Source organism: Lepidochelys olivacea (genome assembly GCF_965140295.1).
Source record: "Lepidochelys olivacea isolate rLepOli2 genome assembly, chromosome: 26".
Lineage (NCBI taxonomy): Eukaryota > Metazoa > Chordata > Testudines > Cheloniidae > Lepidochelys > Lepidochelys olivacea.
Window position 1 is genome coordinate 14,131,525 of NC_140436.1, and position 71,408 is coordinate 14,202,932.

The 71,408-nt window shown below is 51.9% G+C and overlaps 1 protein-coding gene across 1 annotated transcript; it reads right to left on the reverse strand.

Moving 5' to 3' along the window:
- Nucleotides 1-24,217: 24,217 nt before the first annotated feature.
- On the reverse strand, nucleotides 24,218-29,181 carry DUSP2 (dual specificity phosphatase 2; the record flags this gene model as incomplete). The annotated part of the gene is made up of 4 exons (XM_084615379.1): nucleotides 24,218-25,909; nucleotides 26,725-26,944; nucleotides 27,640-27,773; nucleotides 28,794-29,181. The coding sequence occupies 4 exons, from the start codon at nucleotides 29,179-29,181 to the stop codon at nucleotides 25,695-25,697; spliced, it is 957 nt and encodes a 318-aa protein (XP_084471505.1). The 3' UTR covers nucleotides 24,218-25,694.
- Nucleotides 29,182-71,408: the final 42,227 nt, after the last annotated feature.

A 71,408-nucleotide genomic window follows, 5' to 3' on the forward strand; every position in this document is an offset into this window, starting at 1 on the left:
GCCAACAGCAGGAAGTGTTACAGTTTATGGCACATACCTAGTTCCTGCAGCCTTCTCTGCTGGGGATTCATAGATAATGCACACAGGTGGGAAGGGGAAGGCTCTATGGAGAGAACTGTTCCCCATCTCCAAGTCTACTCTGGACACAGCCTTACCCCCTTAAAGCTACCAAGCATCATCCTGAAGAGCCTCCTGATCACCAGCACACTGTTTCCTCCCTCCTCACCCAGAGAGGGGGAAATAGAATAGCTGAGACTTAAGACCAACCCAAAGGGACTCTCACCTGCAGCTTCTGTGACTCTGAGGCCTCCACGCCTACTTGATGCCAGTCTGTGCCCTGCTGCCCCTCAGCAGACCAGATTCTGTGCCACTCAGGGGCATCTGCCAACTTGATGTAGATGTTTATTGTGCCTGGTGAGAATTCAAGCAATTAGTGCCAACAGGATATAAACACAAACCAAACACGGTCCCTGTCCCCTCCCTAAAGCTCCCTGCAGATGAGTTTATGGGCTACTTTGGTTCATGGCAGTAGTCACTTCCACCATGTTGTAGCTCAGACAAACTGAGCTTTTTGCTAGCATTAATGGTCACCACTAGACATACCATGCGCTTACACTGAAGGCGTGTGCATGGTGGCTTCCTAGATCACTGTGGGTTCTCAAATTTCATTGCACTGTGACCATCTGACAATTGAGATTACTACATGACCCCGGGGGAAGGGGGGGAGAAGGGAGGGAGAAGAGACCAAAGCTTCAGGTTACAGGGCCCTCCCCCGGGACTGAGCCCTGCCACCCAAGGTTGAAGCTGAAGTCTGAGCCCCCCTGCAAGGCTGCAGCCCTTGGGCTTTGACCCCAGGTGGTGGGGCTCAGGCTTTGGCCGTGGGCCCCAGCAAGTCTAATGCCAGCCCTGGAAACCCCATAAAAAAAGTCGACCCACTTTGGGGTCCTGACCCAGAGTTTGAAAGCCACTGATCTAGACACAGGCTTAGGCCTCTGGGGGAGTTTTTCCAAAGGCCTAATACGGGAAGCATCTGTTACATGGGGGTTAAGGCTCCAAACAAAGCCATGCTGAGCACAGCCCTGAATTCAGGGGCCAGTCCTGCCCCACCTCCTTTCCCCAGCTGGGAGCCCTCAGACAGTATTGGTATTGCCAGGATGCTGTAGAGCATGTGCTCATTAAGACCGAGCTTACTGCTGCTGTATTTAGTCAGTCTTCCATGCTCTCAAGCCTGGTCAGAGGCACAAAGCCAAGCTTACCCATGGCAGAGCCCAGTGGGCTGTACCAGAAGTGGATGCATCCAATCCTATGCAGGATGGGGCTGATTAGAGAAGTCTTTTGTCCTGTGGTTTGCTTGGCAGAAGGGGACTTCAGGGAGATGTAACCACCTGGAAGATGACAAGTTGAATCAAATGTAGTAATCCTCCCCGATTGCCCCGCCCCTGTTTAGGGAATTTCTTCCTGTCATGGTAGCAAGCAGACAGGTCAGGTGTAAGCACATGTATGCGAGACTGAACAAGGTACATGGGAGAGCTGGTAATTCAACCAAGTATGGGATTAAGGGTTTTGTAACACAGAAGTGACAATTTGCATCCTCCTCCAAATGGCTTTAGGGTTAGGCTTTCAGGTGTCTAGTTCCTGGTTTGTGGTGGGCTGAGTATATGAATACTATGGAATACCTCTCCAAATAGAATGGAGAACACCCATGGAGGGAGTCTGTCTACATTAGCGCTGCTTGCTCCCAAGTTTTGGGTATTAAGTGACCTGCAAAGAAAGTTTGGGGATGGCTCATGCCTTGCATTTCTTTAGGATGCATGAAAGCTTCCAAACTTAGAATTGGAATACCAACTCTGCTCATCACTGATCTTTGGTGGTTTTGCCAGGGGCTCTCTGGGAAAGTCTCAGGAGTTGGACGCCACACCTTGCTTTCTAATGTGTGGTCTCATTCAGACTTCCTTTCTCCAAATGGGAGTCAGTGGATAGTTGGGTTACTTGACTCTAGGGTTTTGTTAGAGTCCCTTCTCCCATTGCTCAGCTTCCACTCTTGCAAAAAAAATCACTGCAAGGACTGGGGTGAGACTATGCCTGAGTTGTACCAGCTACTTTGGTCCTTGTGGGCCTATAGCCAGGTGCAAAGCCGAGCACTTCCAGCCCTCATACAAGAGGGAGCTTTCCCTTGCAATACGAGCTTTCCCTGTGATCAGCCAAGCAGTGCTGGTCAGAGGGCAACATGCTTAATCTGCCATGGCTCCTTTCCTCCTGCTGAGCAGGCTACCAGTCACCAGAAGGGGAGGCTGCCAGGCAGCAGATGCCAGTCTGTCCCAATGCAGACCCCCCTGGTATTAGGCTCTATGACTCAACTGATAAAGGCTTCATGTCTTGATGTGGTACCTGGCCTGCTCCCCACAAGGGCTGGTTAACCATGTCACTCCTGGATCCCACAGGGCAGATAGTGGCTCCCACCCCACTGCTCAGAGAGGGGCCGAGAGAGCAGAACTTACCTCTGGAGGGAGAATAATGGGTTTCTTCAGAGAGGTTGCCAATTGCTGATCTAGCAGAAGGTCTCTCCCCAGCAAGTATCCAGTCAAAGTCATCAGTATCACTCTGCTGCCAGCTACACAGGTCCTTCTCAAAGTCACAGACCTGCCAGCCAGGCGGCACTGTAGCCTTCTGAGCCGGTAGATTTTGGTGTGCATGTTTACCAGAGCCAGACTGCGGAGGAGCTGCAATAGGTTTGTCCATGGCAGGGGATGCTGGTGCTTGCACGGCTTTGGCAGAAAGCAGGAATGGAGTCTGGCTAGTTGCCTTTTCCCTGCCTGCGAAGAGAAGCTCTCTAGGTCTGAAGAGCCCATGCTTATGGTCAGGAGTGGAATCAGAGGTACTGGTCTCAAGCCCCCAAGGAACACTCCTGATCTCTTTTGCAGCTGGATATAATCCAGTGACAGGGGACGTTTGAAACTCTGGCAACAGGGCATGCTGCTTTTGGAATGCTTCTAGAACCTTTGCCCTTAGTTTTTCTAGACTGTTTGAAAACAGGGGACTCTGCATTTTTTGGTGTCCATGGGTCAGAGTAATCACTTCGAGGTCTGGATTGCTGTCATGGGGCAGGGCTGGACTTTCCTCTGTATCTGGCAAGGACCTCTTGCCAACAAGGTGTAGGAGCTCTGGGTCCACTGCAAACAGGTCACTGGGGTGCTTTTGAAAAGCTTGTTTCAGTTGTGTCACTTTTATGCCATGTGCTTCTTTAGAGCCTGGGGTTGGCATCACTCCTGCTGCAGAGCAGGTGGTAGTGTTCTCTCTGTGAACCTGTGCTTGTGGGGTTGACAGTTCACCATTGGCCAGTTTGGTGGCATTGAGAGCCCATTTCTCAGACAGACTGGAGTGCTGTTCTAGGGCAGAGATTTCATTTCCCAGATCCCAGTGACCCGCTGGTGTTACGCCTCCATCAGCAGAGAGAGTGTATTTCCCACCATTACCCCCTGCTGGTGGGCTTGCAGTTTGGGTCTCAAGGGAAGATCCAATATATGTAGGTTCCACTTCTCCAGGTGGAATTCCTCCAAGAGGAGATGGAGCGCCAGACTCAAATGGAGTCTTCACAGGCACTGTGGAAGCCAGTGAAGTTTGGTTGTAAGGAGGCCACACAACGGGACTGGCATGAGTTGTGTCACTTCCTGCAGAAGACATGCTTCCAATAGGAGAATGGGTATAGGCTTGTTCTCCATTTTTCTTTCTATAGCCACCTGTGGCTGTGTACCCCCTCTCACTTGGGCTGCTAGGGGTCTCAGCAGCCTTCACTGTGGTAGAATAAGACTGTCCTGTGGCTTCAGTGCCTGCAGATGGAGTCCTTGCTGTTGGAATTAGTTCCCTGGTCTCACCTGGGAGTATGGTTTGAGTCTCTGTGCTGTTGCTGGGAATAAAGTTCCCAGCTTCTGTTGCTTCAGCCCCTGGAAAGCGAGCTCTCTCTGCAGGTGTAGAAGAGCCAAGCAGCTGGGCTAGTGAAACTTCTGCAGTTCCCAGCTCAGTTTGACCTGTCAAAGCTTCCATACCAAGTGCTGTCTTGGGAGAAGATGCCATGTAAGTCTCATTTTCTGCAGACCGTGTTGTTTCTATGGAGAAAAGAGAGGGTTTTCCACTGCCTCTCTTTTTGTGGAAGACACTGACCTCTAGTCTCTGTGTTGGGGTCTCAGGAGACTGCATGGATACAGTCTTTGTAAAAAACCCTAGTAGTTTTGACGCTTCTGTTTCTGCGGGTTGTGTCCCTTCTGGGGACTTAGGGTTTTGGCCATATTCTTCCCTGTGGAGGATCATGGCAGGTGTTTCTTGGCTGCTTAGAGTTTCTATTTGAAGTTCGGTTGGGCTGAAAGTTTGGTGTGGTGAAGCCTGCCACAGTGAGGTGCCCTCTGCAAGATCAAACCAGTGGGTCACTGCTTCTAGGGAAGGCCCCCCACCCCTTGAAGTTAGACTGGTTTGGGTTGCGTTAGTTGTGGGTTTGCCTGTTCCCCGTTCAGGGTGACTGGTGGGCCAGTTCTCAGGAAGCATCTGCTCATTTACTTGTGTCGACTGCACTTGCTCAGCTGTTTCAGCGCTTAGGGTGCCTGAAGGTGGAGGCTGGGTAGTAGACAGGCCACCTTCCTCTTGATGACTACTAGTTTCTTCCTTTATTGCCACCTCTCTTAGACTAGCCGTCTTATTTTCAAGAGCCTCCAGCGGCACCATCACCCTGGTGGAACGCACGACTTCAGTAGCTGTGTCTGCAATGGGAGTTCCCTCTTTGGTGGGAGGGAGGTTTGGGGCTCCGGCCTGAGTTGATGTGGTGCCTCTCCCATGTGGGCTGAGGGATTGGGTCTCCTGAACAAGGGTTCTCTGCCCTCTGTGTTCCGACTCCCTTGTTACAGGCCACGTGCCAGCAGGGGTGGCAGCGTAGGGGTGTCCTCCCTTTCTCTGTTCATGGCTGCTTGTGGCTTCTTGCCCATTCACCTCAGTTGAGGTGCCGAGAACAGGTGCGGTGTTGTGGAGTCTAGCACCCATGGTTGTAGTCTTTGCTGTCCCAGTGCTTGGGTTTGTTTCCAGAGGTGCCCAAGGCCCCAGCGAGGGCTTTACATGGGTGGCTTTAGTTCCCTCTGCAGGAATGGACACCCTACCCTGCTTTCTGGGGCTCTTCTGGGCTTCTTTCAGCCCCAACACAGCTCGGGTAGTGGGTTTGGTCGGAGCCTCCAGGAATGGTCTGTACACCACTTCAGTCATTGGCGAGTTAGTTTCTTCGGTTGTCGGACAAGCTTTCCTTTGGCTGAACGGGATAGTCATCGTTGCCAACTCCAGGCGGCTGATGGTTTGGGTCTCAAGACGCCCTGTGGCGGACGTTACTTTTGAAGGTTCCACGTGTCTCTCAACTGCTGCTGGCATTCCAGTGGGAGTCAGCCTAGACATTTCTCCTCTGCCCCCTTTTCTGGGGCTGCTTGGGGCTTCTCTTGTACCCACCACCTCAACGGCATTAGTGGTTTGAGTCCCAAGTGCCTCTGAAAAGGGGGCCAAGCCTTCTGTTTCAGCGTCCACAGGTAGCATTCCCTCCATTGCAGGGGCAGCATGCTGCTCTCTACCTTCTGTTCCTCGCACGTGTGTTGCTATCCCCATCCCTTCATCCCCTGTTGCTTTTGTAGCCAGCACCATTTTACAAGACTGTTCAGTTCCTGCAGGCGAACTCTCCCTAGCAAGAGCATGACTGTACTCGCTACCTTTCTTCTGATGGCTTTCAGCCTCCTGTACTCCCCTTTCAACTGGGTGGCTTGTCCTGCTCTCTTCTAGAGGTTGGAGGTTGGTAGTTCTTGTTGAGGGAGCTCTCTCGACAGCCAAGATACTTGGTGCAACCTCCTCTCCATCGAGGCTTGTGGCAGGTGTTGCTCTGTAGCTCCTAAGCTTGTTTGACTCAGGGGAGGCAGGAGTCAGTTGTGGAGGGACCAGAGAGGTCTCCTCCCTAGCAGGATGAGCCCCTGTGGCCTGTTCTGTTCTTAGGGACAGCATAGCAGGAGCACTGGTACCTGTCTGTGCTTGGTGCAGCTGCCAGGTCTCAGTAAGGAGTGGAGATTCTTCTGTGGTTGTCACCAATTCAGTAGATTTCATTCCCAGAAATGGCTGGGTTTGTTTCCAGAGGAACAGACCTTTCCTGAGCTTACTTCCCTGAAGGAGCATGGCTTTGCTCTTGAGAGATGGCTCCACTTCTCGGGACTCTATTCTTCCTGCAGAAGGGACTGTAGGGCTGGGTCTTCTTCCTTCCTTTTTGGGCTCACCTCTGAATCCATGGGCTCCCATCTCAGTTCTGCTGCTGGATACGGACAATCTCAGCTGGTTTCCAGCTTCAGTGCTGATTGTTGGGTTGCCAGGTTCCTCAGGGACCATTACATATGTGGGTTCAGTTGCAGCCAGTGAAATTCTCTCTATGGAGTGAGCTGTGTGACTGACCCATCTGCTTCTCTTTCTAGGGGTGATTATTGCTTCCTGAACACCCATTTCAGCTGAGTTGGTTGTTGAAGTCTCTGGAGGGAATGTTACTTCTGGGGCTTCACTCAGTGCAGGGGAGGTTCTCTCTACTGGAGAGCCATGTTCTTCAGCTTCCAATCCACTGCCAGTCGTTTCCACAAGCCCTGGCTCAGCAGTATCCTCCAAAGAGGTTCTTTTAGTCGAATGCTCTGCATTCAATGGGCTTGTCTTTGGGAACCAAGTCATTTGCTTTCTATACCCTACTTGGGCTATGGGTTCCCAGGTGAGAATAGAGTGAGTGGTTGGTGTCTCAGGAGTGTTCACAGCTTCCGATGGGTTGGCTGTGGGAAAGCTTGTTCTTTCTATGTGGGTAGAGTGAGGTGGCTGAGCTAATGACGCTTCTGTAATTTGTAGCTCAGTTACAGGACTCTCTGAAGTTTCCATGGCAGAAGGGGTCATGTAAGTTGTGTTTTCTGCAGGCAGTGTTGTTCCCATGGGGAGAGGGAAGGTTTTTCCTTTAGCCTCCTCTGATCTATGTGTAGGGGTCTCAGAAGCTTGAGTGGATAGAGCTTTTGTAGAATGGCACAGCTCACATGCAGACATGGAAGCTGTAGGAATCCCTTCCAGGGGTGTCAGGCTTTCCCCAGAACTCACAGCTGCATGCATTTGTTGCTTACTTGAAGTTTTGAGTCTTCGTTCAATTGAGCCAAAAGTCTGAGGTGAAGCCTGCAGCTGTGAGGGTCCCTCTGTAGGATATACTGCTTTGGTGGGCTCTGTTTGTAAGGATAGACTGGTACTTTTTATACCAGTTTGGGCTTTGTTAGTTGTGGGTTCAGTATGGACAGGGGTCAGTTTCTCAGGAATTGTCAGCTTAGGCATTTCTATAGATGGCACCAGTGCAGTCCTTGGTCTTGACTGTGGAGGAGTAAGTGTGACTAGTCCTACCTCCATCCTGTAACTGACACGGTGTTCCTTTATCTCCACCTCAGGTAGGCTGGCAGACTCCGGCGACTCGATAATCTGGGTAGAATACAGCTTTTCTGTAGCTCTGCTCATTGGAAAGAGAGTTGCCTCCCTTGTTCCAGAAGAGCTAAATTGGTCTTTAGCTTCTGTCCAAGCAGGCGAGACTCCTGTAGTTACCCTCTCACTTGGTCTGCTGGCTTGAGCCACTGGAGTTCCCAGGCCTGACACTTCCCTTGTCGGACATTCCATGAACCGAAATTCAGTTGCTGTGGAGGAGGCTGACACAGAAGCAGGTGTATAGGTTAGTCCTCTCCTTCTGTTTGGAGGAATGTTACTGGCTTCTTGTACCCCCATCTCCGGTGAGCTTCTGGTGGACAAGGTAGCTTGGTTTCTAGCCTCACTTCTTGTGGCTTCTGTAGGTTGTGCCTTGGATGGGTTTGTTATTGGGTTTTCAGAAGCCCCCAGAGAGGGCGTTGTGTATGTGGGTGATGTTCCTCCAACAGGAAATAATGTATCAATGTGCACCCTCTCTTTATTTCTGTAGTTGGTTTTAGTTGCTTGCATGCCAATCTCAGCTGGTTCAGAGGCTTGGGAGCTCCAATCCACTGGAAGGGTCTCTGTTTCTGTAGCACACTTAGCTAGTTTCACTTTGGTCACTGGAAAGTAAGTCCCTTCTGGTACACTAGGAGAGCCATCTCGGTAGCTGGCTTTGACTTTTGTGGCTGCTACAAATCCCAGTTCGGTTTGGGTCTCCATGGAGGTGGTAGCTTTTGTAGAAGGTGCTAGATAGGAGGTTTCAATTCCTGATGAAGGCAAGGCTGTATCTTTTTTCTGCCTAGTTGTGGTCCCCTGCACGCCTATTTCCACTGGGTAAATTGTGTGGTTCTGAACCATCTCAAAGGAGGTAGTTAATGATGTAGGTTGCATCTCTTCTGTGGGCTCAGTCTCTGTAATGCCACTGGTAGGAATGGCAAGGGTGCTTTGCTCATGACTCCCTGGGCTGTATACCTGGCTGCTTGCAGGCTGGTTTCCCTGCTTAGTTGGGCTGCTGGTCCAGTTCTGTACAGGGGGTCGCAGAGAAGTCTGCTCTGTAGCATACCTCACAGTGAGAGTGTCTGTTTCTGCAGATGGAGTCTCCCAAGTTGGGGCAGACCTGGTCCTGGTGGTTATGGATTTGGCACTCAGCAGACTGGCTAGGTTAGTGGTCCTTTTCTCAGTGCTGGTTGGATGTGGGGTTTCTGTGACACTTACTTGCTCAGTGGGCGTTGGTCCCAGAGATAGAGATACTGCTGTATAGGTCCCTAAACTCTCCTCTGAGGGGCTAGTGATCTCTGCTGTGGCCAACTCAGTTTGAATCTCCAGAGACTGTGTTTGGTTTGAAGACAAGGTCACCACTCCAACTTCAGTTGCTGGAGAGGGCCCCTTCTGTGCCATATAGGTAGAGTGATAGGCCAGTTCTGTTCCTTGGATGCTTGTAGTCTCTGCTATTCCCACATCACTTGGCCTGGTGCCCCTGGTCTCCACAGGGGCAACTCTAGCAGGAGATACCAGTTCTGGGAATTTAAGCCCTGTAAGAGCATCTGTAGGAATTTCAGTAGTATCTAGTCCCTCCACTGCCTTCCCATGGTGATTTGTCACTTCAGAGAGCCAAGCAAGTCCTAAAGGAGGGGCCAGTACTGTAGTAAAGTCAGGCTCTTTAATGGATTCCGTTCCCAGGAGTGAAGTTTCCTCTGTAGGAATCAGAGGTTTCCTCTCAGCACCTATAGTCCCCATTTCCATGCGAGGTGGAGGGGACTTCCCAGTAGCCTCCAGATAAGTCATGCCATGGGTAGACAGCCTTGTAGGTTCAAATGTCTCTGACTCCATTATGGGGTGTTCAGCCAGTGAGACACTTAGGCCTTCACCATCCATTGGAGTTCTGCCCATGAGCTCCTCTGTCCCTGCTCTGGGTGCACTTGTCGTTTGTCTCGTGGGCCTCCTTGCAGATTGGACTGTTTCAGGGGGTTTGGTTCCTGGAGAGGAGGCTCCTGCAGTGGGAGAGGGGGTGGATACTTTGATTTCCCCTTCTGTTGGGCAAGGTTCCAGCTCATTCGAGAGGAAGTCCGTTATAGTCTCTTGGGTGGTACTTTCTGTTGGGCTTTCTGGAAAGAGAAAAGTTTGGAGCAGAGATCCATTCATGTACCTACATTGTCTCAACTGGGTCATGTTAAGCTATGCAACATGCCAAGGATGGCTGCAGTATACTCTAATGCCAAGTGCATGTTACTAGTTCTATAAGAGGGGCTTGTTATGCAGTATCTGTTCTGTAGAGAATTAGCCACCCTAATCTTAATCCATGCCCCCCATTTTGATGTGGGCCCTGTTCCTGTACCCCTCTTCCCCTTCAGGCCACCTCCCCAAACCTAGCTGTTCCCACAGGTGAGAACCCACTCCCCAGGCCCTTACAAAGGGGTTTGTGCCCAAGTGCTTTGAAGCATTACTGCCCCCAATGCACTATGCCCCTCCCCCAGGGGAAGCCCTTTTGGGTAAGCACTGCACAGAAGGCACCCAGCTCCTCCCTACCTGGTTCTGTCAGAGTCGGAGAACATTTGTAGAGTTTGTTGACTCTGGCAATGTCCGAACTGCTCAGATTCCACCTCTGTCCAAGAGCAACATGAGGATCGGAGAGTGGTATGATGGTGGGCAAGCCTGTCATACTAAAGGCATACCTAGAATTAAGAAGTGAGGAATAATTTGTCAGGAGGCCAAGTAATCCATGGAGAAGCAGAGATGTCCCAAGCAGGCAAGGTAACTGGAGAGGTGGTTAGAAGCTTCCCTATCCTGTCTGGTGGTTAGAAGCATCTACCTAGACTCATTCTCCTTTTGTTCTTGAAGGATGCACTATTCCTGGCTTGGATTGAGAGGCGGCTCCCTCCCAAGCACCACCCATTCATGACCGATATACCACTTGCAGCAGAGAGAATATGACTGACTGACATGCTTTGATAGCAGCGAGATAGCTAGCAATGTTAGTCATTGGGCACCCAAGTCAACATCTCTGATGAATGGGGCAGTTTGCCCCTCAGCTATTTTGGGCTCTCTGCAAACTCAGGCAGGCACCACTGTATTGGTTTATAGTCCTTCCACGTTTAAGAGTGATTTCTATTTGCATCCTTGAGAGCTGAGAACTGAAGTTCTGGAGAACAAGCCGGCAGCCTTGGGAGCGCTGCCAATGGCCTGACTCCACCTCGTGCTTGTATGGTGCTTACCTGCCATAGTGCAGGACTGAGGAATAGTCATAATTCACCAACATGTTGCTATTCCAGGATTTCATGAAGTTAATTTCAAAGCCTGTAAGGCAAGAGGCGTGTAACAGATCTACTCCAACAGCCTAAAACCCCAGCCTCAGGGAGAATTGACTGGGACTTGCAGTACCCTCTGTACAGCAGCACTTGGACAGTGCAACAGTGATGCCCTTCCAATTGCAGCTCTTCTGGTCCCTCATGGAAGAGAGCAGTGGGATGCAGTTAAATTTGCATTACATACTTCTGCCCCACACACACTGACTGCTTGGCATCTCCATCTAGATAGTCCCTCCTGGTCTGTTAGAATAAGCATCTCCCCTCCCCCCCCCCCCATCTAAGTGGCTTTGCTTCTTAATGAAAGGGGCTTTAAAGTCCAGCATCTCCTACTGATGTGCAGAACAAAAATTCCAAAGTCTGGAAATACATGTACTCCCACCCAGATGAAACTGGAGTTTATTTCTACATGCAATAGCACCATCCTACACTGGAGATCCCAGGTGTCCAGCAGTGGGAGCTTGGGCTGTGTTAGTGGGGTGAGAAGGGGACTCCCTCTGTTTTCCCCAAAGGAATACATTTGATCAGCTATGGAGGTAGAGAGTGGAGACAGGCTCCTTCCAACTTCTGCAATATCTTTCTCCAAGTCACTGGTTGCTTTCAGGAGAGCTCATCCGGAATGGTGAGACTTGGGCAGCAGAGGGGACAGGGGACTTACCAGTCAAGATTTCATTCCAGGAGATGCTAATGTACTTGTCCCGGTCAGCCCTGGAGTGCTCATGCCAGAAACCCACCACATGCATGAGTTCGTGCAGAGTCACCCCTTTCCCCCTTCTGAGGCAAGCAGGTGCTAGGGAGACCACCTGCATCCCACCAGTGCGTCCAACGCTGGAGAAGCACCTAGTGTGAACCAGAGACAGATGTTCAGGGAAGGGGAGGGGGGCCACCCTGCCAAGCAGAACAGCCCCTGCAACATGACTAAGGCAGCAAAGGTGTAGTTTAGTCTTGCAACCAAGGGCTGAACTCAGCCCATCCATGGAGCTGCCACAGTTCCAATCAGGAACTGCACTGATTTGGTTATACCAGTGTAAATCCACCCAAGGGCATGATCTGGCCCTCAGTTCCCACTCTGGACTTCAGGCAGGTCCAGTTTGAGAGCTCCTAGCATCTCTACAAGCCAGAAGGGGTAGTGCCAAGCTAGAGACTGTCCTGGCATTGGAGAAGTTGCCCCATCTGACAGCTTTGCCATTCAGCTCAGTAGGAGTTCTGCAGACCCAACTCAGAGCAGACAGCCACCTCCACCCCATCCATGGGACCTGCTGGGGTTGCCAGCTTGCTCTGTCACATGGCTGGCAAGCTCTTCACCCAAGAGCTTGGGAGGTCACATGAGCAGAAACAGACTGCTGAGGGCTCCTGTGCTGGGGAGAAGAGATGAGACTCGAGTTCCTAGGACTGCAGGGGTCCCCTGTTCAAGCCCTGCTGAATGTGAATGCTTCCAGCCTGTTGGATGGGCTGCTCTCTCTCACCTGGGAGAAGAGGGATGTTACACTGGCTAGGAGCATCATGGCCCCCTCCAGAGGATAAGAGGGGCTGTAGAAGTAGGAGGAGCTCATGTTTGGGTGCTAAAGGGCCCAGGTGAAGTTCTTGCTGCTGACTAGCAAGGGGTTGCAGTACTGCACCAATGAGTTTCTGCTAGTTCTCTCCAGCAGAGAGAAAGTTCAGTGCTGCTCCCCAGCTTCTTAGGAGGAGCTGGGGCTTGCTTCAGGAATTTTACTGAAGGGGGAAAAAAAAAATCAAACTTCAGATGAGGGGTTGATAATACCAGCCAGAGAGGAGTTTGCATAGGCAGCCTAGGACAACCACAAGGTAAAGCCTGGATGAGTGAGCAGGAAGCAAGCGCAGGGGTTTTTCTGCACTACCGTGGAGGCAGTTAATAAGTTACCCGCTCAGGTTCAGTACTAACCCAGCCATCGGCATGATGGAGACAAAATCTCTCTGGTACGAGTATGGGACAAACTTGACGCATGTGAACTTTGCGAAGTCTGCAAATGCTTCCTTGAGGATCTTCACACTAGGCTTGTCTGGGGGAAGGAGAGAGGTGCTTCAGTGTCATGTCCTCTAGAGGACTCCCCTGCATCACCACATCCCATCTGAGCCGTGGAGCTCCAGCCCTACCAGCTTCCCCACTAGTGGCTCCAGTCAGGTGACAGGGGCAGCGTAATGCCACATAAACCAGGCAAGTGGTTCAACACCAGGTGACCATTTCCAGCATTCAGCTTTGTGGCTAGTGGGACACGCAGGGTTCCTGGAGGGACAGGAGCTCTCTGGAACTGGTGACCCAAGCCACCTCTGAACTGGTGTAGGAAGTCTGATAAGTCAGTGATTAGTCCCTAATGAAACCCCTTCCATAGAGGGCCAGGCAGCGCAAGTCTGTGTTCCTACTGGATGGGAGAGAAACCACAGCCAGATGGGCAAGAAGGTTACTTTGTTCTGGGCTTTCAGGACTGTAGTGCTAAAGGCCAGCTGTTGCTTGTTATAGGCACCTTTCTGCGCTCCAGGGATTCTCCTGGAGGTCTCTATCTAGTGCTGGTCATCCCGGACCTGGAACCTGCCCTCCAGGAAAGGGCTTCTGAGCACTAGACGCCACCTACCGTATTTGTAGGAGATTATGTAGGGAATTTGGACAGTTCCTCTTCTCTTTGGCCATTTTGGGCTTGCAGATGAAAACACTCTGAAAGGACTCTGGAGCAGGAGAAGAGAAACATGCTGGTTTGGTGGGCAGGTGTCCATAGGCTTGGACTCTCCAACCATTAGCCCCACTGAGACCAGAGGAACCTGCCAAGTTTGAGTGTGCCCCCTCCTATGTTCCTCCCTGAACACCTATTACCAGCTAGTCAAGTTTAGTCAGTGGCTGCCACATAATACAATTTAACTGTACTAGCTGCTGCAAGCTGCACATACTGGGAACAGAGGGAAAGGACAGAGTGAACCACAAGGAGAAGCAATCTCATGTCTTCTACATTGAGAGCCCCCCCGTACTGCTGCTGTGTTCACATTGTGAAGTGGTTATTGTGTTTTAGTCCCATCACATACACACCATTGCAGCTCATATGGCTGCAGCTCACATGAATCAGGTCCTTGGAGCTGAACACTGCTCCAGCCAGAATCTGATGGGAGAAGTATTGATAAGCCCTGAAGTCACAGAAATGTAGGGTTGTAAGGGACCTCTATAGGTCATCCAGTCTAGACCACCTGTCACAGGTGTTCACATAACCTGTTCTTAACCTCCAATGACAATGCACTGACCTACGGTTTGGCACATCAGTAGGGGTCCCCATCCTTGATCCAGTTCTGCCACCTCTGTCAGCAGCACCCTGCTCAGGGTTAGAGGCCTGCCAACAGATATGGCCTCATGATCCTGCCTTGTTAACCATCCCTCCTCCAAATGGATTCACCCCTCACCCCCTGGAGGGTCACTCACCACCTTGATGATGTCCCCCTCCAGCAGGAAGCTGCTTTCCGGTGCTTCTGGAGGAATGAGCTCTGGAAGGAGGAGAATCCCCATCATTTGAATCACCCCATGCTTCGGGGGCAGGGACCTCACCTGCTTGCATCACCAGGTGAGCAGCCAGCCCAGAGTCTGAACATTCCCTGCATCCTGATGCCAGGAAGCTCCACCCAGCCGGTTTGTTAGGAGTCAGCATAGATCAGCTGCTTGGCAGCCAGCCATCTGTTTGGCAGCTGTCCACTGCCCATGCTTAGTTACTACCACTCTCTTCCCCTTGTCCCCACAGGGGGATTGGGTCAGATGTGCTTTCGGCCACTGTTCTCATGGCTTGTGTTATCACGGGCATCCCATTGCCCACTCCCAAGTCTGGAGGGGTCTGAGAGACAGGTGTGGAAGGCAGAGCCCCAGCAAGAGCTGCTAGGCCTCAGAAAGATGGTTAGAGGCACATGGTGCACCAATTGGGCCACTTAACCCAAGCCTGAGATGGGCTGGGTCAGTTCAGGTTTCTGGGAATTGCGGGCCCCATACCCCACCAAGACACTGCTGGAGACTTGCTGGGATAAGCCACCATCAGCAGAGCCCCAGCCGAGGCAGGGAGCATGCCTGCCTACACTGGCTGGTGTGAAGATGACATTCCTGGTCATACAGACGTGGACACCTGGGCAGAACAGGACCCAGCAAGCATGAGCTTCTAGCATTCAGAGCTATCTGCAGGCACAAATGCCTCAAAGCACAACGGGATTTCCCACCTTGGTTAATGTTGAGGATCTCATCACTATTGGTATGGCTGGGAATCCACCTGCTAGCATGTTGAGGATTTCTGAGCTGGAGGGAGTTGCCAAGGCCTCCTGTAGGGAGAGCTAGACAGAGGGAGATTAAATAAATTACTAGAGATTTCAGTCCCACCCCCTCTTGGGTAGGTCAGGGACAGCCATCAAGATGGTTTCACGTCTATTCCATCCCAAGCAGTATCTAACCCACTGAGCTCCAGCTGCAGTTTCAGGAGTGACTTGTGATCTGGGGTGCCTGATTTGACACATGGAGGGGGCTGCTATTCAGAGTGCTGATCACCCACCCACCCAGAGTCAGGCCTGGGTCAGGGCAGTCTCAAAATCAGGCATGTTGTGATGGAAGTAGCACCAGCCGCACCCAGGACAAACTAGACTAGAATATAGCCCCCTCTCCCACAGCAATATTGGCTTTGCAGGACCCCACTGGAGCCAGGAAAGGCAGCAGACCGCTCGGAGCGGTACAGGCCAGATTAGTCAGGTGCATGCTGTTCTCACAGCTTGTTGTCATCACTTTTACCAAGGCTGCCTTTAGACACCAGGAGCCTCCATTCCAACTCTTGAAAGGTCTCACCCCTGGAGTGCCCAGGTCACAAGAACGGGAGGACGTGTGGCACCTTAGAGACTAACAAATTTATTAGAGCACAAGCTTTTGTGGACTACAGCCCACTTCATCGGATGCATAGAATGAAACAGAGTAAGAAGATTATATTTATATACACACACTGGAAGTTGCCATACAAACTGTAAGAGGCTAATTAAGATGAGCTATTATCAGCAGGGGGGAAAAAACTTTTGTAGTGGTAATGAAGATGGCCCATTTAGACAGTTCACAAGAAGGTGGGAGGATACTTAACACATATTGACTCTTATTTCCCCATGTTAAGTATCCTCCCACCCTTTAAGTATCCTCCCACCTTCTTGTGAACTGTCTAAATGGGCCATTTGTAGTGATAATGAAGTTCCCCGCCCCCGCTGATAAGAGCTCATCTTAATTAGCCTCTTACAGTTTGTATGGCAACTTCCAGTGTGTTTATATAAATATCTTCTTACTCTATGTTCCATTCTATGGATCCAGTGGAGTGGGCTGTAGCCCACAAAAGCTTGTGCTCTAATAAATTTGTTAGTCTCTAAGGTGCCACACGTCCTCCTGGTTTTTGTGGATACAGACTAACAGCTGCTACTCTGAAACAGGTCACAAGAGGAACTGCTGGTGAAGCCTCAAAGCAATGTGCCAAGTCCTTTGGAAAAGCCCTGGATTTTGACCATCCCTGACAGATGCTCCAGAGCCCACACATTCAGTGCATAGCACTCAACCACTAAGGAAGTATCAGTGGCTCTAGTTAGCTGCTGTTTAGTGAGGATTCATTTGCACCACATCCACTCAGCAGGGAGCAGCTAGATATCACTAGTGCCCAGGAGATTCAGAAACATCAAGCAGAGTCAGGAGATAAGGTTCAGAGTTTGAAGAATGAAGCTATCCAGCTGCTTTTATATATAGAACTTTGTAAAGGTAGCTAAGCTTAGGCCTCACCATCCGAGGGAAATCCCTGAGAATTGTGGGGCATTTTACACCAGGAGTGTCAAAGCTCCTTCCTCATTATGTTCAGTCACTGCCTCGAGCCCCTGTAGGATTTGCCATTGCCCCAAGCGCTAGGCAGTTTCAGCCTCATTAGGGAGATGGAGGCACACCACAAGGTTAAGTGGCATGACCAAGGCCATCAGCAAGTGGCAAGTTGGCAGCTAGTCAAGAGACAGATGTTTAGGCCCAGATCCACAAGGCTACTTGGGCATCTAAATGCTCAGCCTTGGGTGCTTCAGTCCCAAGTTCGGCACTGCTGCAATCCACAAAACTCCTGCCAAACCCTGTAAGTGCCTCAGCACCCACGTTCCTGCCTCAGGGCACGTCACACACAGCTGCCTCCCTCCAGGCATGTGGGCACCTAAACCTTAGAGCGATTCACAAGCCAGGCATCATGTGTCAGGCATGCTCAGAGGCTGCTTGCTAGGTCCAGCCCCATTCAAATTCTGGCCAATGTGGAGGAAAATGGAGACCATTGTTCAAATCCTACATGATCAGTGGGTGAACCCCCTTCAGGGAGGCTAGCCCACCCCCCTGCAGCCCTGCTCCCCCAAGCCAGGCTGAGCCACCTCCCCACCATCAGGCCAAGCTGCTGGTTAGGGTGCCCACTTGGGAGACCCCAGGCCCAGTCATGCTCATTTCCTCAGAATGGAAGGGATTCAACAGGAGACCCTGAGGGACATCCCACAGTTTAGCAGGGAGGGTGCTCCCCTATCCCACCATCAGGCAAAGGGGGAATTGAACCCGAGTCTCCCACATGCCAGGAGAACACTCTAGCCACTGGGCTAAGAGTTAAGGTGGAAAGGGGCATCACACCTCTCCTGCTGTGGAGGGGGGGAATCAAAGCGGGGGCCTAAACTATCTGGCTCCACAGTGGTGGCGCGAGCAGAACCAGACACCCCAGGCACCGTTGTAATCAGCCTCTCATTGGCTAGCTTAGGCAGCTCCCTACCTAGTGGGCTGGCCTTTGTGGAGCCCTTTCTTAAGCACCTCTCGCCCCAGAGATTGCACAGGGAGCTTGGGCACCTGACTCGGCTTTGGGGATCCGTGTGGCTCCTTGATTTCCAAGGTGTTCTTGTAACCCACATCCTGCCTAATAGGGAGATGTCTCTAAGAGATCTTCCTCTCTCTCCTCCCACCCAATAGGATCTGGGTCCAGTTGATTGTGGCTAGGCAGATGCACAATTGGCTCGCCACACTCAGTTTCTGGAATGGTGGGGGGTGGTAGTTTTGGGTACGGCCGCCACGAGGGCGGCCAGTCAGGGCAGCTGCTTTGCTAGAGGCCACGTGCCCAGCATAGGTTGGGAGAAGCTGAGCCCAGAGGCAGGACGCAGGCGGTTTTCCCGAACTCTGAAGCACTTTGCAGCAGGCTAGGAATTGTTAGCCCTCCACCAGGGAAGCCCTAGCACTGTTAATTACAGGAAGCTGTCCCGTCCCGTCCCCCCTGTCAATTTAGTTTAAGTGTGTACATTAAAGGTTTGATTTTAGCCCAACTGTTTTAGTTAAATGGGCTCAACTAGTACAATTCACCAGCTTTCCTCTTATTTAAATGTGACGGGGAAGGGTCATTTTGCTATTAGTTTTGTATTTCATGCAAGCTTTTTAAAAATCTATATGATTAACTCAGTGGCTGGTTAATTGCTTAGCAGCCAACTAACTCAAAGGGATTTAGTTCAGAGGAATCTGCACGGATTCCAGCTGAAAATTTCAGCAAGCAAATGGATGGAAGCAGTTGCTTTTGACTCAGCAGGCTCTATAGATTTAGTGATCAAAGACTAACAGACACAGATGAACTCAACTTAAGCTTTTGGTGACAATTTCTTCTTACTGTGTTTGTGGGGATGGACCAGTTATACATAAAGAAAACAAATTAAACCTAAAGAGAAGATAATATATGTTGCTTATAAAATAGCCATGTTAGGTTGTAAAAATTTTTTTATGTTTTTTCATACTTAATTCTTAAATTTGGGGGGGGAGGGGAGTTTGACCCTGTGCAATCCTTACAGAATTCAATCAGGATTTTCAGCATCTCCAGGTGCTTTTCTAGGAGAGCTGGGCTTTTAACTAGGACAATGAAGTAAACTCTAGGCTGCCCCCAGGTCACAGGGACACTCAGCATTGCCACTTAAGTCCCTCCATGGATCCCACCTGTATAGTCTTTAAAAGAACAAAGCCCTGATGTTTAAAACAGTACAGCTCTTGCTCTCTGGCTAATATTACTCAGAGTTCTCATTTGGAGCAGGGAATATAGACCCCCTTGAACAGAGATCACCTGCTGAGAGCTAGACAAGCCATAGCTCTGGTTAGATACATTTAACAGCTTCCGGCTCAAGGAGGAACACCTAGGTTGTTTCCTTTAACCAAGCCCTAGCAAAATTGATAGGGTAGAGCTTGCAAAAATAGGAGGGGATGAGATCACTAATAAGAAAAGATTCCAATATATTATTAGAAAATAGATCTTATGAGCTACCCAATGTGATTCTTCTCAAAGGAAGCCACCCTTACATCTTACCCTTTAGGCAAAGCCTAGAGTAAAGTGAGAGACAGTCCTTCATTAAAGGCACAGACCCAGACAGGTGTCCCTAAACTCTCTGGACCCGTACTGTAGAGCCCAGCAGCTTCTCTAATTAAGCTTCACCATCGCTCTAAGTGGGCAGCTCTGCTCCAATCACTAGATGTCACTTCATGAGCAGACAGCCACTTGTGAGCCTGTCTCCCTAGCAGATCCCAGCTCAATTAGACTCAGCTTTTGAAGTCGCCCCAGCACCAACATGGGAGTTCTCAGCTGACATTTACTCTGTGATCTACAGAGACACTGGAACATCTCCAAGCCAATCAGCGAACTCAAGGGTGAGGCATGCCCAGCAGCCACTCCTTGCTGGTCCATTACTGATTTACAAAGGCAGAGAGTACTGAGGCCCTAAACATTGCATTATGTAGTGAAGTTACAGGTTTGCAGCTTAGGGGGGCTGCTTAAGCAGAGCCTTAACCATACTCTGGGGCTTTCCCATTTCCCCTAGAGCTATGCTCAATGGAGCAAGAGCAGAAGCTGTTAATGGTGACACAGGAAAAAGCCAACAACTTTATGGAACAGGCAGAATATTCCCTTACCTTCTGCTACCCAGATAAGACCTATGAATATAGGCCAAATGCCAAAAGGCAAACCCATGGCAAAGGAGGAACTCCAAAGGACCAGCAAGCCCTATGATGCACCACACACTTAAACAACTAACACACAACCTACTCAGAGCATTGGGCCCCTGTGAATCTTTATATAGGGGACAGCTGAGAGGCACACCTGGAACTGGCCCTCTCATTAAGGGATGATCAATTAACCCATTGTACAGAGCCCATAGAACAATAAGAGACGGCTACACACACACACTGCAGGGATAGCAGCGTGTATCTTCCCTATAGCTGCAAACTCACTATAACACATTGCACATACCTCTAAGGTCTATCTACACTGCAATGAAACACCCGTGGCTGGCCAGTGCCAGCTGACTTGGGCTCATGGGGCGGGGGTTGGGCTTCAGGGCTGTAAAATTGAGGTATAGACATTCAGGTTTGGGCTGGAGCTCAGGCTCTGGGAGCCTCCCAGCTCATGGGGTCCCAGTGCAGAGATAACCATAGAATTGAAGGCCAGAAGGGACTACCAGATCATCTAGTCTGGCCACGAGCGTGTCACAGGCTACCCAGCACCCACACAGTACCCAACAACCAAAATTAGTTTAAAGCGTTACAGCCCACAGGAGATTAGACTGTGATGTGCCCCAGGAAGAGAATAGGAGGGTCTGAGGTGCCCCAGTGCCCAAGTTCCCTGCGATGGCAGGGAATTATTAAATGAGATTCATCCCGATAATCCTGGCAAGTGACCCCCCCTCACATGCTGCTGAGGAAGGTGAACCCGCCCCCCCCCAGATCCCTGCCAATCTGATCTGGGAGAAAATTCCTTCTCAGCCCCACATATGACAATCAGCGAGCCCCTGACCATGTGAGCAAGAACCAGCCCAGCCAAGCACCAGAGAAAAAGACTGCTCTGTGCCTGGCCCACCCAGTCCAGTGTCCCGTCTCCAGCCGTGGCCATCCCTGATACTTCAGAGCAAAGAGATTTAAAAACCCCTTTTCCCTTCCTGACCTTTGGCAGTGGCCAGCTGCAAGCCTGTAGTATGAGCTTTTAGGAACATAAGACATGGACCAGAAGTGAGCCCTCCCTCCCACCATCACAAGTACCCGTCCTACAATCACGCTTCTACATTTGTCCAGCTCCGTCTCCAACAACTGCTTTTGGGAGGCTGGTCCAGAACCTCACCCCCCGCCCCGACTTGTTCATGGCCAGCTCACATCTCCTCCACACACGCACATCAGCGTGCGAACACACTGCAGAGTGACCCTGACATAAGCAAAACCCAGTGCACTACCCACTGCCGGGGCACAAACCAACGCTCCTGAAGAGCAACACACTCACACCACAACAGTGATTGGACGCACAATCACACACGAGCAAAAAAGCAGGGCAGGAACACACAGATGCATACAAACGCAGGCTGGGAAGCACTGCAGGGATGGACAGACCCACACTATGGACAGGCCACCACACGAGGTGGCTCCCCACCTAAGCTGGCTAATGGAAGGTCCCCAGAAGTCTTGGTCCAGAGAGAGAGAGAGGAAGAACAAACATGAGAATGACTCTGTAGCCTGGTGGTCAGTGCACACCGCCAGGATGTGGTGGATCCGGCCTCTTGCCCACTGACTCTTTCAATATTTATTCTCAGTACAACAGCTTCAGTAGGAGAGACTGAGGGAGCCCCCACACCACAATGTCCCCTAGCCTAGTGGTTAGAGCAGGCACCCGAAAGGTGGCAGACCCCTGTTTGAATCCTTTTCAAAGGCAGGCAGAGGGGAGACTCGGGCCAGGGGCCTCTCACAGGGGCAGAACCAGAATGTCCCTAAGGAAAGGGCCTGGCACCGCATGCATGTCCTCATGGAGCCCTCTCCTCTCCTTTTGGAGTTGGCCTGGCTCTGGGAGGACCAGGGTACTGGGGGCCGGAGCCAGTGCCCACTGACCGCTTTCGCTGCCATTTCGTCCCCGTTCCCAAGGAGCGGCTGGTCTCGCGCCCCCCCAGGGCTGAGCACTGTAGGGTTCAGCAGCAGCTGAGCGGGGAGTTGGGGACTTAGGTGCCTAAAGTGGCAGTTAGGCACCTAAGTCCCTTTGTGAAGCTGGCCCTACATTTCCGTGCACAAAGCTGCCTAGGGCCACATGCTGCTGTGCTCCCTGGTGTTTGGCTAATGCCTAAGCCCGGTTGGTTTCTCAGACTCAGTGATCCCCTGCCTCCCTTGTCTGCAAGGCCTGGCGCAGCACGGGTGCTTGGAGCACGCCTCCCCTGGCCCGGTGATCAGACTGGGAGTTCTGGAGCGGCCTGGCTGGTGGCCCAGGGCAGCCATGGCTGGAGCACTCTTCGAGAATGGGGAGACGCTGATCCACATCCCCACTTTGCTTGAGTCAGAGCAGGAAGGTGAACCCGGGTCTCCCCCTCCCAGGGCAGATCTGGGACCACCAGCAGGCTGGCAGTTCCGGGCTGTTCCACTTTGTACAAATAATGAAACATCCCAGGGCAAGCGGAGAGATTGACTTAGTAGCCCAGTGGGCAGGGCACTCGGGTGGGATACCCAGCTTCAAGCCCCTCCTCCAATGAATATATAATTCTTTATACAAAGTGGAACAGCTTCACCAGGAGAGACTGAGAGACACCCCCCCCCGCCACCTCCCCAGCCCTTTTCTATGACGTTGAGACTGCCCTGGACTTGCATCTTGATGCAAACGCTAAAAGCCCCTTCCTGCCACCAAGGGGCAGTCGAATTCCACGCCAGCTAGGCTGAGACCGGCAGCCTGCAGAGCAAGGTGGGCAGACGCAGGGGATCTCTTTCCTTAGCAGAGGTCCCCACACTGTGGGGCGCGCCCCCTCTGGGGAGGCAGTTCCCAAACTCGAGCACCTCTCCCCCTAGGTGGGTGCGGAGGAAAGTTCAGGGGGATGCAGCGGGGCCCAGACCAGCCCCCACAGGGGGGCAGGGAGGGAGTGCCACCCAGCCCCACTCCACTCCCAGCTCTGCTCTGCCCTGCTCCCACCCTGGGACCCTGGCCCCAGATCGGTTCCTGGCCCTGCTCCCAGCCCCTGACCTGCCCCCAATTGTGGTCCCAGCCTCGCCCCCCTTACTCCCCTGCCCCACATCCCAGGCCTGGGTTAGGGGGATGCAGACAGGGTAACAGGGTGGGGGGTGACCCTGAAAAGTTTAGGGACTACGGCCTTAGAGACAAGGTACCAACTTCTGGGCGCTGGGCTGCGTCAGGCAACAGAGGGAAAACATGAGCCAAAGAACCCAACAGCATCATGCTTCTGAGAACGAGAGCAGCATCCCTCAGCATGCAGCTCCTTGCACAGACCCAGCAGCGGCTGTTCTACCCACAGACTGTCATCACCCCAGCATTGCCCCGACTGCCCCCCTAGAGACCCCGGGTACCCAGTGACACCCAGCTACACCCCGACTGCCCCCCCAGAGACCCCGGGTACCCAGTGACATCCAGCTAGACCCCGACTGCCTCCCCAGAGACCCCGGGTACCCAGTGGCACCCAGCTAGACCTCGACTGCCCCCCCAGAGACCCTGATACCCAGTGACACCCAGCTAGACCCCGACTGCCCCCCAGGGAGCCTAGTACCCAGTGACACTCTGTGGGGTGCTAGGACTGTACTTTGTCAACAATAAACCTGGCCAAACGCCTTCGCCGCGAAAGCGACCCTGTGGCCTTTCCTTATGAATCACATCGAGGGCTGCTAAACGGGCAAGGTGCGCTCTCCTGGCACAGCTAACGCCAGACCTCCGCGGGCAGCATAGGAGCAACCCACAGACACACACGACAGCAGTCACAACACACAGCGCAGGCAGCCGTGGAGACTCCGAGGTAGGCACCTGCCTAGCAACTGCTGAGGAATGAGCATGCCAAGGTACCGATTCAGAAGTAGCAGTCCAGGGTATCAAAGAGTCTGGCAATGCTGATCCCTGGCTAGTGTGGACGTGACCACCAGAATCATAGAAGATCAGGGTTGGAAGGGGCCTCAGGAGGCCATCTAGTCCAACCCCCTGCTCAAAGCAGGACCAAGCCCCAATTTTTGCCCCAGAGCCCTAAATGGCCCCCTCAAGGATTGAACTCACAACCCTGGGTTTAGCAGGCCACTGCTCAAACCACTGAGCGATCCCTCCCCCCTTAAAGGAGGAGGTGGTCTTTGGTACCCACCCGGCAGACACCCAGCCCTCCCCAGAATGCCCCCTGCAGAGACGCAGGTACCCAGTGGGAGCCCTGAGGCTGCTTGATCTGACACAGAGGCCCCTGCATGGCCCTAGGCCAGCAGGAGAGGAAGGTGGACTGAAACCTGCTGCCCCAAGCCCTGGCACACAGGGAATGCACATCTGGCCAAGGTGCTCTGAGCTGAGCTTGCTCCTTTCGGGCCTGCTTGTGGCAGGTGTGGACACCAGTGACAGCAGCAGGTGATTGCTCTCAGGCAGCATCCCGTCCCCTTGTCCAGTGAGTCCCTCCATCGCCTCGGCAGAATGATGCTCAGAGACTCGGAGAACAATATAAAAACCAGCATTTAATTGAAACGTCGTTAAAACCAACTCGGTGGGTTATTATATAAATATAAAGTGCAACATTGCCAACAGCTGTATAAATTAATTTCAGTCGCGCGAGGTTTGCCTCCCGGTGCAAGTGTGCAAACCTGTATTGCTCTGCAGGGCTAGAGACAGCTCTGCTGGGGAAGTCAGCCCTCCAGGAGGGTTCTTTGGCTTGGCAAGTTTCATCCAGGCCCTCAGTGCATTCAAAAGAGGAGATCTCTGCAGGGAGGTGGGCACCCACCCTCTCCCCCGAGAGAGAGAGGGTGTCTGTGCAAGGCTCACATTATCCAAGAGGAAGGGCGGGATCATTTGCAATCAATTCTCCTCAACCCATTTCCACCGTATATTTTAAAAACGAGTGGGGCGTGAATTACAGAGGGTTTTCAGGTGCAAAGAAGAACGGCTATTGGCTCTCAGAAGTGAGGCTGGGGCCTGGTGGACAATCACAATCCACCGTCCATATAATCTGCTCATAATGAGTCAGAATATTTGCCGCTCGGGGCCAGAGTAGATTTTTTGTGTCAATGAAGCTGAGTCGATCAAGGAAAGATCTCTGGCCAAGGAAACGGTCAAACTCTTCTTTTTTAGCACTGCAGACCAAACGCTGCTCTCTGACACCAATCCAGTCCCACTGCATCAACCTTTAAACTCTGTGGCATGGCTCAGACAGGGTTCTAGATGGAAGTTTGGGTGGAAAGAGAGAAATCAAGGGAGAAACTGTGGCATTCATTTTTGCTGGGGTGGTAGCAAAGGGACCAAATTCTCTGCAGGTTCTTCATTGGAGTTTTTCCCAGCAGAAAATTTGGACTATCGTCTTTCCTTCTGTCCCTTGGAGCAGAAAGGGGACAAATTTGTGGATCAAAAACGGTCAGGCAATGTACTGAATTACCTGACATGAGCCCTGGTCCTGCTCGACGGGAACAGGATTGGGCCGCATTGAAAAACAACGAAGCACTTTGCCCTAACTTACAGAGTAAATGGCATTGCTCTGAAGCTACCTGCCATGATTTCACACCGAAAAGCAATAGGGACAAATCAACTGGGTGTTCTTTTAAGACCAGGACTGAGGAGAGGCTGGGGGGTTGGCAAAGTGGACATAACCTTAAAATGGCCCGTCCCAGTGTGAGGAACAAGGCCACCTGGCTGCTCTCAGTGTATCTGGAAAAGCAGAGTTTCACTCCTTTTTTTGCATCTTGCCCCATCTTCACTTCTTTTTTTTTGCATTCAAGGGTCCACCGCATTCATACGGGGCTGGGGGCTTTAACACGGGGAGGCTGAGGTGTCTGTACAGGTTGCAGAGGGGTGTCCTCTGAGTGCAATATACACGAGTGATACTGTTTGGGTAGAGCACCCCCTTGGGGCTGTAAACGGAAACACACGGTGAGTCTATGTCCTTGGCCGCTCCGGAGGGCAGAAGGTGCCCGCTAGGCAGCCGCTAATGGCACAGCACCTCTGTCTCGAACTGCAGAAGCTGCCCCATGAAGCCAAAATTGGGCGAGATGACCCCGCGGCGCTGCTTGACGAAGTCGAAGGCTTCCTCCAGGCGCACCCGTTGGGTCTGGATCAGGTAGGCCAGGCAGATGGTGGCCGAGCGGGAGATGCCAGCCTGGCAGTGGACTAGCACTCGCCCCCCGCTGCTCTTCACCGAATCTATGGAGCAAGCAGAGAGGGTCATTGAGCGCTCTAGCAGGAGCCCTGGGCTGAGAACCTCCTGTCCTGAGGCACCGCACCCCGCTTGCCCTCAGAACCCTCCAGTAAACCCCCAGGGCCGGGCCCGTTAAACCCAGACTCTCCCACTAGTTTCTCTGGAGATCCCCCTTCCTCACAGCCAGGGGCCGAACGCTCCGTGCGGCCTGCCCCACAGGCTGGCTCATTGGAGATGCCCGGGCCAAGAGTCCCTAGATGTAAGTGGCTGAAGTCCAGGGCAGGCTGTCCCCAGCGCAGGGCTCTTGGCCCCGAAACTCACTCCTCTCCTCCTTGCTGGGCACTGATCCAACAGAGCTCCTGGGCCTGATTCTGCTCTCACTTACACCAGTGTAACCCCACTGATGTCACTGAAATTCCTCCTGATTTGCTCCAGTGTCTGTGAGAGGGGAATCAGGCCCTGATCTGTTTGGCTGTAAGGCATTGTGTAAGAGCCATTGCTTTTCCTGGGGCATTGCCCCCAGGGGAGGAAATGGGGCCAGGTGGAGCAGGAATGGGACTCTGACAGTGTTGGAACTGAGCCACATGGCTGGACTGGATCCTGGCAAACCAAAGTTCTCCCTCTGGAGCAAGGGCTGCAGGGGGTTAATATTGCGCCCTGCCCAGAGCCTATCGGCCTAATCCAGACCCGACTGAAGCCAACGGAAAGGCTCCTGCTCCTTTCAATGAGCCTCGGTCGAGCGCTACGTGAGACTCTGGACGAGGGCGTCAGTAGGGCTGGGAGGGGCAATGGCTGCACTAATGACTGATCTCACGCTTACCAATAAAGCCAATGGCCTCCTGGAACCAGATGCTGATCTCGGCCATGTGGTTGTCCTCCACGGGGATGCTCTTGTAACGAAACTGCCCCTCAAAATGGTTGGGGCAGCTGGCGGAGACGTTGAGCACGGCTGTGATGCCCAAGGACTCCAGCACCTCCTTGTTGGAGGAGTGGTAGCAGCTGCCCAAGTAGAGGAATGGCAAGATCTCCACAGGGCCACCCTAGAAACAAGAAGAATAAAGACAACGTGAGACCTTCCTCCTCTGGGTTGATTCCACAGCTTTACGCGCCCCTGGAGACAGGACCCCAGTCCGCCCTGAGATCACCTGGAGCTGCCTCTGTCTGTATTCATATGCCCCTCATCTCTGCTGGACCGGAGTGCTACTTCAGCAGTGATATCAGATCAGACAGACGGACAGATTAGATTAGTGCCGGGACAGATGACTTTTCGGGGAGCGAACTGACAACAGACCCTGCACTTGACCTTGGCCAAAAACCCAGGTCAGTTCACGATTAATTTAATCTGCGAGCCCCACAAATCCTGCTGACAGATGTTTGGCCAGATACACGCTCAAGGACAGATCCTGATGCTGTTGGAGGCTTTGGCAAAACGCCCATTTTCTGAAATGGGATCAAGGACTGTCCCTCAAACAAAATTAATGACTTATCAGTGTGGTACCGATTCTGATCCCCTTACTCCAGCTGAGTAACACCTTCGCCCAAGAATACCGACCTCAGCGGGCCCCTCGGCGTTTAGGGGAGCGTTCAGGATGAGTAAGACTATCAGAATTCGGCCCTGTAATATGCGTTCATGGGCTCTGGGGTGTCTGCCTTTGGGATGGGGGGGGGGTGATTGCTGTAGATCAACCTCCCAGCCCAAGTTTGTCGCATAGCTGATGAAGTCGGGGAAACGTACCTGGTCGTAGAAAGGAGTGATGGTTCTGGAGTTACCGTTGTCTTTGGGGTCTATCAGGGCTGGCAAGGAGGCAGGAGGAGGAGGTGGCTCAGAGCACAGTTCTGGGAAGCGGGCTTGGAAACCATCAAACCCCCCTGCAAAGAACACACCAGCAAGACCCACCGCGTTAATGTCATCGCCGCTCAGCACCAGTGCAGGACAGGTTTGCCAGGGTCAGTTAAACCGGCGCGGAAGCCGCTGGGAATAACAGGCAGAAAGGTCTTATGCAGATGTGCCCAGGGCGTGGGCCGGCATTTGTGTGCTCAAAATGCATTTTAAAATGGGGTTCGCTACAGCAGCTTGTAATCTCAAGCCAGCGGGGGCTGGGGGGGCCTCTCTCCAGGGCCTCCCAAGCTGGGGGCAGGAGCCATGTACAAACCATGTCTCCTTTAGCCCTTCCGTGTGTGAAGTGGTGGTACTGATAGGAGTGAGTTTGTGTGTGATCCTGCGAGTGTGTGTGCCCTCCTGGTGGGGTGGGGGGGTGTTCTCCCAGGGTTAGTGGGGGTGCTCTCATGGTATGTGGGGGTGCATTCGTTGTTCTCCGGGGTGGGTGGCTTGGTGGGAGTGCTCTCCTGGTGTGGGGGGGGGTGCGTGGTGTTCTCCCCGGGTGGGTGTGCTCTCCTGGTGGGGGGTGCTCTCCCAGGGTTAGTGGGGGTGCTCTCATGGTATGTGGGGGTGCATTCATTGTTCTCCAGGGGTGGGTGGGTTTGTGGGAGTGCTCTCCTGGTGGGTGGAGGGGGGTGCGTGGTGTTCTCCCAGGGCGGGGGTGCTCTCCTGGTGGGGGGTGTTCTCCCAGGGTTAGTGGGGATGCTCTCATGGTGGAGGGGGGTGCGTGGTGTTCTCCCTGGGTGGGTGTGCTCTCCGGGTGGGGGGTGCTCTCCCAGGGTTAGTGGGGGTGCTCTCATGGTATGTGGGGGTGCATTCGTTGTTCTCCGGGGTGGGTGGCTTGGTGGGAGTGCTCTCCTGGTGGGTGGAGGGGGGTGCGTGGTGTTCTCCCAGGGCGGGGGTGCTCTCCTGGTGGAGGGGGGTGCGCGCTGTTTTCCCGGGGGGGGGATGCTCTCCGGGTGGGGGTGCTGGGTGCCCACAGGCGAGCCCCTAGGGGAAGGTGCCTTTACCTCGGAGCAGGTAGATGAGCGTGGTCCTGGCTCTGGCCTCCAGCAGCAGGGAGTTGAGGAGCAGCCTGGCCAGGCTGTCCGCCCGCAGAGCCAGCACCGAGCCGCTGGCCTCGTCCAGCACCACCAGGCGGGACAGCTCGCCTCTGCGGAGCCGCCCCAGCAGCGCCCTGTCCGGGACGAGCCAGTCCAGGCTGACGCCGGCTCGGCCGCGGGATCTGCGGCGCAGCAGCCCGTTCCAGCGCACCGGGCGCGAGTCCAGCAGGTGAGCCTGGCAGTAGGCGAGGAAGGGCCGGCAGTCCAGCACCAGGGTGCGCCCGGCTTCCTCGGGCTCGCGGAGCAGCCTGGCGAGCTCGGCGCTCTCCAGCTGCAGCACCTCCTCCATCACCATGGCTGCGGCTGAGGCTGGGGGATGCGCCCACTCCAATTTCGGGGGGCGGCGCAGGGTCCGGAGCAGGGCGCACGGGGCACGGCCGGGCAGCGAGCGCAGGGTCCGGAGCAGGGCGCACGGGGCACGGCCGGGCAGCGAGCGCAGGGTCCGGAGCAGGGCGCACGGGGCACGGCCGGGCAGTGAGCGCAGGGCAGGGTCCGGAGCAGGGCGCACGGGGCACGGCCGGGCAGTGAGCGCAGGGCAGGGTCCGGAGCAGGGCGCACGGGGCACGGCCGGGCAGCGAGCGCAGCGCAGGGTCCGGAGCAGGGCGCACGGGCACGGCCGGGCAGTGAGCGCAGGGCAGGGTCCGGAGCAGGGCGCACGGGGCACGGCCGGGCAGTGAGCGCAGGGCAGGGTCCGGAGCAGGGCGCACGGGGCACGGCCGGGCAGTGAGCGCAGGGCAGGGTCCGGAGCAGGGCGCACGGGGCACGGCCGGGCAGCGAGCGCAGCGCAGGGTCCGGAGCAGGGCGCACGGGCACGGCCGGGCAGTGAGCGCAGGGTCCGGAGCAGGGCGCACGGGCACGGCCGGGCAGTGAGCGCAGGGCAGGGTCCGGAGCAGGGCGCACGGGCACGGCCGGGCAGTGAGCGCAGGGTCCGGAGCAGGGCGCACGGGCACGGCCGGGCAGTGAGCGCAGGGCAGGGTCCGGAGCAGGGCGCACGGGGCACGGCCGGGCAGCGAGCGCAGGGTCCGGAGCAGGGCGCACGGGCACGGCCGGGCAGTGAGCGCAGGGCAGGGTCCGGAGCAGGGCGCACGGGGCACGGCCGGGCAGTGAGCGCAGGGCAGGGTCCGGAGCAGGGCGCAGGGGGCACGGCCGGGCAGTGAGCGCAGGGTCCGGAGCAGGGCGCACGGGGCACGGCCGGGCAGTGAGTGCAGCGCAGGGTCCGGAGCAGGGCGCACGGGGCACGGCCGGGCAGTGAGCGCAGGGTCCGGAGCAGGGCGCAGGGGGCACGGCCGGGCAGTGAGCGCAGGGTCCGGAGCAGGGCGCACGGGGCACGGCCGGGCAGTGAGTGCAGCGCAGGGTCCGGAGCAGGGCGCACGGGGCGATGGACGCTTCGGTGTCTCTGCAGCCTCCCCAGGCGCTGGCGTTTAAATACCCAGCGCAGGGGCCAGCTCCGGGCAGCCATATAAGGGAGTGTGTGTCACTGAGGAACTCCTTTTTTGGGCAGCATCCACTCACGTGCACTGAGATCAGAGGAGCTAAGGCCGTCCCACTGTGTGTGTGTGTGTGAGAGAGAGAGCGTGTATCCACCAGGGTGTGTATATTTGCGTGTGAGAGAGTGTGTGTGTCTCTCAGGGGGTGTGTATTTATGTGTGTTTGCTTGTGTATCTCTCAGTGTGTGTGAGTGTATTCCTGTCAGGGTGTGTATATTTGTGTGTGTGTGGTCCTATCAGAGTGTGTGTGAGTGTGTACCTATCAGAGTGTGTATATTTATGTGTGTGTGTGTATCTCTCAGGGTGTATGTATTTGTGTGTGTGTGTATCTATCGGGGGTGTGTGTGAAAGTGTATCTAACAGGGTGTGTGTGTGAGTGTGTACCTATCAGAGTGTGTATATTTATGTGTGTGTATCTCTCAGGGTGTGTGTGTGAATGTGTACCTATCAGGGTGTGTGTATTTATGAGTGTGTGTACCTATCAGGGTATATACATGTGTGTGTGTATCTCTCAGGATGTATGTATTTGTGTGTGTGTGTGTGAATGTGTACTTATCAGGGTATGTATATTTTTGTGTGTGCGTGTGTGTGTATCTATCAGGGGTGTATATTTGTGTGTGTATCTATCGGGGGGTGTATATTTGTGTGTGTATCTATCGGGGGTGTATATTTGTGTGTGTACCTATCGGGTGTATATTTGTGTGTGTATCTATCGGGGGTGTATTTCTGCGTGTGCATGCCTGTATGGGCGTGTGACAGTCTGTGTGTATCTCACTGTGTGTGTCTTTCTCTGCACGCGCCTGTATCTCACTGGGAGGTGCGTGGTGTGTTTCGCTTACAAGGCAGGCCATGACGCTCCTGGCCCTGTGTAAAGACAGCTCACAATCTCCCCGTCTGTGACGGGGGGAGCCAAGGGAAATCTCCGTCCCTTCCTGACGCGAACCAGTCTCCCCTCCAGACCATCACTTCTTGTGTCTAAGCAGTCACCTCTTCAAACCAGCACATCCCGGGCTCTCAGCACCTCTCCAAAGTCTCCCCAGACGCTCCCCTGGTTCTCAGCAGCCCCCATGAATGTCCTCATCTGTCTCAGCCCCTTCCCAGCCCAGACAACGTACTTCCCCTGGAGTCCCTGCCCGCCCCCACCTGGTTTCCTGTGGCTTCTATATATGGCACCACTCAACCGACTCGAGTCAGTGGGGTGGGGACCTTCTGTGGCTTCCCCCGCAGGTGGGGCCCCCCCGTCTCGAAATGTGAAATCTCGGGGGCGGAGTGACACAAGCGGGGGATGCGAGGGTCCTGTGATCTGGTCCCATTTTACACTGGGGCTTTACCAGGTCTGCCCTGGCTTTGACTCATCCTCTCCCCCGGCCTGTTCTGGCAGCGAGTCCCGGGGCTGGGGGGCAGGAGTCCCCGCGGAGAAGATCGGTGTTGACATGGGACGCCGAGACAGCAGCAAGTGACCCTTCTGCTGCGGCCTGGCCCCCCTTCCGGCCCAGGGCTGACGGGGACGAGCCGCCAGCGGAGGGCAGGAAGGAAGCAGGCGCGTGGGTCACAGCCACACCGCCAGCCCTGCGCTGACAACTGGAGCCTTTGCTGCCGCTTCCTGGTGGGGGCGATGCAAACGGGCCGTCAGCTCTGGGGCAGGGCTTCGGTTCGGCCTTTAGTCTAGCTCCGGCCCTGTGGAGCTAACAGCCGACCCTGCTGCCTTAAAGTGCGGGGGGATCCCCTTGTTTAGGCACTGGGCTGAGACCTGGCACGAATTCCCTGCTCAGCCACAGACTTCTTCAGTGACCCTGGGCACGTCCCTTAACCCCTTAGTTCCCCACCTGTGCGGTGGGAGCAGGGATCCTTCCTTCGTCTGGGCAGCCCTTGGTGGCAGGTACTGCCTCTTACTAGGCGTGGGTGCAGGACCCAGCCCAGTGGGGTCCTGCTCTCCAGGTGCTCCCAGACCACAAAGAATAATAGTGGATAATAATAGTGAGCCAGGTCAAGACTGGGACATCTACCTTCCTGCCTGCACACTCCTCTGGGGCACCTCCCCCATTTCTCCCCACTGCAAGCCCCATGGAGCCTGGGGACTGGGCTGGCAACAGGCCATTTGGGATGAAGGGAACCCGCAGGACTGGGTCAGCCTTGCCTTCCACCAGCAGGGGGCGCTGCAGACAACAATGGGCTCAGGGACGCGGCTCCCTGGGTGGCTTCCAGGGAGCAGCCTCATGGGACGTGGCGGGAGGGAGGATGCGCTTGTGGCCTTGGCTGCTCTCCAAGGCAGGCCCGTAAGGTGATGGCTACCTAGGAGGAGCCCCCGAGGAGCCATGATCCACTGTAGATCCCTCCTCTGGTGTCTGTGCAGGTGCTGGGCCACCCAACTCCTCCCACGTAAAGGGGTGAGAAGAGAAGTGACTTTAGCAGGGATGACTGGGGCGGGGGGGGTAAGGAATTGTAGTGATGATAGAGACACCCCCCCCCCCCCACACACACACGGCAGAGGGGGGAAGTCTCTCGACAGCTGAGATGGATGCAACAAGTGTGGAGTGGAAATGGAGGCCAGACTCACACCACGATCCAGCCCCCCCCAATCACCCGCACCGCATGTCAGGGAAGTTTAGATGGGGATCTGGATCGGGATCTGGGTGTCGTGGCCTACCCTGGTCTTTAGGTGGTGAGCATGTGCACGTAGCAGGAGGTTGCAAACCCCCCCCCTCCCTTCCCATATTGGTAGATGGGAGGGGAGCCTTGGCTAGGTCACAGCTAGCTGGGAGAGGGTACAGCAACGGCTGAGACCCCTGCTCTCGGCTGCCATGATAACCCTGGCATTGGGTGAGTGCAGAAGTCTGGCTTAGCCCATGAACCCTGTCTCACATTTCCCATCGCACCGTGCACTCCACAATCTGCAGGCCCGATTCACCCACTGGGTAGGCTCTGCATTGACCTGCGTAGCCGCTGGATCAGCCGCTGTGTGCATAGCCCTGCTAAAGCCATCGCTGGTGTGAGCAGAGTGGGCCAAGAATACCAGGGCAAAGGCCGACTTTCAGGGGAGAAATGCTCCGGCATCTTGGATGTCCCCCCAGAACCAGTGGGGCCTTGTTCTTTAAGGTCTCCGCTTCCAACGAGCACCCTGGGAGCCATGTGGGGGAACGCCGCTTTCCTGCCGGAGGAGGCTGAAGGGCTACCCCTGCCCGGCTGGTGTCTGAAGTCGAGTTTAGGGACTGCAAGCCTGCTGTGTATTAAACCCTCCCCGCTGGAAGGGCAGGAGCAGCCAGAGGGCAGACGCGGGTTAGGAGCTGAGTTCCCAGGCACCAGGACACGTGGCAGCAGGTTGGGTTTCTAGGGCCTGATTCAATGTCCATTGACTCCCATTGCCACCAAGGGGCTTTGGCGTCAACGAGGTGCACTCAGGTTAATCTAGGGGGCTGGAAGACGATGGGGAGAGCCGTCATTTCTCCAGTCTCCAACTCACAGTCCCTGGGCACCAGCATGGGGCTGAGCTGCCAGCTCCACCTCCTCTCCAGAGACTGGCTCCTTCTGGTCCCCACCCCAAGGCAAGACCGCCCCGGGGCTCTGACTCCTCCTGTCCCAGCAGTGATGCTCCCTCCCCATCCAGCCTACAAATTAACATACCTCTCCCTGCACCCACTAACCTCCTGTGCCCCCTCAGCTTCCTACCATCCCCATCCCCCAGAGCACTGCTCCATCCCCCAGTGACCACGGGACTGCAAAATGCAAATCACCCCTCCACCCCTCATTGCTACCTACACACCCCCAGTGTGATGCTCTGGCAGGTGGCCGCCTCCTGGAGTTTCGCTTCTTGGGGAAGGAAAGTCCCAGCCCGGGGAAGGGGAAACCCACACGAGCTTCCCCTGCAGCAGTGACAGTCAGTGGAAGAACATGCTCGGTTTTCTGGTCCTCTAGGGAGTGCTAATTATAGCAGGGACCCCCTACATTGCTGGTACAGAAGGGGAACGGTCAGGCTGATGAATCAGGATTCGCCTCTGTGTCCACCTGCTCTCAGTGACAGCTGTGGGCCTCTGTGGTGTTTAGAGCCGCGTCTGGCCCGGAGCGGGGCTCTGCATCTGCCTGCTGCCCTCGGAATCACAGCACAGTTCTAGGGGGCTAATGCCCTGAGTGGCTGCTGCCTGCCCCCGGCGCCTCTGGCTTCAATGTCCCAGGTGCCCTCGGGGGCTGGAGAGGCCGGGAGACCCTCGCGGTTAGCCACCGTGTCCGCCACAGGGGGGCAGCGAAATGGGAGGCAGGTTCCTGATTCCTTGATGGCGGGGCAAAGGCCACGAGACTCACTAGTGAGCCGTACTGATGCTGGGCGCACAGCCGTGGGTATCCACACAGCACTGACAGGGCTCCCAAGTGCTGGCCCACTCCGCCCGGGGGCGCAGGCAGCCCCGGGTACCACCAAGGTCGGCACACACAGGCCCAGGTTCTATTTTGCACTGCTTAGGTGACACGAAGGGGCCAGATTCTGGCCATCTGTGACCAGGACAGAATTCCCTTGGTAGAGGTGAAATCCCTGCTGCTCTAAAGCTAGTGGGACTAATTCTGGCACCAACAGCCATCATCTTCCCAGCACAGAGGCCCTGCCAGGGGAGGGAGGATGCCAAGGGCTAGACAGGGGGAGGGCGGAACTTGAGGACCGTAGCCCCGTGGTACCACTTAGAGCAGCCCCTAGGCTGCTCTAACTCAAATCAGGGCTGAGCCAGCACAGCGTCCGAGAGCTGTAGCTAGTTTCCTAACAGACCCACTCCTCTGTGCCAAGCAGACCTGAAATTTAGGAGAGAATAAAGCCTTTCTATTCTCCTCTCCTCCAACCCCTCTCTGTGCTTAGAAAGTGCATCATTCCTGCGGGCACGAGCTTGTGAAATGCGATGTCTCCAGCTGGTCCCTCCAGCTGCCCAGGTGGCCAGGGATGGAATTTGCCACCCTATTAATCTCAGTCTCCCGAAATCACTGGCTCAGCAGCCCAGGAGCCTGAAGGGCTCTAGTTATCTCTTGGCCTGTGCAGGCTGCCTTGCAGTGTGCCCCAGGACAGAGCAGAGGTGGCTTTCTGTGGCTATGCAGGGATGGCCCGCGCAGTCACTGGCCACGCTGCTGAGATTGGCAGATGGGGACCTTCTGGAGACCTGGCAACCCTGGTTATCACTAAGGTAGCTCTCAGGAGCCCCGTCATGGGCCAGGACGTCAGTGGGCGACCGCTGCCCGCCCACCAAAGAACAGAGAGACAGGCCCTGCCCCAAAGAGCTCATGCTCCAAGCAGAAACCAAGAGGAGCAGTGGTCTGAGCCCACCAGCTGCCTACCTGTTAATGTAGCTGGCCGTCATGCTGGCAAATACCAGGCACAGCCACCGGGCCACGGAATAACAGGAGCCACATTTCAGAAGCCAAATAGCCAAGGTTTTAAAGGCCCTAAAGGTACTGGGTGCCCTCAGCTCCCATTGACTCCAGTGGCCTTTTGTCAGCGAGAATGTCTCCGGCCTGCCCCAGGTTTCACACCTTCCTTTCCACAGGGGACACAGGCGACGTAGGCCGGTTTTGAGCACAGAGGCTAGTGGCTGGCGCAGCTGCGGGCGTTTGGATAAATATAGCGCCAGAAGAGTGGGAGGAAGTGACCGGCAGGAGAGAATCAGGGACTGCCCCTTTCTCTCAGCTATGAGAATGAACCGTCCCCTCACCGGGTGGGACTGTGTCAGGGTGGGGTCCACAGCCGAGGCTGGCCTGACCACAGGAACCGTTCTGGTCTGCCGGGCATCAGGGCATGTTAGTGCTGCTGAAGGCGTGGAGAGAGTCAGCAGAGAAATGACACTCCCTTTATATCCACCCTGAAGCCCGCTATCCCCAGAGGAGGGGGAACACAGGCAGGGCTATCTGCCCCCACACCTTCTCCCTACCTCTATCCTGAGCTAGAGGGACCTCCCTAGGCATGAGGGGAGTTCAGACCACATGGCCTACTCAGACCTTGAACATGTCTTTTCAAAAGTGCCCATCAGCTTGGGCTGGATTCAAACCATAGTCTAGGGGAGAACAGCTCTGTGGCCTAGTCTCAATGTCCTAGGCCAGCCAGACACTCAGGAAGGGGCCTCTCGGTCCCGTCCATTACAAAGCTTTTTGATCTTGGCAAATCAAGGCCATTATTCCTGGGCCAAGAGTAACCTCCCACGGGTGCTCCAGAGGCATGTCACCTGAAGGCTCAGCCCATCAAAGACAGAGTGTTAGTGGAAGATCCATTCTGGAGCCACTCCATGCGCCTGATGGAGACACAAACCCCAGGTGAAGTGTCCAGTGCCCATGGCTTGTGCAAGCACAGACTGGAAATGATAATGACAGTGTCAGTGAAAATATCACCCTGATCTAATTGCTTTTAACATGAGCAAACAGCGCTGCAGTTAATTGCAGAAACTGGCAGGAGCTAATAAAGGAATGAGCTTGCTGGGGACTGCACCTTCTCTGGGTAATCACAGCTAGTATGCAGGGTTCTCATACTGTCTGGGCTCGGCCGATGCTGATGGAACGGCCATTCCACCACGTGAAACCAGACACGTTGCCGGGAGGTGGACGAATGTGTTTGCTCCGTGCACCTCACGCTTCCTGGTGCGGAGGAGAAACCCATTCCTGGGACGCACCTGATCTACCCAGATGCACTGGGGAGGGGTGTTTGCATGGCATAGCCAGCACGCCTGGCTGTGCCTGGGGGGCATGTGGCTATCTGGTTGCTGCAGAAAAGCCCATGGGTGTCCTGGTGCACCCAGGTGCAGCGGGGGAGCGTATGAGCATGTCATTATCATTGTCTGAATTCCAACAGTGCCAAAGCCGCATTATTTGTATGATTATTTCACATTTATCCAATGGTAACACCTATCGGCCATCCATTGTGCCAGGTGCTGCACCCATGCAGAGTAAGAGAGACAAGGCAGACAAAGGCGGGAGAACAGAAATGTTAGCCCCATTTTACAGCTGGGGAATGGAGGGTTGGAGAGATAGGGCCCAGACGTTCAAAGAGCTTGGCTCCCTTGATTCCTGGCAAGGGCTGGATTAACCTTTAATGGGCCCAGCACCAAACATATGTGTGGGCCCCTCTCCCCTGGGGAACGATTGTAAAAGGCAGGAGATCAACACAGGACTTGTCTTTCACATAGCACACAGCTGCAAAGGGTTAATTTACGACATATACACGCTGAAGTTGAAGATGGAGGTGGCTGACAGTAGGGTACCAGCAAGGGCAGCCCTAAGGCAAAAAAATCCATACACATGTACATCAAATACACTATAAAAGAACAAATATCCAATAAAACACAGCAGTAAAAACAGTTACGAAACACCAAAGCGGCCTAAACACCAGCCATGTGCTGGTCCCACAAAAAAGGGACCCTTCCCACCTTCACATTTCTCCTATGAATTACTAGGGCTTGAATTACATTGTTGTATGACATTGGGGCGGATCTGAAACTGTTTAAAACACTTTAAAAATAAAAACCATGAAAACCTTTAATCCATTTTATTTACAGCATCATTATTCATACTAATTCCACGTGCAGGGCCAGTTAGACCGGCAGAACTGCAGGGTTTTAATGTGTGGATGAGACAATGGTGTCGGGAGGAGGAGTTTAGATTTATTAGGAACTGGGGAAACTTTTGGGAAAGGAGGAGCCTATACAGGAAGATTGGGCTCCACCTAAACCGAAATAGAACCAGATTGCTGGTGCTTAACATTAAAAAGGTCCTGGAGCAGTTTTTAAACTGAGGGCTGGAGGAAAGCCAACAGGTGCAGAGGAACAATGGAGATTCTCTATGTCCTAGTAAGGAGGAGAGGATGGAAGATGATGAAATACGAGTAGGATGTCATGAGAAACAGTCAAATGAAAAAGAAGTCCCATTCAATTACATCATGTAATGGCAGACAGCTAAAAAGTGACAATTTTTCTAAGTGCTTATATACAAATGCTAGAAGTCTAAGTAACAAGATGGGTTAACGAGGGTGCCTTGTATTAAACGAGAATATTGATGTAATAGGCATCACAGAAACTTGGTGGAATGAGGATAATCAGTGGGACACAGTAATACCAGGGGACAAAATCTATCAGAAGGACAGAACAGGTCGTGCTGGTGGGGGAGGGGCACTATACGTGACAGAAAGCGTAGAATCAAATGAAGTAAAAATCTGAAATGAACCAAACTGTACCATAGAATCTCCATGCATAGTAATTCCATGCTCGAATAATAAGAATATAGCGGTAGGGATATATTACTGACCACCTGACCAGGATGGAGAGAGTGACTGTGAAATGCTTAGGGAGATTAGAGAGGCTATAAAAATAAAAAACTCAGTAATAATGGGGGATTTCAACTATCCCCATATTGACTGGGTACACGTCACCTCAGGACGGGATGCAGAGAGAAAGTTTCTTGACACCTTAAATGGCTGCTTCTTGGAGCAGCTGGCCCTGGAACCCGCCAGAGGAGAGGCAATTCTTGATTTAGTCCTACGGGGAGCACAGGATCTGGTCCAAGAGATAAATATAGCTGGACCGCTTGGTAATAGTGGCCAGAATATAATTAAATTTAACATCCCTGTGGTGGGGAAAACCCCACAGCAGCCCAACAGGGTAGCATTTGATTTCAGAAAGGGGGACTACATTCAGGTGACCACATGGCCCGTTTTGGCCGGGACACTCCCGTTTCTAAGCTCTGTCCCGGCTGTCCCGACTTTTCGGAGAAGAATGGACACTGGTCCCATTTGCTCTTCCCGACTGACCAGCTGGCAAGAGCAAACAAACAAATGCCCAGTTTACCAAAAAGTCAGGGGCCCCCACCCGGGGGGCACAAAGGAATGTTGAGGGGGCAGCACAGATCTTGGGGGTGGTCAGCCTCAGACGTGGGCAGCATGGATCTTGGGGGGCAGTCAGCCCCAGCCGCGGGCAGCATGGAGGTTGGGGGGGAGGGTCAGCCCCAGCCCTGGGTGTTGTGGTGGTTTGGGGGGCGGGGGTCAGCTCCAGATCCAGCCACAAGTGGGCAGTATGAGGTCAGCCCCAGCCCTAGCCACAGACAGCAGGGGGCAGGTGGCTTGCGGGGGATCAGCCTCAGCCGTGGGTGGCATGGGGCATGGAGCTGGGGGCGGTCAGACCCAGCCCCAGGCGGTGGGAGTGCTCCGGCTAGCCTTACAGGTGGGGCGGGGGCGCTGCTTGGGCCCGGCCGTCCCACTTTTACTTTAGGAAATATGGACACCCTAGATTACACAAGCATGAGGAAGTTAGTTAAACAGACAATAAAAGGTACAGCGCCAAAAGTGAAATCCCTGCAAGCTGCGTGGAAACTTTTTAAAGATACCATAATAGAGGTTCAACTTAAATGTACACCCCAAATTAAAAAACACAGTAAGAGCACCAAAAAATTGCCACCGTGGCTACACAACAGTGTAAAAGAAGCAGTGAGAGGGGAAAAAGGCATCCTTTAAACAGTGGAAGTTAAATCCTAGTGAGGAAAATAGAAAGGAGCATAAACTCTGGCAAAGAAGGGTAAAAATATAATTAGGAAGGTCAAAAAAGAAAGTGAAGAACAGCTAACCGAAGACTCAGAAAGTAATAGCAAACATTTTTAAAGTACATCAGAAGCAGGAAGCCTGCTAAACAACCAGTGGGGCCATTGGATGATTGAGATGCTAAAGGAGCACTCAAGGATGATAAGGCCATTGCGGAGAAACTAAATGAATTCTTTGCATCAGTCTTCACGGATGAGGATGTGAGGGAGATTCCCAACCCTGAGCCATTCTTTTTAGGTGACAAATCTGAGGAACTGTCCCAGATTGAGGTGTCATTAGAGGAGGTTTTGGAACAAATTGATAAACTAAACAGCAATAAGTCACCAGGACCAGATGGTATCACCCAAGGGTTCGGAAGGAACTCAAATGTGAAATTGCAGAACTAATAACTGTAGTCTGTAACCTATCATTTAAATCAGCTTCTGTACCAAATGACTGGAGGACAGCGAATGTGACACAAATTTTTAAAAAGGGCTCCAGAGGTGACCCCGGCAATTACAGACTGGTAAGTCTGACTTCAGTACTGGGCAAACTGGTTGAAATGATAGTGAAGAACAAAATGGTCAGACACAGAGATGAACATAATTTGTTGGGGAAGAGTCAACATGGTTTTAGTAAAGGGAAATCATGCCTCACCAATCTACTAGAATTCTTTGAGGGGGTCAACAAGCATGTGGACAAGGGGGAATCCAGTGGATATAGTGTACTTAGATTTTTAGAAAGCCTTTGACAAGGTCCCTCACCAAAGGCTCTTAAGTAAAGTGAGCTGTCATGGATAAGAGGGAAGGTCCTCTCATGGATTGGTAACTGATTAAAAGATAGTAAACAAAGGGTAGGACTAAATGGTCAGTTTTCAGAATGGAGAGAGGTAAATAGTGGTGTCCCCCAGGTGTCTGTATAGGGACCAGTCCTATTCAACACACTCATAAATGAACTGGAAAAAGGGGTAAACAGTGAGGTGGCAAAATTTGCAAATGATGCAGAACTTCTCAAGACAGTTAAGTCCAAAGCAGACTGCAAAGAGATCTCACAAAGGTGGGCGACTGGGCAACAAAATACCAGATGAAATTCAGTGTTGATAACTGCAAAGCAATGCATATTGGAAAACATAATCCCAACTATACACATAAAATTAGCGGTTTTGTTCAACATCTTTATTAATAATCTGGATGATGGGATTAATTGCACCCTCAGCAAGTTTGCAGATGACACTAAGCTGTGGGGAGAGGTAGATATGATGGAGGGTAGGGATAGGGCCCAGAGTGACCTAGACAAATTGGAGGATTGGGCCAAAAGAAATCTACAGGCCAGTCAGCCTCACCTCAGTCCCTGGAAAAATCATGGAGCAGGTCCTCAAAGAATCAATCCTGAAGCACTTGCATGAGAGGAAAGTGATCAGGAACAGCCAGCATGGATTCACCAAGGGAAGGTCATGCCTGACTAATCTAATCGCCTTTTATGATGAGATTACTGGTTCTGTGGATGAAGGGAAAGCAGTGGATGTATTGTTTCTTGACTTTAGCAAAGCTTTTGACACGGTCTCCCATAGTATTCTTGTCAGCAAGTTAAGGAAGTATGGGCTGGATGAATGCACTATAAGGTGGGTAGAAAGTTGGCTAAATTGTCGGGCTCAACAGGTAGTGATCAATGGCTCCATGTCTAGTTGGCAGCCGGTATCAAGTGGAGTACCCCAAGGGTCGGTCCTGGGGCCGGTTTTATTCAATATCTTCATAAATGATCTGGAGGATGGTGTGGATTGCACTCTCAGCAAATTTGCGGATAATACTAAACTGGGAGGAGTGGTAGATACGCTGGAGGGGAGGGATAGGATACAGAAGGACCTAGACCAATTGGAAGATTGGGCCAAAAGGAATCTGATGAGGTTCAATAAGGATAAGTGCAGGGTCCTGCACTTAGGATGGAAGAACCCAATGCACAGCTACAGACTAGGGACCGAATGGCTAGGCAGCCGTTCTGCGGAAAAGGACCTAGGGGTGACAGTGGATGAGAAGCTGGATATGAGTCAGCAGTGTGCCCTTGTTGCCAAGAAGGCCAATGGCATTTTGGGATGTATAAGTAGGGGCATAGCGAGCAGATCGAGGGACGTGATCGTTCCCCTCTATTTGACATTGGTGAGGCCTCATCTGGAGTACTGTGTCCAGTTTTGGGCCCCACACTTCAAGAAGGATGTGGATAAATTGGAGAGAGTCCAGCGAAGGGCAACAAAAATGATTAGGGGACTGGAACACATGAGTTATGAGGAGAGGCTGAGGGAGCTGGGATTGTTTAGTCTGCGGAAGAGAAGAATGAGGGGGGATTTGATAGCTGCTTTCAACTACCTGAAAGGGGGTTCCAAAGAGGATGGCTCTAGACTGTTCTCAATGGTAGCAGATGACAGAACGAGGAGTAATGGTCTCAAGTTGCAGTGGGGGAGGTTTAGATTGGATATTAGGAAAAACTTTTTCACTAAGAGGGTGGTGAAACACTGGAATGCGTTACCTAGGGAGGTGGTAGAATCTCCTTCCTTAGAGGTTTTTAAGGTCAGGCTTGACAAAGCCCTGGCTGGGATGATTTAACTGGGAATTGGTCCTGCTTCGAGCAGGGGGTTGGACTAGATGACCTTCTGGGGTCCCTTCCAACCCTGATATTCTATGATTCTATGATGAGGTTCAACAAGGACAAGTGCAAAGTTCTGCATTTAGGAAGGAAGAATCCCATGCACCGCTACAGACTGGGGACCGACTGGCTAAGCAGCCGTTCTGCAGAAAAGGAGCTGGGGATTACAGTGGACGAGAAGCTGGATATGAGTCAGCAGTGTGCCCTTGTTGCCAAGAAGGCCAATGGCATTTTGGGATGTATTAGTAGGAGCACTGCCAGCAGACTGAGGGAAGTGATTATTCCCCTCTATTCGGCACTGGTGAGGCCACATCTGGAGTACTGTGTCCAGTTTTGGTCCCCCCACTTACAGAAGGGAAGTGGACAAACTGGAGAGAGTCCAGAGGAGGGCAACGAAAATGATCAGGGGGCCGGGGCCCATGACTTATGAGGAGAGGCTGAGGGAACTGGGGTTATTTGGTCCACAGAAGAGAAGAATGAGGGGGGATTTGATAGCAGCCTTCAGCTACCCGAAGGGGGGTTCCAGAGAGGATGGAGCTCGGCTGTTCTCAGTGGTGGCAGATGACAGAACAAGGAGTAATGGTCTCAAGTTGCAGTGGGGGAGGTCTAGGTCACTAGGAGGGTGGGGAAGCACTGGAATGCGTTACCTAGGGAGGTGGTGGAATCTCCTTCCTTTGAGGTTTTTAAGGTCAGGCTTGACAAAGCCCTGGCTGGGATGATTTAGCTGGCGATTGGTCCTGCTTTGAGCAGGGGGTTGGACTAGATACCTCCTGAGGTCCCTTCCAACCCTGATCTTCATGCATAAAACAACATTTAGGGTGAGGAATTACTATTTGAAGCCAATTTCTTTACTGTATTGAGGCTCATTTGCATGTTTTGTATTATTTGCTCAGTAATCTGGTTGTTCTGTTTGCTATCCCTTATAATCACTTAAAATTTACCTTCTGCAGTTAATAAACTTCATTTTTGTTTATTCTAAAACCCAGTTTGTGCAATTCATAACTGGGGTGGCAAAAAACTATGGATATTTTCCTCCACACTGAGGGAGGGGACAAATTTCATGAGCTTACGCTGTATAGATCGCTATACAATGCAAGACAATAGAATTTTGGGTTTACACTCCAAAAGGTGTGTGCACCTGAGTGCTGGGCAATCCCCCAGATGAGTCCTCCCCCACAGAGCTGATTGCAGACTGGGTGTGTCCCTACCAGTGTGTGTGCTCGAAGGGGGCTTGAGAGCCTGGCCCAGCAGCACAGAGAAAGGGGAACCCAGGCTGGTGGGATTCCACCTTGAAGGGTAGTGGAATCTCCACCCTTAGAGGTTTTTGAGGCCCGGCTTGACAAAGCCCTGGCTGGGATGACTTAGTTGGGGTTTGGTCCTGCTTTGAGCAGGGGGTGGGGCTAGATGACCTCCTGAGGTCTCTTCCAGCCCTGATCTTCTGTGATTCCATGACAGGCAGGCTCAGTGGGACCCCAGCACATCAGTGGCATCTCAGCAGGGAGGCCAACCCAGCACACACGGGACGCCCACATCTGGAACAGTGCGTGCCGATGTGGTCACACCATCTCAAAAAAGACATCTTGGAATTGGAAGAGGTTCAGAAAAGGGCAACAAAAATGATCAGGGGTGTGGAACAGCTCCCATGTGAGGCTCTGAACCCTGGGTCCTCTCTGACCAGAACAATTTTTGTTGTATTTTTATTTTTCAAAACTGTCGGTGAGCCAAAAGCCAGTTGTTTGCCCAGCTGTAGGAGGCAGGGCCCTGCAAGATGTGAGGGGAGTGCTGGTATCGGACTGGCTGAAAACCACGCGTCTGGAAGGTCTCATCCAAACTCCTTTAGAAGATGCTCTTTACCTGGTATGCAGGCCCGGGGGCCAAGGGAGCTGCAGACGCTCATCCCCTCTGCAGGTCTCCCACTGGCCTCGCAGCCCTTCCCCATCACTAGCACCTCTGGGTGAATGATTCCTGTGGCTAATGATGAAAGCACCAGTGCTCCCCGTCTCATGGCTCGCTCTTGTTTGCCTGCTGCCTGGTAGCAGCCAACAAAGCCCTCCCTGTGGGTGTGCATCGGCAGCTGGAAGCCAGAGCTCTCAGCACTAGCCCCGGCCAGCCCCAGCACCGAAGGGAGCAGGAACCATCGTACCGCCGGTGTGGGTGCGTAATGCACACCCAGCGCCTGGAACGGCAGAGTGCAGAGGCCAGATCTAAGCAGCTGCAATCGCAGCAGCTTCACACTCTGTGTTCCTGTCCCCGCCTCCCCGCAAGCTGCAGAGTTTCCAGGTCTATGACGGAGGACAGGGGACCGACAGGTGGCATGCCCCCGCTGCAAACAGGACATGCGCCCATGTTCCTTTGCACATCCCCCCTCCCTGCTCCCCAGGGGCTATGCATTCCCTAGCAACCCCGTCTGAGCTATGGAGGTGAAGAGACTGGGAGGCCCCCACCTGCCCCATGACACGTGGAGCCATGGAGGCAAACAACAAGCAAAAGGGAGACTCCACCTGAGGCGGCCAGGACATTTTTCACCCACTGGGAAGGGGTGGCCAAGGCTGCTCCAGGGAAGAGATGGGAACCCCACAGCATCCTCCCAGCCGAGCCCCATGCTGGGTCCCTCCTGCCAACAAGAAGAACAGGAGCACTGAAGGGGGCACCAGGCTAGGGCAACGGAGAAGCTTTGAGAGGAGATACTGTCCCTGGGGTCTGAGGGGGAGAGCCAGTGCCCTAAGGAGGCCATCACAGGGCCTAATCACATCAGCCACACCGTAAGAGGCTCGTTCACCTGCACATCCACCAATGTGATACATGCCATCCTGTGCCAGCAATGTCCCTCTGCCATGTGCATTGGCCAAACCAGATAGTCTCTACGCAACAGAATAAATGGACACAAATCTGACATCAAGAATTATAACATTCAAAAACCAGTCGGAGAACACTTCAACCTCCCTGGTCGCTCAATTTCAGACCTAAAAGTCGCAATTCTCCAACAAAAAAACTTCAGAAACAGACTCCAATGAGAAACTGAAGCATTGGAATTAATTTGCAAATTGGACACCATTAACTTAGGCTTGAATAGAGACTGGGAGTGGATGGGTCATTACACAAAGTAAAAACTATTTCCCCATGCTAGTTCTCCCCCCCCCCCCGCTGTTACTCACACCTTCTTGTCAACGTTTGAAATGGGCCATCCTGATTATCACTACAAAAGGCTTTTTTTTCTCCTGCTGATAATAGCTCACCTTAATTAATTGGTCTCGTTACAGTTGGTATGGCAACACCCATTTCTTCATGGTTTCTGTGTATATATATCTTCCTACTGTATTGTCCACTGCATGCATCTGATGAAGTGGGTTTTAGCCTACGAAAGCGTATGCCCAAATAAACTTGTTAGTCTCTAAGGTGCCACAAGTACTCCTCGTTGTTGGTTTTTTTGTCCCAGATTGAGGTGTCAATAGGGGGAGTTTTGGAACTTAAGACTCTGGGGCAATGAGTCTGCCCTGCCCTATGGAGGGAGGGGAGGTGTCTCAGATTCCAAGGCCAGAAGGGACCATAGTCTGACATCCAGTAGAACACAGGCTGGAGAGTTTCCCCCAAATAATTCCTAGAGCAGATCTGTTAGAAAAAGATCCAGTCTTGATTTTAAAATTGCCACTGCTAGAGAATCCACCACGACCCTTGTAAGTGGTTCTAATGGTTAATTACTCTTATCATTAAAAATATACACCTTGTTTCCAGTCTGACTTTGTCGAGCTTCAACTTCCAGCCATTGGATCATGTTAGACTTTCCTCTGCTAGACTGATGATCCCATTATTAAATCTTTGTTCCCCGTGTAGATACTTATAGATTTTGATCAAGTCACCCTTTAACATTCTCATTGTTAAATTAAATAGATTGTGCTCCTTGTGTCTATCAATATAAGGCAGTTTTCTAATCTTTTAGTCATTCTTGTGGCTCTTCTCTGACCCCTGTCCAATTTATCAACATCCTTGAATTGTGGGCACCCGAACTGGACAAGGATTCAAGCAATGGTCGCACTAGTGCCAAATACAGGGGTAAAATCATCCATCTGCTCCTACTCGAGATTCTCATCCCTCCCAGGATTGCATTAGCTCTTTCGGCTGGAACAGTTTTTATAGTGGGGGTGCTGAGAGCATTGAACCAACTGTAAACCCTGTGTATGATTGAAACCACTTCAAGCCAGGGGGTGCAGCAGCCCCCTCGTCCAGCACCTATGGGCCGCAGCATTACATTGGAAGCTCGTGTTCAGCTGATTATCCGGCACGACCCCCAAATATTTTTCTTGTCATTGCTTCCCAGGATAGAGTCCCCCATCCTGTAAACATGGCCTACATTCTTTCCCCCCACATGTATACATTTACATTTAGCCATATTAAAACACACATCGTCTGCTTGCACCCAGTTTACCAAGCGAGCCCGATCTCTCTGAATCAGAGACCTGTCCTCTTAATTATTTACCACCACCACCACCCCGGACTCAATTTTTGTGTCATCTGCAGACTTTATCCGTGATTATTTTATATTTTCTTCCAGGTAATTGATAAATATGTTAAATAGTGAAGGGCCAAATACCCAGTCCCTGCTGGCCTCCTTGGAAACACACCTGCTGGATGATGATTCCCCATTGATAGTTACAGTTTCAGACCAATCAGTTAGCCAGTTTTTAATCCATTTAATGAGTGCCATGTCAATTTTATATTGTGCTACTTTTTAATCAAAATGTCCAAGTCCAACACTTTAGAGGTCTAAGTTTATTACGTCAGCACTAAACCTTTATCAGCTAAACTTGTAATCTCAAAAAATGATATCCAGTTAGTTTGACAGGATCTATTTCCATAAACCCATGTTGATTGGCATTAATTACATCACCCTCCTTTAGTTCTTTATTAGTTGAGTCCCATATCTTGCCTGGGATGGATGTCGGGCTGACAGGCCTATAATTACCCAAGTCATCCCGTTGACGCTCTTAAAAAACTGGCACATTCGCTGCCTTCCAGTCTTCTGGAACTTCCCTAGTGTTCCAAAACTTATTGAAAATCAACATTAACAGTCCAGCAAGCTCTTCAGCCAGCTCTTTTAAAACTCTTGGATGCAAGTTATCTTGACTTGTTGATTTAAGAATGTCCAACTTTAGCAGCTTCTGTTTAACATCCTCCAGAGATACTAGTGGAAAGGAAAGAGTGTTATCCTCACCATGAGGATGAGACAGCATGATCTATTTTTCCCCAAATACTGAACAAAAATATTTATTGAATACCTCTGCCTTTTCTGAATTATTGTTGATAATTCTACCATTTCCATCTAGTCATGGACCAATGGTTGAACATTTCTAAAGTACTTTGAGATGCTGTGGTGTGTAGGGCCAGAGATGGGGTCCATCAGCTGCAGTGTTGGGATCTGGACTTCTGTCACCTCAAAGTCCGAGGGTGTTTGGATCCCCTCAGAAGCATTGATTCAGCCCAGAACAACCTAGATACTTTATTGATAGATAGATAGATAGAGGGGGTGTACGGGGATAGATAGATAGATAGATAATCTCTGGATCTGGGTTTTTGGATACGCAGATCCTCCTTTGCTAACTGGTCTCTCCACACACACAAAGAAGGCCCCTCTTCTCCCGCCAGCCTGGGACATGGAACAGTCTCTGGGATGGAGCAGAGTGGAGGACAAGCTGAGGCCTTTGCAGATGGGTGATCCCCGTGGTGCACACATGTGCCCACAGCTTAAAGACTCATTCAATGAAATACAGCAAGACTGCTGTGCCCAGAAGCCACCTGTTATGCCAGCCCTGCTAATACACTTCCCAGCTTTAGCATCAGCTGGGGCCGTGACCCCCCCGTTTGCTGTGTGTGAAGGGAATAATGCTGCGTGGATTTGAGATCAAAATTAATGAAACACTGGAGTGACTCAAAAACATGTCCCAAGGGGATTACAGTACAATGGGCCATGCAGGCCCGGGGCTAAGCCTCAGGGTTTAGCTGGAGCTTTCATTAAAGCTGGGGCCATCAGCGCACTGGGTGGGACGGGGACACACAGGGAACTAGCAGACCGGCGGGGAAGCAGCTGCCAGAATGGACGTCGCAGACCAGCCCTTTTCCTGGCAATATCAACACCCCCCCCCATCTGCATGCACCATGCATACACACACACACCCCCATTTATAATCTCACACACACACCCACACACCCCTCCCCTGCCCATATGCACACATCTGTGTCTCTGCCTCCTGGGAGACACTCCTGAGCTGGTGTAAATCGCAGGGTTCCTCTGGCTGACATGAGAATCTGGCCCTGTTCACGCACTACGGGCTGATTTGCGTCTCACGCCCCCCGGTTTAAACCAGTCTAACGCTACTCCCTGGTGCTAAGCCCAGCGCTGGTTGCATCGCCCTAGACCAGTGGTCCCCAAACTTTTCATGGTTGCACCCCCCTTACCCCTGCTCTGTCCACCCCTCCTCCTCCCAGAGAGAGGGCCAGAGCAGGGCTGCGGCTCCGGCGGGGCGGGAAGGGGTGCTCAGGCGTAAGGGGCTGAGGTGTGACTGCAGCTGGGGGGGGGGGGGGGCTGGGAGTGGGGCCGGAGCTGGGCTGCAGTCTGGGGCCGAGGCTGGGGGCAGGGCCGGAGGAGGGGCCAGGAGATGGGGCTGTGGCTGGGGTGGAGCAGAGCTGGGAGCAGAGCCGGGCTGGGTGGCGCGCCCTCCCTGCCCTCCCATGGGGGCTGCCCCGGGCCCCGCTGCGCCACCCCTCCTCCCCCCGAACGTTCCTCCGTGCCTGCCCCACCGTTTGGGGACCTTTGCCCTGGACTGAGGTCCCTGTAATTCAGTTCAGCCCCTGGTGCATTCGGGCGTTCTTCAGGGCTGCCCTGACCTGTGCTGAGGCCGCCATGGCCCCTGGGGACTGAGGTGGCACAGGAGTAGCTGGAGCATGGGAACCCGCTGCCGAGCCCCCTCCTGCCGCCCTCCTGCCCCCTGCACCAGGGAGGGCCCCGGAGTCCAACACAAATAATTCAGAGCTCAGGTCCTGGCCCATGTGCACGTGGGCACCTTGGAACAGGATACAGCTGGGGTAACGCAAACACACCCATTGCAGATGGAGAAGGAAGCAACATGCCTGCCTTTGCCAGCTCGCTCACAGAGAGTCATAGAAGATCAGGGTTGGAAGGGACCTCAGGAGGTATCTAGTCCAACCCCCTGCTCAGAGCAGGACCAACCCCCGACTAAATCATCCCAGCCAGGGCTTTATCAAGCCAGGCCTTAAAACCTCTAAGGATGGAGATCCCACCACCTCCCTAGGTAACACATTCCAGTGCTTCACCACAACTCCTAGTGGAATAGTGTTTCCTAATATCCAACCTAGACCTCCCCCACGGCAACTTGAGACCATTGCTCCTTGTTCTGTCATCTGCCATCACTGACACCAGCCAAGCTCCATCCTCTTTGGAAGCCCCTGTCAGGTAGTTGAAGGCTGCTCTCAAATCCCCCCCTCATTCTTCTCTTCCGCAGACTAAATAACCCCAGTTCCCTCAGCCTCTCCTCGTATGTCATGTGCTCCAGCCCCCTAATCATTTTCGTTGCCCTCTGCTGGACTCTCTCCAATTTGTCCACATCCCTTCTGTAGTGGGGGGGACTAAAACTGGACGCAATACTCCAGGTGTGGCCTCAACAGTGTCGAATAGAGGGGAATAATCACTTCCCTCGATCTGCTGGCAATGCTCCTACGAATACAGCCCAATATGCCATTGGCCTTCTTGGCAACAAGGGCACCCTGCTGACTCATATCCAGCTTCTCGTCCACTGTAATCCCCAGGTCCTTTTCTGCAGAGCTGCCGCTTAGGGCTTGTTTACACTACCCGATCCAGCGGAAGTCTATTTATTGCATCTAGTATAGACGCAATAAATCGACCGCTAAGCACTCTCCCATCGACTCTGGTACTCCACCAGAACGAGGAGCGCAAGCAGAGTCGATGGGGGAGCATCAGCTGTTGACTCCCCACAGTGAAGACCCCATGGTAAGTAGCTCTAAGTACATCGACTTCAGCTACGTTATTCATGCAGCTCAAGTTGCGTATCTTAGATCGACCCCGTGCGGTAGTGTAGACAAGCCCTTAGCCACTCAGTCCCCTGTAACGGTGCATGGGATTCTTCCTTCCGAAGTGCAGAACTTTGCACTTGTCCTTGTTGAACCTCATCAGATTTCTTTTGGCCCAATCCTCTAATTTGTCTTGGTCACTCTGGACCCTATCCCTGCCCTCCAGCGTATCTACCACTCCTCCCAGTTTAGTGTCATCTGCAAACTTGCTGAGGGTGCAATCCACACCATCCTCCAGATCATTTATGAAGATATTGAACAAAACCGGCCCCAGGACCGACCCTTGGGGCACTCCGCTTGATACCAGCTGCCAACTCAACATCGAGCCGTTGATCAAGACCTGCTGAGCCCAACAATCCACCCAGCTTTCTAGCCACCTCATAGTCCATTCATCCAGCCCATACTTCTTTAACTTGCTGGCACGAATACTGTGGGTGACCGTGTCAAAAGCTTTGCTAAAGTCAAGGTATATCACGTCCACCACTTTCCCCATATCCACAGAGCCAGTTATCTCGTCATAGATCCCCAGCTGAGGTGACTTGGCCGCAGCTCCATTGGAGTCAATGGGCCAGATCCCTGACTGGTGTTTATCACAGTAGATCTAGGCCAATCTACTACAGCTGAGGATTTGACCCATTGACATGGGCGCGGGGAAGTCCTTGGGTTCCGTTTTCCGCTGCCCTGCAGCTGGTGGTGTCATTTCCACCAGTGCAAAGCGGCTGATTTGGTAGCATGTTGTGATGCCCACTTTGCACTGTTGGAAATGACGACACGAGCTTCAGTACAACAATGTGAGGGACTCTAGTGGGTCTCCAAAGCCATCCCTTTGCAATGGCTGGGTGGCTGAGCGGGTCTTGATTAGGGTTGCCAGGTGTCCGGTTTTCAACTGGAACACCTGGTTGAAAAGGGACCCTGGAGGCTGCTAAAAATCCAGTTGGTGCGGGGCTGGCAGGCTCCCTACCTGGCTCTGCGCCTCTCCAGAAGCAGTGACATGTCCCTGTGGCCCCAAGATAGAGGCACTGCCACGGGGACTCTGCGTGCTGCCTCTGCCCTGAGTGCTGGCTATGCAGCTGGCCAATGGGAGCTCGGGGAGTGGCGCCTGCAGGCAGAGGCAGCGTGCAGAGCCGCCTGACCGCGCCTCTGCCTAGGAGCCGAGGAACATGCTGGCAGCTTCCCAGGAGCCGCCTGCAGTAAGTGCCGCCTAGAGCCTGCACCCCAAAGCCCTCCCACACCCCAACCCCTTGTCCCCACCCTGATCCCCCTCCCACACTCAAAATTCCCCCTGGAGCCCGCACCCTACACACCCCACACCCCAACCCTCTGCCCTAGCCCGGAGTCCTCTCCCTCACTCTGCCCCACCCTGGAGCCCACACCCCTAGCCTAGAGCCCATACCCCCTTCTACGCCCCAACCTGCTGCCTCAGCCCAGAGCCCCCTCCCACATTCCACACCCCTTGGCCCCATCCTGGAGCCCCCTCCTGTGACCCAAATGCTCATCTCTGGCCCCACCCCAGAGCCCACACCCCCAACTGGAGCCCTCACCCCCTCCCTTACCCCAATCCCCTGCCCCAGCCTGGTGAAAATGAGTGAGTGAGTGAGGGTGCATCCGATGACGTGAGCTGTAGCTCACGAAAGCTCATGCTCAAATAAATTGGTTAGTCTCTCAGGTGCCACAAGTCCTCCTTTTCTTTTTGAGTGAGGGTGGAAGAGAGCAAGTGACAGAGGGAGGGGGGATGGAGTGAGCGGGGGGCGGGGCCTTGAGGAAGGTGTGGGGCAAGGAGGGGTTTGGTTTTGTGCGATTAGAAAGTTGGCAACCCTCTTCTGAGCAACTCCACCGAGGTGCGCAGGGTTGACCCGTATCAGTGAGGTCAGTCCTCGGTCTGCCGTCCTGCCTGACGGAAACCACACAGACTCCAAATGCTCCACTCCATTCAGGGGCCAGGCAGAGGTGTGGGGTACAGCACCGGCGGGAAGGACACAGAGCAGCTGATCCTAGCAGGAGACCATGGCATAGAGAGCAGGGCTGAACAGGTGGCTCCTTTGGGAAAGTGATGTATGATTTCAGCTCAGTGATTCATGCCCCAGCCCTGACTCCTTGGTCCAGCAGGAGGGAAGAAAGGAGCCCTGCAGGCCCAGCGGGCTGAAGGTTAGCAGAAGGGGAAGGGGGAGAGTGGGAAAGGGAGCAGAAGGGAGAGGATTAGAGATAAATACACTAGCAAATCCCAGTAATCAGATAATAAACTTCCTCTGAGCTAAATGGGGCTTTTCTGCTGAGTACAAGGCTGGGGTGAGTCACTAATACAGAGAGACACAATCCCCAGGTACACGTACACCCCAACACAACCACAGTAACACAGCCCCGGGTGCGTCAGTAATACAGAGAGACACAACCCCAAGGGACTAGGGATGCCAGGTGTCTGGAACGCCCGATCGAAAAGGGACCCTCGCGGCTCTGGTCAGCACTGCTGACCCGGACCGTTAAAACTCCTGTCGGCAGTGCAACAGGGCTAAGGCAGGCTTCCTGCCTGCCCTGGCTCCGTGTGGCTCCCGGAAGTGGCTGGCATGTCCGGCTCCTAGGCACAGGGGTGGCCACAGGAGCTCTGCGTGCTTCCCCTGCCCCAAGCACCAGCTCCGCAGCTCCCATTGGCCAGAAGCCGTGGCCAGGAGCCAATGGGAGCTGTGGGGATGGCATGCCTTCAAGCCCCTCTGACTCGGAGCCGGATATGCCAGCCACCTCTGGGAGCCGCCTGAGGTAAGTGCCGCCCGGCTGGAGCCCACGCTCCGAACCCCCTCCCGCACCCAAACCCCCTGCCACAGGTCAGAACCCCCTCCTGCACCCAAACTCCCTCCCAGAGCCTGCATCCTGCACTCCCTCCTGCACCTCAACCCCCTGCCCCAGCCCTGAGCCCCCTCCTGCACCCTGAACCGCACATTTCTGGTCCCATTCCAGAGCCCAAATGCCCTGCCAGATCCTGCACCCGAACCCCCTGCCCCAGCCCAGAGAAAGTGTGTGACGGTGGGGAAGTCGGGGGAGTATGGAGTGAGTGGGGGGCGGGGCCTCAGAGAAGGGGCAGGACAGGGTGTGGCGTAAGATAAGGGGTGGGGCAGGGGTGGGGCAAGGGTGTTCGGTTTTGTGCAATTAGAAAGTTGGCAACCCTACCATGGACACATACCCACCAACACAACCACCATAACACGGCCCCGGGTGAGTTACTAATACAGACATACACAACCCCCATGGACACATACACACCAACACAACACAGCCCCAGGTGAGTTACTAATACAGACATACACATCCCCCAAGGACACATACACACCAACACAACCACCGTAACCCAGCGTTGGGTGAGGCATTAATACAGAAAGACACAACCTCCGGGTACACATACACACCAACACAACCACTGTAACACGGCCCCGGGTGATTTTCAGATTTTCAAGTGACCTCAGCTCGTTGCTGAAGAGGTCTCTTAAGAATCTGACCATGATTGTCATAGCGGGAGCTGAGCACTTCTGAAGGCCAAGTTTTATCATGGGATGCTGGACTCTTGAAGAAACAACCCTAAGTGACTTGCCCAAGGTCACACAGAATGTTTGTGGCAGAGCCACAAATCGCGGGCGGCTCTCCTGAGCCCCAGTGGAATGCCTGAACCACAAACCCCTCCTGACCAGCACTTGTCTTTGTCACCATGATCAAGCTGAGCAAGGAGCCACCAACCAAGAGCTCAGCCAAGCCAGTGGGAAATCAGTGACACAGGAATGTCGGTCACTCCCATGTTGCAACACCACAGCCAGGATCAAAGGACATTACACTTCTGAGGACAGGACAAGAAGCAGTGGGCTTAAATTGCAGCAAGGGCGGTTTAGGTTGGACATTAGGAAAAAATTCCTAACTGTCAGGGTGGTTAAGCCCTGGAATAAATTGCCCAGGGAGGTTGTGGAATCTCCATCATTGGGGATTTTTAAGAGCAGGTTAGACAAACACCTGTCAGGGATAGTCTAGATAATACTTAGTCCTGCCGTGAGTGCAGGGGACTGGACTAGAGACCTCTCCAGGTCCCTTCCAGTCCTACGATTCTATGATTCTACATAATCAAAGGCCAAGAGGAAGCCAGGATAGAACAGGAGCAAGAACTCGCAGCATTAAGAAAAGCTACGCCCCCATATAAGGCTTGTTTCAGGCTCCGAAGGACACAGAGCTGCCTGCACTGCTAACTCTCCAGACACTGCAACAGTAAAGACTAATTATGGGAGTAATCTGCATCCATGGAGCCCTTTGATCCTGGAGGAGCCTGTGACATCCTGGCACCCCAATATTCACCACTGTCGTGTAGTTAGGATATGTTTTGTACAAAGTATTCCTTGTGAGGTATCATTCTAAAAGTCTCGATCTGCTCGACAGTAACATCTCGTTGGATTCTATGTGCTATTGTCCTACATGAAGTTATGAAGTTGGGCTATGTATGGGCTACTGAAACGTGTTCTGAGGTTGAAAACACCCACAAGCAGCCTTTCAGGTACAACAATAGAAAGGCCAAGCAATGTTAATGGCTATTGAGGAAATACAAACAAGCACAAGGATTACCCCGGGAACTGGGTACAATAAAAACCTCTCAGAGATAGCACTACACAATGGGAACTGTTTGACCCAGGTCATGGCAAAAGAGCTTTCCAGCAAGTGGGAAGAATATATAAAAGGGGGAAATGACATCATGGGGGTACCTCACTCTCCCTACAACCACACACCTGGAAACACCCCTGAGGAACAAAGACTGAACTGTGGGGGAGGTGCTGGTCCCAGGTTAAAGAGAAACTTGGTGGACTGCTTGTATCATCAGCCAGGGTGAGAGATTACTGATTCAAATCCTATCTAGTACTGCAGGCTTAGTTTGCACGTTTGTTTTATTTTTTAGGGTAATCTACTTTGATCTGTTTGCTATCACTTATAATCACTTAAAAGCTATCTTTCTGTAGTTAATAAATCCATTTTATATTTTACCAGTGTGTCGTTTGAAATGCAAAGGGAATAAATCTCATCTCATGAGCAAGAGTTGGTGCACATCCACATTCCTTTGTAGAAGTGGCGGACTGTGTAATAAATTCATACTGGTTGGGTTTGGACCAGGGTAGGACAATACAGCTCTGGGGTCTTAGGCTGGGGAGCTGGGAGTATTTTGGCTGCAGCCTCTCTATTATGGGTTCATGAGTGGCTGGCCAGAGCATTCATGAATACAGCTGGGTGTGGTCCCTGCCTGTGGTTGTTGGTGTGAGTTCAAGCTTGGAGGGCTTTGCAACTGGTCACACTGCAAGAGGAAACCCAGATTGGTGAGACAGAGGGCTCAGCTGTACCTCAGTTCCAGGCGACACCCCAGGGGGGACCTGTCACAGAGCCCAAAGTGCTTTACAAAGCTGTAAAAGTGTCACTCACTCACCACTGAAGCGGAGCTGGTTCTGGACTGGGTTGTGGCACCCACTTTGTGCTAGTGACACTGCAAAACAACAGTCTGATCCTGCCCCACGCAGAAGCTTTGCTGAGCAAACAGTGTGGGCCGGAGGAACATCTGCCCCTCTCAGACGAGCATACCCTGGGTTCTCGTCTGGACTCTGCTGCTAATTTACAGTGAAACCGTCTGAAAATCACTCCCCATTCTCAAATACTGGCCCAACATTAGCATTCTCCTGGAATGTCCCCGGTATTCCAAGATTTATTAAAAAGTAATATCAGCAGGCTATAGGTCTCCTAAGCCAGCTCTTGTAGGACTCTTGGATACAAGTTATCCAGATATGATGGTTTGAAAACCTTTATCCCTAGTGGATGGTTAGCTAGGTTTGTCTTGTTTTAAATGTCTCAAGCGATGGGGCTGCCACCCCTTCCCTTGGGAGACGATCCCACAGCCTAGGAGAGCTCATGGCTAGGAATGCTTTCCTGATATTCAGCAGCAATTTCTCAGCTTTAATGCCTCCCCCTCACTTCTAATGCCACCTCCTTGGGCCTCCACTTGCTGTAGAGTTGCCAACTTTCTACTTGCACAAAACCGAACACCCTTGCCCTGCCCCTCCTCCTAGGCCCCGCCCATGCCACTCCTTCTCTGAGGCCCCGCCCCCACTCACTCCATCCCCCCTCCTCTGTCACTCACTCTCCCCACCCTCACTCATTCGCTCATTTTCACTGGGCTGGCTCACAGGGCTGGGGTGCAGGAGGGGATGAGGCTCCGGCTGGGGGGGTGGGCTCCAGGGTGGGGCCAGAAATGTGGAGTTCAGAGTGCGGGAGGGGGCTCCAGGCTGAGGCAGTGGGTTGGGATTTGAGAGGGGGTGAGGGCTCCGACTGGGGATGCAGGCTCTGGGGTGGGACCACAGATGAGAGGTTTGGGGTGCAGGAGGGTGCTCCGGGCTGGGATCGAGGGGTTCAGAGGATGGGAGGGGGTCAGGGGTACAGGCTCCGGGCGGCGCTTACCTCTAGCAGCTCCCAGGAAGCAGCTGGCATGTCACCCCCCGGCTCCTATGCGTAGGGGTAGTTAGGCGGCTCTGTGCACTGCCCCGTCCGCAGGCACCGTCCTCGCAGCTCCCATTGGCTGCGGTTCCTGGCCAATGGAAGCTGTGGGGGCAGCGCTTGGGATGGGGACAGCGTGCGGAGCCCCCTGGCTGCCCCTACATGTAGAAGCCGGAATGGGGACATACCGGCTGCTTCCTGGGAGCTGGAGGCTAACAGGGAGCCTGGCAACCCCATTGTTAGCAGCCTGGTCAGTGGTGCTGACCAGAGCGCCAGGATCCCTTTTCAACCAGGTGTTCCGGACAAAAACCGGATGCCTGGTCATCCTAACTTGGTGTTTGCTCCCCTCAGGCTCTGGCAGGTTGCGGTCACGGCCCCTCCAGCAGCTGCCACTTAGCCAAGCTGGACATATGTAGCGCTTTGAGTCTTCCCCCGAGGGTGATCCCTTCAGGGCCCACTACACTTTGCTGCTCTTCTCTGAACTCCTTCCAGTTTGTTGCTGTCTCTCTACAACTGAGTTGCCCAGAATTTAATACCATGGGGACAGATCCTCCGTGTAAATCTGCATCGCTCCTTTGAAGTCAATGTGCTGTGACAGTTTCCACGAGCTGAGCGTCTGGACCTGTGGGACTGATTCACTACCGAAATATTCACCGTCACAGGGGTGGGGTAACCCCAGGTCCGTGGAGTTACTCAAGCACAAAACTGGACTAGTGCAGATGTAAATTAGGCTCAGTCCCCAGCTGTGGTCATGCCAGAGCTCTACAGAGAGAGCTAACCCCCTCCCGCCTCTAATGGGATACCTCCGCATACTGCAGCCTCAGAATCACATTGGCCTTTCAACATCACTTGGCAAAGCCCTGTCTTATCTGCTTTCTACTATCAGCTCTCAGTCTGAGCCAGTCCTGCTCCCCAGGGGGTACCTGTGGTTTGGAGGATCTTTCCCCAGTGTTAGGGGGCTTATTCCTTCACCCACTTACTTCCCTGGTCCTTCTCGCATGAACAGAGAGCAACAATACCCGAAGTCCAAAAGGTGCAAACAATTTGATGTTCATTGGGGTGAACTTCCAGCAAGCATGATTCCAGTTTCTTTCCTCAGTGTCCCCCTTCCCAGCTCTGACACCACAGAGCCTTACCTGTGTCCCTGTTCCCATTCCTGCCCTTAGCCAAACATGATTCCAATTCCCCACCCCCATTCCCTGTTCCCATTTCCCCCCCCAACCTTCCTGATTAACTGAAGACTATATAGTAAAACTTGAGTTCTGCTTAGAATCATAGAATATCAGGGTTGGAAGGGACCCCAGAAGGTCATCTAGTCCAACCCCCTGCTCGAAGCAGGACCAATTCCCAGTTAAATCACCTTAATCAGCTTAGCTATACCTTAACCAATCATTTCCCTGAAATTTAACTAACCAATCCTAACATATTGTAACATGATTATTTAACCTATTATATCCTACCACCTTAATTAGTTTACACCCAGCAAAATTAATTATACAGCAGACAGAAACAATCACAGAACCAGTCAGAGATTATACAGACAAACAATAGCAAAGTGGGAACTATGATGAGAAAACAATACAGAAGTGAGGATTTCACAGCTATGAAGACATAAGGGTTCCCCAGCTGTGTCTATTGATAAGTGAGTTCTTACTGAACAGAAAACTGTCAAACTAAACTTCCTTTTACATCCTCAAGGCTCTTCCCTTTCTCTGGAGGCGATAGATCGGATCACCTTCCTAACAGCCCCAGATTGCCTTATTTCAATGTGACTAGTTTGGGATGTGAGGAGGTGACCAGTCGCTTCCCAGCTTATGGCTGCTTAGCCAGAGATCTTAACCTAAGAACAGGGCCCCAGACTGTCACAGTAAGAGAAGGCCCTTACACCGGCAGACTGATTTTGATTCTTTCTTTTATGCCTCTAGAACTAGCTAAGTGATAAGAATACACCTAAATTCTTAAAGTACAGGCCTTTGCAGACAGGCCTGAATATCTATATCCTAACACCCAGATGTATCAGTTAGTCTTATGCTGTCATTTATGGTCTATGGGCCTGATTTGCATTTACTCTAAAGTCCATTGGTACCACTCTGGCCAGCAAATGGGCCTTACCACAGGCATCAATTACCTGTAATGAGGACCAGGCCCCATACTTCTAACCTACCTACAGGGCCCTTTGTGTTATTTTTCTCTCCTTAACTGGCGTGAGCAGTTCCTCTCAGTATTAGTTCTTCTGTGAGGTTCATCAACATGTGATTTACTCCCACTTCCAAAGCATTAACCAAGGTGTGCGACTACAGCCAGGCCTGCTACAACATTGACCGCTGACAAGATCTCTCTCCAGATTGCTTGCACACCCTGCTACTTAGCTGTTGGTTTATGGATCCTCAGATCAGTAGCCAATTCATGTAAGACAGATCCTGGCCAAGCCTCACTGAGTTAATATGGTGAGTGGAATTTCACGAGACTTATCAGATGCTTCATTAAATCCAAATACAGTGCATCTACAATGTGCCCTTCATCCACTCATTTCTATAATTCAGTCACAAAAAGCCATCACATTAATCTGCCATGCACTGTTCTTAACAAACCTCCAGCTGCTTTGCTGTTTGTCATTCCATTATTTTCTAGAGTTGTAGGCCACATTTCAACACAGTAAATGTTTAAGTGCTTTGCTGAATGGAGATAGACCACAGTCAACCATTTACACTATAAAACTATCCAGGCTGTGGGAACTTTGCTACAGCACATTTGGGTCCCAGTTCGAGGTGGTTGAAAAATGGCAATTATATTTCATGGGAAATTTTGAATAAAAACAATTTTTTAAAAAAATTTCTCACGAAATTTAAAAAAAAATTATGCTGAAAAGCAAAAACTCAAAAGAATGTCCTTTCTGAACATTCTTTTTGGTTAAATACATTCAGCCTTCAGTTATATCTTGTAGTTTTCAAACCCCGAACCCAAATATTGAATACTGAAATACTGAAAACAAAAAAAAAATTTCCTGACAAGTGAAAGTTTTACCCAAAAAAATTCAGGTTTTGTTGTCATAGAAAAATTTGCTTGTGGTCAAAATGCCAACTTTCATCCAAATAAAAACAAAAATGTTTTGATCAAAAGATTTCAACCAGCACTACTCCCAGTACTGCATATCATCTTCTCGCGTAGACAACGAGCTGTCTAGATTTTGGTCATACTGTCTATTAAGGTTCTTAAGAACCTAAGAATGGCCATACTAGGACAAGCCAATGGTCCCTCTAGCCCAGTGTCCTGTCTGCCAACTCTGGCCCATGCCAGAGGCTTCAGAGGGAATGAACAGAACAGGGCAATTATCAAGTGATCCATCCCCTGTCATCCAGTCCCCCAGCTTCTGGCAGCCAGAGGCTAGGGACACCCCACATATGGGGTTCCCTCTCCCTGACCATCTTGGCTAATAGCCATTGATGGATCTATCCTCCATGAACTTATCTAATTCTTTTTTGAACCCTGGTATCTTCTTGGCCTTCACAACATCCCCTGGCAAGGAGTTCCTCAGGCTGACTGCGTGGTATGAAATACTTCCGTTTGTTTGTTTTAAACCTGTTGCCTATTAATGTAATCACGTGAGCCCTGGTCCTTGTTTTACGCAAAGGGATAAATAACACTTCCTTATTCCCTTTCTCCACACCAGTCATGATTTTATAGACCTCTATCATACCCCCCTTAGTCGTCTCTTTTCTAAGATGAACAGTCCCAGTCTTATTAATCTCTCCTCATATGGAAACTGTTCCATACCCCTAATCATTTTTGTTGCCCTTCTCTGTACCTTTTCCAGTTCTAATATATCTGTTTTGAGATGGGGCAACCAGAACTGCATGCAGTATTCAAGTTATGGGTGTACCATGGCTTTATATAGAGGCAGTACAATATTTTCTGTCTTATTATCTATCCCTTTCCTAATGGGTCCTAAAATTCTGTTTGCTTTTTTGACTGTTAGCACATTGAGTGGATGTTTTCAGAGAACTATCCATTATGACTCCAAGATCTCTTCCTTGAGTGGTAAGAGCTAATTTAGACCCCATCATTTTGCATGTATAGTTGGATTATGATGTCCAATGTGCATTACTTTGCATTTATCAACACTGAATTTCATCTGCCATTTTGTTGCCCAGTCCCCCAGTTTTGTGAGATCCCTTTGTAGCTCTTCGCAGTCTGCTTTGGATTTAACTATCCTGAGTAGTTTTGTATCATCTGCAAACTTTGCCACCTCACTGTTTACCCCTTTTTCCAGATGATTTATGCTCTGGACTTGTGTCCCTGAAGTGCTCTTCCTCCCCTACAATTAACCTGGTCCTACACACATCTGTTCCAACACGGTGTGTACCTTACCTAGTGCCCCAATAGCAACGATATGGGTGAACCCCGACAATTACAATGCTCTTGAATGAACTCACACAGAAAAATGATAAAAAAGACAAAAACACCATATCAGCCCTGGGTGAACACATGTAACAAAATGATCACTCCATAGCTGACCTCTCAGTCCTCGTCCTCAAAGGAAACATGCACAGCACCTTCAAAAGAGGAGCCTGGGAGCTCAAATGCATAACTTTGCTAGATACTAAAAATCATGGACTTAATAAAGACTCTGGATTTATGGCTTATTACAACTATCTGTAACCCACTAACCCCACCCTCCGTTTTCCATCCTGTGACTACAAGGATGTTAACAGGCCACTTCACCTTGAATGGTCCCTTAAAATATGTGCTAACAATCTGTTCCACCTTGTATTTAGCTGTGACAATCTCGGAACCTTTCCCAGGCCCAAAGAAGAGCTCTGTGGGGCTCAAAAGCTTGCCTCTCTCACCAACAGACGCTTTTCTAATAAAAGATATCACCTCCCGCACCTTGTCAGCTGACCGCTGTTAGCATTCTAACTGATCCTTACGAGCACAGCTGTAGAAGGCGGTATCAATGGTTGTAAGAAACATATTGCATTATTGTACAATCCATAATCGGATGATTAGAGGGCAAGTGTGAAAAATCGGGACGGGGGTGGGGGGTAATAGGTGCCTATATAAGACAAAGCCCCCAAAATCGGGACTGTCCCTATAAAAGTGGGACATCTGGTTACCCTATTCCATAACAATTCACCAACCCTTTAGTCTACTGCTGCTATTATTCTAATAACCGAGCGCCTTGCCCTGTGAAATGCGTTTGTCCTTCCAAACCCCTGGGGTACAGAGCAGTGCTGGTCTCCCCACCTAACAGATAGGAACTGAGATGTCACACAGGACATCTATAGTGAAACAGGAAACTGAACCCAGGTCACCCAAACCCCAAGCTAGTTCCCAGACCACTGGGCCACCTGTCCTCACTGAGTCTTTTCTAAATTATTTATAACTAATTGGACTCTTCATATCAAGTATGACCATGACTGTGATTGTACCAAAGTACTAGACGATTCAGAGAGAGAGAGGTGTGTCCTGTCTACATACATTCAAACCATGTTTTAAGGAGGTTGATGATTATGTTGTGCACACAGAGCCAGTCCAGATCTATCCTCAGCCAATTCCACCCACACAACTCTCTAGCAAGGCTGTTAATTTGCAAGCTCTGACTGATCGAGACAAACTGGCTGCTCGTTGAGCCCAAGGGCAGGGCACCACAGACCAGCACTTACAAATTAACACTTTCACCAGTGTCACGTGCTGCACAGCCTCCCAGCACAGCTCACCCGCACCAGGCTGGAGGGATGGGGGAACGTAATAAAATCACTGCTCGAGGGGGAGAGAAATTCTCCTCGGTGGGCGAGAGCAGGACCCAGCTCCCTGCCCCAGCCAGGACTCTCTGGACACTCCGGGTTCAAGCAGTTAATTCAACAAGGGAGGTGCGGGGAAAGGACTCTGGTCTAGGAGGGAGCATGGCCCAGTGTAGACATTCCCAATGGCTGGTCTGTGGAGCATCCTCTTGCCATGGGGCACTTGCTACTGGGATGCAGGGAGCTGACTGGTCACATTGTTCTGGCTCCTTCTCCTTGTTCCCAGCGGCTAAATCACATTAGAAAGAGCTCCATCAACACTCCCCTAACGTTACCCATCAATGTCAGCATCGTGTCATTGCCACAAAGGAGCCCTGGAACAGGAACTGGAAGGAAAATGGCCCACGGGATGGGGAGTGGAAGGGGATGGATGGCCAGGAGAGGACAATGAGGAGGGGAGAGGGTGGCAGCATGTGAGAGGGAACAGGAGGGAAGGCTGGGCCAGGAGACAGGGAATAAGAGGAGAGGTGGGGCCAGGTGAGGGGGGATAGAAAGGGAGGAGAGGGTGGGCAATGGGCAGTGGCAGGTGAGGGGGAACAGGAGGGGAGATGGGGCCAGGGCTAAGGTGAATGGGAGGGCCCTGAGACAATGTCTGTTTTAAGATGTGGTCCGTGCTATGAAAGAGTTGCAGAAAGCCTGGTGTGGCGCTGAGATCTTTGGATTAAACAGTTTGGGTTCTAGTCCCATCTCTGCCTCTGACTCATGGTGTGACCTTGGGAAATCACTTAATCGCTCTGTGTCTCGCTTTTCCTCTGTACAGTGTGGGTAATGATACTGCCCTGCCTTCTCAGGAGTGGTGTGCAGCTCCATTAATTAACGCTTGCGCTGGGCTGTGCGATCCGCACCTGAAAGGCACGAGGCAAGTGCCGTGCATTATTATTATCTCTGACAAACATTCCAGAGTTATTGAATTCCTGGGGGGGTTGGCGAATGCAGAGGTGGATGTTACACCCTGAAAGGAACAATCCTTGGACACGACAACAGCACTGGTATTGTACAGATCCTCCTTTGGACTAAGTATTGATCATCTTTAGCATTGCCAATGGTGGACAGGATATTAGCCTACTCTGGTCATTTCCCGTAGCATATCGCTGAGCAGGCATATCGCTGGGAGACCTCCAGGGAAATGCTGAGCCAATGCATTAGGACAGGGCTAGAGGACACTGTGGTACGAGATGCCTCAGTAGATCTAGATAGATGACCTGCATGATCTACTGGGTCTCTGCCATACAAAGAGCACATACCCCCAGGACAAGTTCATGACGTCTCTACGAATTCTATTGCAGTGGCCACCTCCAGTTAGCTGACATCTCCCATAATAGCACTGATCTAGGCACTCATCTGGTCCTCCGTAGCATAATATCTGAGCTCCCCACAATAGCCCCATTGCCCAGAGAAGCTGAAGGACTTTACACAGAGCTCCTGAGTCCCTGAGCAACAGCTGAATGGTCAGATCAACCTTCCACTTCAGGGATGCACCTGGACTCCTGCCCCTGCTGCTCCTGGCTTGGTCTCAGATCCATCTCCATCCAGCCAAGGTCTGCCCAGGGCTCCGCACCAAAAGCCTTCCCTAGCTGGCTCCAGCCAGCCTCAGACCCAGCATCCGCAGAGTGTGGGAGGGCAGTCATGGATAAATGGAGATTGGGGGCCCAGTCACAGCTGCAGAAGGAGCCACATGTCTGACTTTGTCCAGGGCCTTGCTGTGACCCTAAGAGCCTCTCAGTGCTCACTGGCAAAGGGTTCACTGCCATGTAACAGCAACTCTTATAGAGCCTGGCAAACTCATTACACCTAACACATTGCTGTCATCATGGTTATCAATAAAGAATATCATGGGAGATTTCATATGAAAGCTGGTGACGCACTGGTCATTAATATCATTGTGAAATGTCTGTATTAACACTATATGAGGAATTGTGGATTCTCACTGATATTACACTTTAACGTCTATAACCAAACAAAGGGAGAAACAGGTTACCTTCCAGACAAGAGGAAGGCTAGCTCTCTCCCTGTCTCCCATGTAAAGTGAGCAGGGTGATGCCAGAGACAGTGGGCAGTTCATTTGCATCGGAGCTAAACCGAAGAGACAAATTAACATGAAGGTGTGAAATCAGCACAGGAAAACACTGGCGTCTGACCCCAGGGGTCATCCTGAGTCCGGTGACAAAGACAGTAACTTGGGGGACTATAAGGAGAATCAAAAGGACATGTTGGTGATCCATCCCTAGGGGAAAAAGAGGCCAGTGCTCTCTGTATCTTTGAATGGTGGATCCCCTGCCATGTGGGTGGGTGACGCTGAAGATAAGAAATGCATCTTAACCAAGGATTGTAGCCTGGTAAGTTTTAGTCACTTAGATGTGTGTTATACTTTTGTTGTATTTGGAACTCATTTCTGTCTCTATTATTCTTGTGTAGTATCACCTAAATCTCAGTTCTTGGTTAATATACTTCTCTTTGTTTTATCGTAAGTATAGCTCAGTGCTCTTATATTAAGCAGAGCGTGTACACTGTCTCTTTAGAGACAGCAGACTTGTTCATTTCTGTGAGTGTCCACTCATCAGAGGCCAGCTACTGCAGGGAGATGCTTCTGGGGAGTTCGGGAACTGATGTGCACCAAAGATTAAACTGAAAAGTAAAGTTAGGACTAGCAGAGTCCTGAGGAATCTGTGGGGCTGGTGAGCAGCTCGGAGTGACAGAGAGTCACTCAGGGTAGCACCACAGATCCCTTTCATGCCTAGGCAGAGAGGTAACTGGGTGACTTATAGTTCTGGACACCCTGAAAAAGCATCACATAAGAATGGCCATACTGGGTCAGACCAAAGGTCCATCTAGCCCATGTCCTGTCTTCTGACAGTGACCAATGCCAGGTGCCCCAGAGGGAAAGAACAGAACAGGGAATCATCAAGTGATCCAACCCATCGCCCATTCCCAGCTTCTGGCAAACATAGGCTAGGGACACAATCCCTGTCCACTCTGGCTAATAGCCATTGATGGACCTATCCATTAATTTACCTAGTTCTTTTTTGAACCCTGTTATAGTCTTGGCCTTCACAACATCCTCTGGCAACGGGTTCCACATGTTGACTGTGCATTGTGTGAAGAAAGACTTCCTTTTGTTAGTTTTAAACCTGCTGCTTATTAATTTCATTGGGTGACCCCTAGTTCTTGTGTTATGAGAAGGAGTAAATAACACTTCCTTATATACTATCTCCACACCAGTCATGATTTCATAGACCTCTATCATATCCCCCCTTAGTCGTTTCTTTTCCAAGCTGAAAAGTCCCCGTCTTATTAATCTCTCCTCATATGGCAGCCGTTCCATCCCCCTAATAATTTTTGTTGCCCTTTTCTGAACCTTTTCCAATTCCAATATATCTTTTTTGAGATGGGGCGACCACATCTGCACGCAGTATTCCAGATGTGGGCTTACCATGGATTTATACAGAGGCAACATGATATTTTCTGTCTTATTCTCTATCCCTTTCCTAATGATTCCCAACAGTCTGTTCGCTTTTTTGACGGCCGCTGCCCACTGAGTGGATGTTCTCAGAGAACTCGCCACAACGACTCCAAGATCTCACCTGCAAAACTCAGCACCAGCCCTGCCTGATTCCTAGGCCTTTAAGACAAGACGGGACCATTAGCAAACCCAGTCTGAGCTCCTACATAGTCCAAGTGCTATGGGATCGCCCTCCGTGAGCTCTGTTTTAGAGGGACAGGCCTCTAGCTAAACTTCTCCCCAAGTTCAGCCCAGTGGATCACCAGGCTACCACACCCCCTGTATACCAGCTGTACCTCAGCCAACCCCACTTGGTCTGGGTCTGGCTATGGAACCCTCTCTGGGAGCTCGCAACCCGTATGAAACGCAGTGACTCAGGACAGTCCATACCAAAACAAGTATGATTTAATGGTTCATAGAAACTTACCAAGTAGAGAGACCCAGGGTTAAAACAATAAATGCCTATCAGCATTTATCCTCTTTCCTAACCCTTAGTGTTTCCTAGCAAGTTTAAGGAGGCACTGGCTTATTCCAGAGTCCTTTTCTGGTGTTAAGGATCAGCTGGTAGCTCTTCAGACAGCTGCTCTGTGTCTCCCAGAAACCCTCTGTCTGTTTGCCAGGCTGCTTTTATCAGAATCAAGCTCTTTGTTTTCAGGTCTGTCTATACTGCAATTAAACCCCCTTGGCTGGCCCTTGTCAGCTGCGAGGCTATCAAATTGGAGTGTGGACATCTGGCTCAGGCTGGAATCCTGGCTCTGCAAAACCACAAGGAGGGAGAGTCCCTAGCCCAAATGTCTACACTGCAATTTTACAGCCCTGCAGCCCAAGCTCCCAGAGCCCAAGTCAGCTGACATGGGCAGCTGCAGGTGTTTCATTCCAGTGAGGACATAGCATCCCACCAGGATCTCTCCCCATCCCCTGCACTGCAAGCCAGAGCTGAGGGGAGGTCAGACTTCAAAGCCATTGGCAGCTGCAGTAGTCTCGCTGAGTACTGATAATAGGACTTATCTGAAACCTAAGTGCAGCCAGTCCTGGCAGCAATTAACTCTTTGGTCATCACATAGCAAGCAATGAAACAATCATTAAACACACATGGACATGGAATATTCCTAAAGGGAACTCAGACAGCTCCCTCTTTGTCACAACTGGCCAGAGGATTTTACCCAGTTAGCCTTTGTGTGTGACTAAAGCATCTTCCAGAAAGCCAGCCAGTCTGGATCTGAAGACTTCAAGAGATGGAGAATCCACCACTGCCCTGGTAGTTTGTTCCAGTGCTTAATCAGCCTCCCTGTTAAAAATGGGTGAGTGCTTTTCCGGTGAATTGATTGGACGGCCAGCCAGTGGTTCCTGTCCTGCCTTTCTCAGCAAGCTTAAAGAGCCCTTTCTTTGAATGGTCCCAGCCCACCCGGTGATCCAGATAGCTCTGTATGACTGTCCTCAGCACTATTTACCACACCACCAATCTTTGTGTCAGCTGCAAATTTTATCAGGAGCATTTTCAGATCATAGATAAAAATACCGACTACCCTAGGCATAGAACCAACCTCTGCAGACCCCCATTAAAAGTATCCCCATTCAGTGACAATTCCCCATTGACAACTTTTGGTTAAGATCTGTCAGTCAGCCCGTTCTTAATCCATGTAAGGTGTGCTCTGTTGGTACTGTGTAGTGATAATATGTGAATGACAATGTCGTGCTTCACTAAGTCAAACACCTTACCAAAGTCTAGGTATATTATATCTAGGCAACTACCATTATCAACCAAACTCATGAGCTCATCAAAAATGAAATCAGGTTGACTTAACGAGACCTATTTTCCATAAAATGATGTTGATCGGCATTAGTTATATCCCCATCCTTTAGTTTTTTATTGAGTGAATCCCACCTTAGCTTTTCTATTATTTTTCCCAGGACTGAGTTCAGGCTAACTGGCCTATAAGTACATGGGTCATTGCCCTTCTTAAATACAGGCCCAACATTAGCATTCTTTCAATCTTCTGAAAGTTTTCCAAGATTTATTAAAAAGTAACAACAGCAGACCAGAGATCTCCTCGGCCAACTCTTGCAGGACTCTTTAACTCTCTGATGGCCCCAGAAGTGTCCTCTCCACATTAGGGAGCTTGTGCTGCTTCTGCCCGTGATGCACATGACTGGGGAATAATTCAAGGATTTGGCTCAAGTGCAGGACTGAGGGATACGGCTGCAGGTGCAGGAATACGGTGCTATGCTGAAGTGGAGATAAACAGTTCACTCTTCCAGGCAGGGCGGAGACACATTGGCAGGGGCAGTGTGGGCTATGCATGGATCTAGGAATGTAGGCCTTTGCCCTCTGGGGCTGCCGATCAGGCACCCATCCCGAGCACAAAACTTCCTTACAAACAAATCAGCACATAGGGCATGAGCCACCCAGCCAGCCTGGAGACATCCCGTGGGACCAGCCTCGGCATTCAGATCGGAGACACGAGCCAAGTGTTCCAGCTGCTAATTATCTGCACCTCCCACCCATGTGGCTGCAGCGTGAGACGTACTGGGAGCCTCTTAGTTCTGCCTCTGTGTGCCCTTTGCACCGAAGAGCCAAAAGGTTTCTAATTGCTCTGATTTAAGGTGGGGAAACCACAGTGACCTGGCGTGATACAGGCAAGAAGCCAAAATACCCTGCTGAGGACTGATTTTACAGGGGAGGCGATGCCGTCCATTCCCATGAAACATACATCTTTTATAGAGCTTGGCCCTTGTTGGGAACTTCTGGTGGGTCTCAGCCAGTTCCTAGAAAACACAGGGTTTACCAAAGACACCGCCTCAGCTGGGGCATTCACATCCAGGGGCCTGGTGTGGTCAATCATTCGAATAGGAGCCACAGTGAGATTTGCTCCCAGATCCAGGTCTGAACTGACCCAGAGCCCAGGTCAGGTTTTGTTTTAGACCCACATGGAGCTTCTCCACCATTAACACTTAAAAGTCCTTCTGACTGGCAGCTGTGGGGTGGCTTCTGTGCAATGAGTTTTCTGGGTCTCAGTCCAGTGCCTGGTGGACGTGTGTCCTCATCTCTAAAGCTGCCCCCACAATGGGTGTTGATTTAACCCCACGGTGTCTGCTCAGCTGAGAGGCCAAGCACTGAACTGCGTGCCCCTTTTGCAGGGGGGCTGGAACAATTTGTAGAGTGGGGGTGCTGAGAGCCATTGAACCAAAGTGTAAACCCTGGATATGATGGAAATGACTTCAAGCCAGTGAGTGCGGCAGCCCCCCCAGCACCCCGAGTTCCAGCACCTCTGCCCTCTTGCTCCTCTTTACTTAGGAGCAGGGCACAGGAGTGGGACACTGCCCAGACTCTGTGAGCAGACAGAGGTGCTCCCAAGCCAGACTGTTTCATCAGCCAGTCTCTAGCATCTAACCCACAGAACAATCCCCAAAACGCCCCAAGCAAACAATCAAAGTATTAATATACGGCACAAACCCCACTGTCCCTGCCTGTAATTATCCCCACACTGCATGTGAGCAGCCACAGAGCCTGAGTCTTTGGGGGTGGGATAGAAATCAATGGGCTCCTCCCAAACTCAGCACTTTGAGCCAAAAGATCACCTCTCCCAAGCTGAGCCAGCCATTGTCACTGGGGGCAAATCCCTTCCCCACCAGCGGCTGCTGCAGGGGTGGAATTCTATTGAACTCCATGGGTGAAAGGGGCTGCATTGTATTGTTATTGGGGTGGTGTGACCCCTGAACCCCTCAATGCCAACTAGAAAGGGGGTTACAAGAATATCCTGATCTTGTATGTGTATTCTGGTTCACCAAAGAATGTTGTGTGCTGTCTTAAATGGAAACCAGGGCCACGCTGGTCATTACTATCATTGTGAAATGTATATGCAGATACTGTGTAAGGAGTTACGCATGTGTACTGGAAATATGTTCTTAGCGTCTGCATCAAGGCAGACTCAACAAGCAGGTTTTCTGTCAGGCAGAAGATGTTTATTCTCCTGTCCCTCTGGCATGTAAATGAAATGCTGTAAGTTAACACAATGGAGACAGGTTTCAGAGTAGCAGCCGTGTTAGTCTGTATTCGCAAAAAGAAAAGGAGGACTTGTGGCACCTGAGAGACTAACCAATTTATTTGAGCATAAGCTTTCGTGAGTGCCTCCGATGAAGTGAGCTGTAGCTCACGAAAGCTTATGCTCAAATAAATTGGTTAGTCTCTAAGGTGCCACAAATCCTCCTGTTCTTTTCACTGTGGAGACAGCAGTCCGGAGAATCGGACATGGCCAGGGAAGGGAGGGTATTAGTCTGACTCTGGGAACAGACAATGAACTTTGGGGGAATATAAGGAAAAGGCAAGGAGAACCCCTCTTTATCCTGCACCTAGAAAGTAAGCAGGCAGTGTGATTACATTCATGAAACTGGGATTACAACCAGCCTTAGCTGAAATGCTGCAAAAGACCTTTGGGGTGAGATGAACTTCTTCACGTAGAAGATTGGCCTGTTAAGTTAAATTTAGTCTCTAGACTGTGTGTTATTATTTTGTGTTATATGTAGCCCTCTAGTTTCCATTATCCTCACTCACTAGCTCTTGAATCTTTGGTAATAAACGTATTCTTGTTTTCACTATTAATATATCTCAGTGCTGTGATAGTAAGCAAGGTGCTGATTCTGAGCCAAATTGCACAGGCTGTCGTGTACACTGGTCCTTTGGGGCCAGCAGCCCTGGTATTTCTGTGAGTGTTCAAGGGATAAAGGGCTGGCCACAACGTGGAAATGCTTCAAAGAAGCTCAGGGATGGGTGCACCTATTGTTAACCTGCAAGGCAAAGCAAGGGCTGGCAGAGCCCAGAGGGGCGTGCCCACTTGGCTAATGGGCTGGTGGAGTCAGGGAGCTGACACCCAGTTAAGCACAAGAAAGACTCCCTCTCGCTGGACGCATGGGGATAACAAGGTAACTCACAGTCCTGGGCACCCCATGAGCCATCATGGGCGGCAAATTTATATTGTGTGCACTCGG